The sequence below is a fragment of the Scyliorhinus canicula genome, chromosome 2 (assembly GCF_902713615.1).
Source record: "Scyliorhinus canicula chromosome 2, sScyCan1.1, whole genome shotgun sequence".
NCBI classification, from domain to species: Eukaryota; Metazoa; Chordata; class Chondrichthyes; order Carcharhiniformes; family Scyliorhinidae; genus Scyliorhinus; species Scyliorhinus canicula.
In genome coordinates, this window is record NC_052147.1 from 144,517,880 (window position 1) to 144,588,208 (window position 70,329).

Genomic DNA, 70,329 nt, shown 5'->3' on the forward strand with positions numbered 1-70,329 from the left:
TCTCCCTCCTCCTGCCCTCTCCCTCCTCCTGCCCTCTCCCTCCTCCTGCCCTCTCCCTCCTCCTGCCCTCTCCCTCGTCCTGCCCTCTCCCTCCTCCTGCCCTCTCCCTCCTCCTGCCCTCTCCCTCCTCCTGCCCTCTCCCTCCTCCTGCCCTCTCCCTCCTCCTGCCCTCTCCCTCCTCCTGCCCTCTCCCTCCTCCTGCCCTCTCCCTCCTCCTGCCCTCTCCCTCCTCCTGCCCTCTCCCTCCTCTTGCCCTCTCCCTCCTTCCGCCGTCTCCCTCCTCCTACCCTCTCCCTCCTCCCGCCGTCTCCCTCCTCCTCCCGCCCTCTCCCTCCTCCTCCCCTCTCCCTCCTCCTCCTGCCCTCTCCCTTCTCCCCCCGCCGTCTCCCTCCTCTCAAACTACAAGAACATCAATAGGAACAGAAGTATGCCATTCGGTCCATCGAGTCTGCTTTGCCATTCCAATGAGATCATGACTGATCTGATATAATCTTCAACTCCCTCCTCCTCCTGCCCTCTCCCTCCTCCTGCCCCCGTTACTCTCCCTCCTCCTGCCCCCTCCCTCCTCCTGCCCGCTCCTTCCTCCTGACTGTTTCCCCTTCAGTTCCTTCCAGGCTCCTCCAGGTATATACAATCTGCAGTAAGAAACAGGCCCACCAGCCTTTCTGATATCTGAAAGTAAATACTTGTTGCCTTAAAGAATTCGTGAAAAATTTTACATGCAGCGTTTTCTACCATGAACATTATATATTACTATATTTAAATACTGTGTATGATTACCAATTTATTTGTAAAGAGTCCTTCAACGTGTCATGAACACTGAACTTCATAAGACATGTTTAAAATGTCCCTTTAACTTAAAGTAAAAGGTTGTTCTGACATGGGGATGCTGAATTCCTGGGTGTGGTGATCTACCACTGTATATATATGTGTGTGCTTGCATTAGGGGATGTATGACAGTATCTGTATTACAGGTTTTCCGGTAATCCCCTGCCGGCTAGCTCCGCCCACAGGGAGCAGTATAAATATTCATAAGTTTCCCTGAGATGCCATTCTACAGCTGCAGCTGAAGGAATAGCATCTCACTGTAATAAAGCCTCTCTAATACTGATTTGAGTCTTTGTGTGCAATTGTTAGCGCCACACTGGGAAACACCTCAGTTTGAATATTTGCCCATGTGACTTCAGGAGGTCAAGTTGTGAATGTAGAAACTCATTGAGATGTCAAGTTGCAGTTCCTACCACCTCACAGAAATTCGCAGAACAGAGCGCTGCTTCAACACAGGGGGAAAATAATTGGAAGTCTCCCAGGGACAGGTCTTCATTGTTGCAAAGAAAATGATGCAGAGCAGAAGCTCTCTGGAGAAAAAAACAATTTACCAGAGCTGACTAAAATGTTTAAAGGGGTTGGATACAGGAATCTCTGGAATTTTAGATTACCAGGACTGTCAAGACCTGAGGGAGATTCATCACTGTGCCTTGCTGGTGATAAGCGGATCTGGGAAATTCAGGAAGAGTGGAATGATTGTCGAAGGACACTGGTGGTTATGACATGGCATGGTGGGAGTGGTGAACCTCTACTGGAGAGCTAGAAGGTGGTTTTGAGACTGTCCCTTTAATGGTACATATCGACCAGTAGCATGGTGTGGAGTAAAAGCATTTTGTAATCTGTTAGTTAATGTGAAACCTACCTTTTTCTTTAGTTATTTGAACTCTCTTCCTCAAAAGGCAGTAGTCTTTATGCGATTAAGAAGGCGAATGGAGTTTTGTCCTTCATTGCTAGAGGGATGGAATTTAAGACTAGGGAGGTGATGCTGCAACTGGAGAGGTGTTAGTGAGGCCACACCTGGAATATTGTGTTCAGTTTTGGTCTCCTTACCTGAGAAAGGACGTACTGGCGCTGGAGGGTGTGCAGAGGAGATTCACTAGGTTAATCCCAGAGCTGAAGGGGTTGGATTATGAGGAGAGGTTGAGTAGACTGGGACTGTACTTGTTAGAATTTAGAAGGATGCGGGGGATTATAGAAACAGATAAAATTATGAAGGGAATAGATAGGATAGATGCAGGCAGGTTGTTTCCACTGGCGGGTGAAAGCAAAAGTAGGGGGCATAGCCTCAAAATAAGGGGAAGTAGATTTAGGACTGATTTTAGGAGGAACTTCTTCACCCAAAGGAATGTGAATCTATGGAATTCCTTGCCCAGTGAAGCAGTTGAGGCTCCTTCATGAAATGTTTTCAAGATAAAGATAGATAGTTTTTTGGAGAATAAAGGAGTATGGTAATCGGGCCGGAAAGTGGAGTTGAGTCCACAAAAGATCAGCCATGATCTCATTGAATGGCAGAGCAGGCTCGAAGGGCCAGATGGCCTACTCCTGCTCCTAGTTCTTATGTTCCTATGTTATGTTCTTTGAATATGCATAAGGGGTCATAAGTCTCTGGAACATGGGGCGGGATTCTCTCACCCAGGGTCCGGCCAGAGATTCGCCGGGACCGGCGCGAGTCGGGCCATGCCGTCCCGATGCCGATCCGCCAATTCTCCGGAGCACTGAGAATCGGCACCGTTGGCGCCGGCGCAGTTGACACGGCGCTGGTCGAGGGCCCCTCTACAGGGCCCCCCGGTGGTTCTCGGCCCGGGATAGGCCGAGCAGCCACACTAAAAAAAACGAGTCCCACCGGCACCATCCACACCTGCTCTTACCCGGCGGGACCTCCGTATGGATGCATCTGGGTGAGGCCTGGTAGGGGGGGGTAATTCCGACCCCGGATGAGGGGGGCTCCGCTGTGGCCTGGCCCGCAATTGGGCCCTACTGATCGGTGGGCTGGGGCCTCCTTTGCTCCGCGCCGGCCCCTGTAGCCCTACGCTATGATGCGTCAGGGCCAGCGTGGAGAAGGGAGCCACTGCGCATGTGTGGCAATTGCGGCGGTCCCACTGTGCATGCGCACATTGGCGCCGGCCCCACTGCGCATGCGCAGGCCGGCAGCGCCCATCTGACGCCTGGGATCGGCAGCTGGAGCGGCGTGGGTCGTTCCAGTGCCATGCTGACCCCCTGTAGGGGTCAGAATTGCTGCTCCTGAGGCCATGTTGACGCCGTCAAGAAACGCGACACCGGTTACGATGGCGTCAACACTTAGCCTCAGGACCCGAGAATCCCACTCTCTGTTCCTCAAAAGGCAGTGGAATCTGAGCCTTGTCTTTGAATATGCTTAAGACAGAGTTAGATAGATTCTTGATTAACAAGTGGCGAAGGTGTCAGGGGTAGGAAGGAATGTGGGGCTAAAGTTATTTTTAAAAATAAATTTAGAGTATCCAATTCATTTTTTCCAATTAAGGGGCAATTTAGCGTGGCCAAACCACCTAGCCTGCGCATCTTTGGGTTGTGGGGGTCAAACCCACGCAAACACGGGGAGAATGTGCAAACTCCACACGGACAGTGACCCAGAGCCGGGATTGAACCTCGGTGTCATGAGACTGCAATGCTAATTATTCGCGACAGTGCTGCCCTGCAAGTAGGCTTACATTAACACTGCAATGAAGTTACAGTGAAAAGCCTCTAGTCGCCACACTCCAGCGCCTGTTCAGGTACACTGAGGGACAATGTCCAATTGTTCAGAATGTCCAATTCATCTAACAGCACGTCTTTCAGGACTTGTGGGAGGAAACCCAGGCAGACACGGGGAGAATGGATAGACTCCACACAGACAATGACCCAGAGCCGGGATCGAACCTGGGACCTTGGCTCCATGAGGCAGCAATGCTACCCACTGCGCCACCGTACTGCCCTGGGGTAAAGTTATATTCAGCTCAGCCACCATCCGATTGAATAGCAGAGCAGGCTCGAGGGACCAAGTGATCTATTCATGCTCCTAATTCGCATGTCCTTATATGCTAGTTACATCCAAAACAACTTTACGAAATTAGTCAAGAAGTATTTCCCTTTAGTACAACCATATTGGCTTGATCTAATCATACTATACTTTTCTAAATGCATTGTTAAGACTCCCTTAATTACAATACATTGCGAATGACTAAGTCAGGCTAACTGGGCTGTGGTTCTCCATTTTCTTTCTCTCCTTTATTGCGCAGTGATGTTACACTTGCTAACTTTCAAAGTACTGAGACTGTTCCAGAGTCTCGGGAATTTGGGAAAATCATAGTCAATACATCCGCTATCTCTTTTAGAAACCTCAGATGTACGCCACTGGTTCCTGGGTGCTTGTCAGATTTGAGTCCCTTTAGTTTCTCCCGTATCATAACAACCAAAATACTTGGAGAACCACAGTACGACATTATAAAATAATATTCCAGTGGCTGTAAGACACTTTGGGATATTCTGGGATCTTAGGAAATGTAATACAAATGCAAATTCATCCTTCCTTGAAGGATATCTTTATTAAAGTAGCAGTCAGGGAGCTCGAGCTAGAAGATGCTACATTCTTGTTCTGTTTGCTAGTAACAGCAATTTCTAGGTTTCTGGGCTTGAATATTCAGCAGGTTGGAAGGACTCTACAATTTAGCCAAAAAGGGATGAAAACCCAGGATCTGGAAGTCATTTAAAGTCATTTAAATGTGTTGAATGGGCTTTTATTAATGAGATTGTTTCTTTAATATAGTGAAATTTGTAATAGATACTTAGAACTTTATTTCATTTCTTCTCACCATGGCACCCGAGGTCTGCCCAGGATGGATGCAAGGTAAGTTGTCATGGAGGATGTAAGGACAAAGGGTGGTGGGTGTGGTTGGCATGAGTTGACAAAGGGGCTATAGAGGACCAAGGGAATTAATGGGGATCATGGTTTGGCATGAACTGAATTAAGTTGGCATGAAGGTTATGAGGGGCCAGGTGCAGGGGGATGATCAATAGAGGGGCAAAGGTTGGCAAAAGGCAGTGGAATCTGAGCCTCCAGTCAGCAACCACACCCCAGAATAAAATTTCAACTGTTCAGGGTAGTTTCTCTCACGCCAGGTTTGAAGAATTGCAAATTTTCCTGATTCACAGTGAAAATTTGACCCCTATTCTTTCTGACTGTGTTACTTCAATGTGTTACCAATACTATCTAATGTATAGAACCACACACCGCTGGCAATGTTAGACTTCAACACTTAAGTGCTGTTGTTCATAAATAGAAGAAAATTATGGCAAATAAATAGCCGGTAAACAAAAATTAAGAAGCCAAATGTGAATATATTAAGTCAGCTGCTGCAAACATTGCTATGAAAAGATCCCTACTCCAGTAAGTGGAGAGAACTAATGCTATTTTATTCAAGTGTTATAAAAATAAACCAAACATCTTGCCCTGCAGGCATTAGTAGGATCAAAGATGGTTAATGTCTGAGTGTTGAGTATTCTTCACAATGCAAATGCTATTTTGTTTCTTTGTTTCTTTGTAAGTGGAGAGCAAGCTAGTTTTAAGTTAGGGGGCATATCACCATGGCATTAGAATCCATGTCAATCCGTGTAATGAAGACACGCTGTAGCTGCCCCAATATGTTGCAGCGTTCTAATGCACCTGTAACATTGAATATCAAAAGAAAAGGAAGTCTTGTGCTTTTATACTGTCTTTCACAACCACAGGTTGCTTTCCAAGCAGTTAAGTACTTTTGAAGTGCCTGTTGTAGTGCAGGAAACACGTTCTCCATGCAAGCTCCCACATAATAACGTGACAATGACCAGATCATTTGTTATTTTGTTTGGTGATGTTAACCAAAGGATAAATATTGACCAGGACATTGCTTCTTTGAACATCATCACGAGACCTGTCATGTCTACCCAAGAGAGAAGACGGAGTCTTGATTTAATGTCTTATCTGAAAGTCGGCACCTCTGGCAAAGTAACTCAACTTCAAAAGTGCACTGCAGAGCCAGCTTAGATTTTCTGCTCAAATCTCATGTGTGAACTCACAACCTTCTGAGCTAGAGTCATGAGCTAGGTAACTGGATAGATAAGATGGATGGACGGACCCTGATTTCCATTGTTCCACCATTAGCGAACGTGCCTTTAGCTATCTAAACTCTGGTTTTCACATCCAAAGCCTCTCTTCTCCCGACCCTCCTCTCTCTCTCTCCTCCTTTAAGATGCTCCTCTGAATCTACATGTTAGATGAAACATTCAGTCGCCTGTCCTGATACCTTTTTATGTGCCTCGGTATATTGGGTGCGATTCTCCGGCCTTGTTGCGCTCTCGCTTGGGCGAAATTAGGCAGGCAAATAGCGGCAGTGGATGAAAACGAGAACCGTGCCAGGCGCCAAACAATTTGCAATGCAACCCGCCCGCTCCCGTAGGCAAAATCGGGATCTCTCGTGGCGTGGCAAGGAACCAATTTTCACCACTAAAGCCCTATTTCCATACAAATAACGGGAGCCACCCCGTATCCAACGGCCTCCCGTCATTCATCAGCCTCTCCAACAAGTGGTCACGCTGGCACCGATTAATACTCATTCTTAAAAGTGTGAACCTGGTGAAAGGGCTTCTGCGGGGAGCCATGGAGGTGAGTAGCCATCTTTGTTCACAGGCAAAGAGACCGGGAGTACTGGGCTTGTCATCCCAGTGCTCGGCGAGGGGTGGAGGACCCTTGAGCGGGTGGTGGACCTCTGCAGGCGTGGACCACCATGGGAGGATGGGGGAGGTGCTGAGAGGGGGCTACTGGGGGAAACCGTGCATGGCACCGCCATGCCTACACCTGGATCATGTGTATCCGTTCCGGGGGCAACCCTTGTCCCTGCCCGTCTGCCCCACCGAACACACATAATCTCCAAAGACTGCCGAGGCCTCTGGCCGTGCAGCTGAAGGCTATTGCTAATAGGGAATTGGCAATCGTGGTTAAGTGAGTACTTCACACAACCCGTGGATTACCGTGGGTGGGCGGGTCATGTAGCATATGGGAGGTATTGCCTAGCATCCCAATCAGACCGCGATGACTGGACACTGTCCCTGAAAACTGCAGGAGGCAATATCACACATACAGCAACCAACATCCAAACACCCAGAGGTTGGGACACAGCGCATGGGAAATGTCCACAGCTGGAGGGTGGGTGAGTGCCACAGGGGTGGGTACCAGCACCCTGTCCAGGTGATGAGTGGGTGTCTTGGGTACAGGGTCTGGGGTCCGGTGAGGTGGGTACGCTGCGGCCAGGTGTGCATGGGCAGGCCGTTCCGGGTGGGACGGAAGGGGGAAGGGATCAATGGGGGAATGGAGGTCCTGGGAGGGGAGCCACCGCTGGTTGTCAGTCTAACACCAGCTCCCAATGCCTCACAGATATTGAACAGTATGGCAGGGACTTTGGACCCAGAACTTGCCCTATTGGTGCTGCTGGTAGCCCAGGTGGCCAGACGCCAGAGACGGTGGCAGCAAGCAGCATCTGCAGATGCTCGAGGAAATGGACTATGTGCTGGAACACGTCCCACACCCTGAGGACCTGGCCACCCATCAGGCAAGGGGGTGACCCAGAGGGGGAGTCCCTCAACAGCCCAGGGTGTACAGGCATCGCTGGTCATATGAACAGATGACGAACAGCCTGTGCCGCAAGAGGCTCCGTCTCTAAAAGGTGGACCTGGCACCACATGGAGGAGGAGGAAACCCACTCCCATTGGCCCTGAATCTTTATGACGGGATTGCTCCAGGGCTCAAGCAGGGACCTGGTGTGGTGTCTTGCAGGCCACAGCCCACAGGTGCATCCGACAGGCCACTGATGCCCTGTTTGCCCCGATGGAAAACGACATCAGCTTTGACATGGACCAGGCCCAGCAGGACTCCTGGGCAGCAGGTTTCTTCGCCATCGCTGGGATGCCCCAGGTCCAGGGGGTGATAGATGCCATGCATGTTGGCTGCGCTCCCTGGGCCATCTGGGAGTGCCCTACATCAACAGAAAGGGGTTCCACTCCCTGAACATACAGCTCCTGTGTGACAACCACATGAAGATCATGCACATGCATGCACGCTTCCCGGAGAGTGTCCACGGCAGCTACACTGGGCTATCCCCGGCCTCTTCGAGGAGGACCCCAGGACGGCTGGCTGGTTCTTGGGGAATAAGGGGTATCCGCTGAGGACCTGGCTAATGATGACAATACAGAGGCCGGAGACCAAAGTGGACACAACGAGGCCCATGTGGCCACCTGGGCTGTGATTGAGCGGTTCATCGACTTTCTAATGATGTGGTTCCGATATCTCAACCATTCCGGTGGTGCACTGCAGCACCATTTTGTGGTGGTCTGCTATGCCCTCCACAACCTCGGACAGTAGCGGAGCGACGAGCCGGAGGTTGGTGATGAGGAACATGTGACCACCGAGGAGGAGGAGGATGAGGATGATGAGGTGACGTCGGACCAGCAATGGCTGGTGGATGAGCCCAGTGAGGCACAGGAGGACCAGCCGGAGGCTGAAGGACAGGTGGCAGCGATGAGGGTCCGAGAAGCCCGGTGGGCCAGTGAGGCCTTCATACTCATCCGATTCACTTAGGGCATGGCCGGGCCCATAATTGCTAACTTACCCTCTCCCTACCCCCATCTCCCACCCTCCCAGGGTCTGTGTCACATCACTCCAGGATGCTGGGACTGTGTTGGCACTGTCAGCGGGTCAATGTCGAGGGGAGGGGGTGATGATAACCCTCAGAGAGCTGAGTGCTGGTGCTCCTCAATCTATCCCATAGTCTGATCCCTGCCTATCTGCTGAGTGCTCACACCCATCACCTGCACGCAGTGTGCCTGGGGAGGGGGTAATGCCTGGAGAGATGGGTCAAGGGTTCAGAGGTCGGCCTGCATTGCGGAAGAAAGTGACAGAGGCGTCACCCTTGTGCACAAGGGTGTTTATTGTGTTTTACAATTCCCCACTCTCCCAATGGTGCCGCCCCCTCCCCTTCTCCCCTCCTCGCCCCAGTACCCCCAATGATCCTCGATGTGCTTTGCTTCCCCAGCTCTACCACTACTTCTAGATGTGTCGCCAGGATACACATCAGAGGTGGAGGCAGCCAGCTGCTTACCACATTCTGTGGTCTTCGATGTCCTGTGGCTGAACCTCCGAGATCCTCAGGGGAACAGGACATCCCTCCTAACCTCCACTACATTGAGGTGTAGAAGAGCCTCCCCAGATCTGCATCTGTGAATTTTGGGACTGGTCTCCTGGGCGCCATTGTTGCGTGCTGACTGGGGTTGGCTGAGTAAGTGCTGCTTCAGTGCTGCTTGGCATTATTAGTGGGGGGCTGGCGAGCGCGGTGCCAGTGAATCGGCTGGCGAGACTTCATTTGCGGCGAGAACCCCGTGGAGCCTCGTTAAGTGCACCAATTAACATTAAATAGCATTGCCGGCCTCGCTGGGCTGAGCACCGGGAAGCTCACGACAGTTCCCGCTCGCTACCACACTTCGAAATCTTTCCGGAGAATTGCGCCATTTGTGTCTGAAAACATGCCTGTGAAACACGTTGAGATGTGTTACAGTAAAGATACTATATGAATGCAAAGTGTTCTTGTTGGGGCCTAAAAATTACATCCTCATTTGCCTGATTAAAAATATTGGCCGCAATTTAGCGCCCGCATTAGTCATGGGCGCAATTCCCATAATGGCCACTAAATCACGCAAGGTGAAGATAACACAATTCTCGGTGGTGAGATTTTGGTTTGCAATCTCCCCAGCCTTCCACCAATGATGCAATAGAGTTCACGCCCAGGAAGGGCTCGAGCCTGATTTGCATGCATTACCATATCATTAGCGGGCATTATGACGCATCGTCTGCTCTCGCTGAATCGTCCCATCAGGCCGGTGCAGCGTGGTAAGAAGAGGGTAGCTTTCAGGGGTCTGTGATTGGCCTCACGGGGTCTGTAAGTACTCTCACAGGGATCGGTAAGTACTCTCACAGGGCTCTGTAAGTACTTTCACAGGGGTCTGTAAGTACTCTCACAGGGGTCTGTAAGTACTCTCATAGGGATCTGTAAGTACTTTCACAGGGTCTGTAAGTACTCTCACAGGGGTCTGTAAGTACTCTCAAAGGGATCTGTAAGTACTCTCACAGGGGTCTGTAAGTACTCTCACAGGGATCTGTAAGTACTTTCACAGGGATCTGTAAGTACTCTCACAGGGATCTGTAAGTACTTTCACAGGGTCTGTAAGTACTTTCATAGGGATCTGTAAGTACTTTCACAGGGGTCTGTAAGTACTCTCACGGGGGTCTGTAAGTACTCTCACAGGGGTCTGTAAGTACTGTCATAGGGGTCTGTAAGTACTCTCACAGGGGTCTGTAAGTACTCTCACGGGGGTCTGTAAGTACTCTCACAGGGGACTGTAAGTACTCTCACAGGGGTCTGTAAGTACTGTCATAGGGGTCTGTAAGTACTCTCACAGGGGTCTGTAAGTACTCTCACAGGGGTCTGTAAGTGCTTTCACGGGGTCTGTAAGTGCTCTCACAGGGATCTGTAAGTATTTTCACAGGGGTCTGTAAGTACTCTCACAGGGGTCTGTAAGTGCTTTCACAGGGGTCTGTAAGTACTCTCACAGGGATCTGTAAGTATCTCACAGGGGTCTGTAAGTACTCTCACAGGGGTCTGTAAGTACTTTCACAGGGATCTGTAAGTACTCTCACAGGGGTCTGTAAGTACTCTCATAGGGATCTGTAAGTACTTTCACAGGGGTCTGTAAGTACTCTCACAGGGGTCTGTAAGTACTCTCACAGGGGTCTGTAAGTACTTTCACAGGGGTCTGTAAGTACTCTCACAGGGGTCTGTAAGTACTCTCATAGGGATCTGTAAGTACTTTCACAGGGTCTGTAAGTACTCTCACAGGAGTCTGTAAGTACTCTCACAGGGATCTGTAAGTACTTTCACAGGGTCTGTAAGTACTTTCATAGGGATCTGTAAGTACTTTCACAGGGGTCTGTAAGTACTCTCACGGGGGTCTGTAAGTACTCTCACAGGGGTCTGTAAGTACTGTCATAGGGGTCTGTAAGTACTCTCACAGGGGTCTGTAAGTACTCTCACGGGGGTCTGTAAGTACTCTCACAGGGGACTGTAAGTACTCTCACAGGGGTCTGTAAGTACTGTCATAGGGGTCTGTAAGTACTCTCACAGGGATCTGTAAGTACTCTCACAGGGGTCTGTAAGTGCTTTCACAGGGGTCTGTAAGTACTCTCACAGGGATCTGTAAGTACTTTCACAGGGGTCTGTAAGTATCTCACAGGGATCTGTAAGTACTCTCACAGGGGTCTGTAAGTACTTTCACAGGGGTCTGTAAGTACTCTCATAGGGATCTGTAAGTACTTTCACAGGGGTCTGTAAGTACTCTCACAGGGGTCTGTAAGTACTTTCACAGGGGTCTGTAAGTACTCTCATAGGGATCTGTAAGTACTTTCACAGGGTCTGTAAGTATCTCACAGGGGTCTGTAAGTACTTTCATAGGGATCTGTAAGTACTCTCACAGGGGTCTGTAAGTACTCTCATAGGGATCTGTAAGTACTTTCACAAGGGTCTGTAAGTACTTTCACAGGGGGCTGTAAGTATCTCACAGGGATCTGTAAGTACTTTCACAGGGGTCTGTAAGTACTTTCACAAGGGTCTGTAAGTATCTCACAGGGATCTGTAAGTACTTTCACAGGGGTCTGTAAGTATCTCACAGGGGTCTGTAAGTACTCTCATAGGGATCTGTAAGTACTTTCACAGGGGTCTGTAAGTACTTTCACAGGGGTCTGTAAGTACTTTCACAGGGGTCTGTAAGTACTTTCACAGGGGTCTGTAAGTACTTTCACAAGGGTCTGTAAGTACTTTCACAGGGGTCTGTAAGTACTCTCATAGGGATCTGTAAGTACTCTCACAGGGGTCTGTAAGTACTTTCACAGGGGTCTGTAAGTATCTCACAGGGGTCTGTAAGTACTCTCATAGGGATCTGTAAGTACTTTCACAGGGGTCTGTAAGTACTTTCACAGGGGTCTGTAAGTACTTTCACAGGAGTCTGTAAGTACTCTCACAGGGATCTGTAAGTACTTTCACAGGGGTCTGTAAGTACTTTCACAGGAGTCTGTAAGTACTTTCACAGGGTCTGTAAGTACTTTCACAGGAGTCTGTAAGTACTTTCACAGGGGTCTGTAAGTACTTTCACAGGAGTCTGTAAGTACTTTCACAGGGGTCTGTAAGTACTCTCACAGGGGTCTGTAAGTACTTTCACAGGGGTCTGTAAGTATCTCACAGGGGTCTGTAAGTACTCTCATAGGGATCTGTAAGTACTTTCACAGGGGTCTGTAAGTACTTTCACAGGGGTCTGTAAGTACTTTCACAGGAGTCTGTAAGTACTCTCACAGGGATCTGTAAGTACTTTCACAGGGGTCTGTAAGTACTTTCACAGGAGTCTGTAAGTACTTTCACAGGGTCTGTAAGTACTTTCACAGGAGTCTGTAAGTACTTTCACAGGGGTCTGTAAGTACTTTCACAGGAGTCTGTAAGTACTTTCACAGGGGTCTGTAAGTACTCTCACAGGGATCTGTAAGTACTTTCACAGGGGTCTGTAAGTACTTTCACAGGAGTCTGTAAGTACTTTCACGGGGGTCTGTAAGTACTTTCACAGGAGTCTGTAAGTACTTTCACAGGGGGCTGTTAGTACTTTCACAGGGGGCTGTTAGTACTTTCACAGGGGTCTGTAAGTACTGTCACAGAGATCTGTAAGTACTCTCACAGGGGTCTGTAATTACTCTCACAGGGGTCTGTAAGTACTTTCACAGGGGTCTAAAAGTACTCTCACAGGGGTCTGCAAGTACTCTCACAGAGATCTGTAAGTACTGTCACAGGGGTCTGCAAGTACTCTCACAGTGGTCTGTAAATCTCTTTGCAGGTGGCTGTGAGGTTGGGGAGTGGTGCTGTGGAGGGGGCTGCTGTTACATTGGTTATGGTGCGGAAGGTCGTGAGTGGGGGACCCTTGTTCTGTGTCATACAGCCTGGCCAGCTGGACTGGGTGGATGGATGCCCACATGACAATGCTTGTTGGAGCCCCTTTCTGTGGGATGGGGCTACAGCTGAGGATTTATTAGCCAGTGGTTATTATTATGAAGGGATGCCAGCAATGAGCTCCCTGATGCCGGCTGGTTGAGTTGCCAGGGTGCCTGAGGTAAGCTGAGATTTATGCCTTAGGAGTTAATCCTTTGCATCATCAGCTCCCCACAACATGTCAGCGAAGGCTGAGCCTCAGCTTTTGGTGAGGAAGCTGGCAAATCTACTGCCTCGGAAACAAGGGCCAAGGTGTTCACCTCTCCTCAGGGCCCCCAGCTCCAGCATTAGCGGTCCCATTGGATCCTCCCTCCGCCACTTGCCAATGCCGACCTCACCGTCCAATGTGAATCTCCAGGTGCGACAAGGAAACCCAAGTTCCCCCTGAAAGAGCCTTCAGTGGTCCCTTGTGCATGGGCAGTGGGGCAAGAGATGCCCTCATTCTTGACATGGTTCCAGCAGGTCAAGGATTAGGGAGGATTAATGAGTGACCCTTCTGGACACGGCCCCTACTATGCACCCAGGGGGCTTCCAAGGGCTATAAGCTCAGGGAACTTGTGATAATAATAATAATCACTTATTGTCACAAGTAGGCTTCAATAAAGTTACTGCGAAAAGCCCCTAGTCACCACATTCCGGCGGGTTGTGATGGGGAGTCCCCGAGTGTCAGCTGTCCATTCAATGCAGGAGGGTGATGATGACCTGCAGTGACAAAATGGCTGTGATGCGCCTCAGAGGTACTGCGAATGTCTGACATCTGTCTGGGTGCTGGCAGCTGGCAGACTCTCTAAGGCTTGGGTCATTTCAGAGTGATCATGCATGGAGTCAGCCATCTTTCCTGATGCTGTCTCTGGGGCTGGGGGTTCAGTTAGGTGATTCTCTGTATCGTTACTGAGTCCTGTCAGTGGGAGGGAAACACATGCAGTAAGATGACCTTATCTCATAGGGGGGATGGAGGCAGCCGACTGAATCCTGACATTAGATGTGCCATTGCTGTCTCCAATTAGTGGAGATCGGGCCATCTAAAAGTGGTTAACAAAAGTGAGTTTAAATACATTGTAAGAACAAATGTCAGTGCTCTACATCCCGAAGTGCCTAAAGTCACCTATGTCCACGCTGTACAACTTCAGTTTCTTAACCTTCCTACCCTTCCCGCTAACACATCTGAGGTTGAGGCGGCCTGCTGTCTGCCACGCCCTGCTGCCTGAAATTACCTTGGCGGGTGTCCACCGGAATCCAGGAACTGGAGGCCCCCAACCTACTTGCGGGTGGAACAGGTGTTGTGGCGCCAGCCTCTTCTGTTTGCTGGGCCGGAGTCGCCTCGGTCTCTGGAAGGAGTGAGTCAGATGGACTGGAAATTCCCAGTGTCTCCTGAGCTCCAGCGGGTAAATGGTTGCTCTCCTCTCCTCCACAGCATTCAGCATCCATGTCAGGGCACTCTCCATGAACCTCGGAGCTGATTTCCTTGCTGCCACCATCTTGGCTGAACTGTGCGCAAGTGCTGTGGAGCCGTTTAAATGCAGCGGCCCCCTGATTGAATGGCTCGGATGACCCCAGGACCGCCAATTCTGACAAATTGAGCCATGGGCTGTGTTACTCTTGTTAAAAAAAATTCCCAAGTGTCTAATAATTCTGGTCTGGATTGCGCCGACGGAGCGGACAGGATTCATTTTGGTTTTGCACCAAAAATGATTTAGTCAAATTTTGGGAAGATTCCACCCATTGACGCATATTTTGTTTTCAGTGCTTTGGTAAGCCCCAGTCTCAAACCGTGTCAGAAAACTAAGTCCAGAGTCTTCTTTTCAGGGTATATTTGAGATGCTCATAAAACTGTCAAGCTAAACAAACAAAACTTCAAAATGCACTTCAAAAACGTCATGATCCTATTAAGAGGTCGTAATTGTCAAAATGGCCAAACCTACTGTCCTCTTGACAGCTGTATCAACATCCTTTCTGAGCTGAATCCATTAGTGGGGTTAGAACTCAGCCAAGCATGCATGATGAGCTTGCAGTTCACAAATGTGCCAACAACGTCTCCAGAGCTGAATGCATCAACACATTTGAAGTCATTCACATAACTCATCAATTTGTTCAAGCTTTGAAGCAGTCAAACAGATGTCAGAACTGAAGTTCAATGAAAAGATTAAAGCACAGGGGACAATTGACACAGGGAATCTGAATTTCAATATTTTTCAATGCAGAATAGCATTTTATCTGGTGGATAATGCGTCTGAAGACTTCTCCAGATTCATAATGCGGGTCAATTTACGGGTCACTTCTCTTATAAATACAAAGTCTATTGTCAATCATTGTATTAAAAACATAGATAACTTATCATACATCATTTCTTGATGACATGTGAAATTGTAAACACCTTTTTTAACTTGCGAGTCATACAATTCCTGACTCTGGAAAGGGCTTCCCTAAGAATCACAACATCTGATTTGGTGTGAACTTCATCGGCTTCAAAAACAAGATAATTGCAGGGGTCTGAAATGTCCATCGGCATTATGGGTCCAGCAATGCTGGGTCGGCAGTTTGCAGACTCGCAATTTATACCCTTATTCCAACTTCCCAAATTGTCAGTGATGGGAATAGGGGCAGGAATTGTAGAATTGCCTTTCCGGTCTGACATATTTAAAGTCCACCAGACACACTCTTGCGTCAGGATGGAAAATCTGGCCCTCCCCTCTTTCTCTGCCCTTCAAAACTGATGCCATTAACATCCGCCCCTGTGAAATCCCACCTCAACTCATTTATTCCAACCAAACTGGCCTCCACCTCCAACCTCAACGTGTCTCCTCTGTGACAGTGAATCAGATAATGGCTCCCGTGAAGCACATTAAAGTCACAACATAGATGCACATTGTTAGTGCTTCTCTTGATGTAATTTTGGAAGGGAGTCCAAGAAAACAAGAAATGTCTAAAATCATGCATACATTCTGTGCCTTCAATGTAGAAAACCATCTTAAGAACCACCACAGAGATATAAATCTGACACTGAGCCATAATGGACTCAATGGGCCAAATGGTCTCCTTCAGTGCCAAACAAGGAGATATCAAGACGGTTGACCAAAAGATGTGGTTACAGGGATAGGGGGGCAGGATTTTCCAATCCCGCGACAGAGTATCCACGCCGTCGTAAACGGCGTCGTGTTTTACGATGGCGTTAACGGACCACTCCCTGAACTAATTCTGGCCCCTACAGGAGCGGTTCATGCCGCTCCAGCTCCGATCCCGGCGTGAACTGTGCGCCGCTGGATCCGCGAATGCGCAGTTGCGCCAGCGCCAATGACGGCATGCGCAGTGGCCACCTTCAACGCACCGGCCCCGACGCAACATGGTGCAGGACTACAGGGGCCGGCGCGTAGGAAAAGAGGCCCCCTGCCACAGAGGCCAGCCCGCTGATCGGTGGGCCCCGATCGCAGGCCAGGCTACACGGAGGCCCCCACCCCGGGTTGGACCTCCCCTCCGCCCCCACAGGCCGCCACCCAACCCTTCAACGCCAAGGTCCCGCCGGCTCAGAGCATGTTAGAACAGCGCCGGTGGGAGTCGGCTCTTTTCTTACGGCCATCCAGGCTGGAGAATCGGCAGGCCGGCCACGGGGAGCGGTTCGTAACTGGTGGCGCGCCAACAACGCTGGCACCAATGGTGACGATTCTCCGCTCTGCGGTGTTGGGGCGGCGTGGCCCGTTCACGGGGATTCTCCGGCACGGTCCAGAGCTGAGAGAATCCCACCCAGGGTGAGGGAGTGGGCCGAGGCAGGGTGCTCTTTCAGAGGGTTACTCTAGACTAGATGGGCTGAATGGCCTTCTTTTGTACCATCTGGACTCGATGAAAAGCTTGGTCAAAGAAATGTTTTGTAAGGAAGGTCTTAAAGGAGAGGAGGAGGGATTCAAAGAGGGAATTCCAGGATTCGGACTGAGACAGCTGGAGACATGGCCACCAGTGGTGGGATAGAGGGGAATGGAAGTTTAAAACTGGATGCGTTGGGGGAGATGAGGAAACTGGAAAGGGTGAGCGAGATTGTCCAGGTTAGGCTATGGACAGCAGAGTTTCTGATGAGCTGAAGATTAGGGATGGTGGGAACCTGTCTGGAAAGAATTGGAATAGTGAAATGTGGAGAATCCTCCATGGTAGGAGTGCAAACAGACCCCACCTGATCCCACCTCTATCGCAATGTAAAGGTGGATCATATTTGTTCCCTACTTAATACCATCCACCTCAGTTACCTCACTGATTTTCCTCTCAGGTCCACAGCTTACTTTCAGGAGTGTTTATGGAGTGTTTATATTAGTTGCAAACAATCTGAGCATATGAATAATCATAACATCTTGGAAAAAGGGCCTCACGGTAGCATGGTGGTTAGCATCAATGCTTCACAGCTCCAGGGTCCCAGGTTCGATTCCCGGCTGGGTCACTGTCTGTGTGGAGTCTGCACGTCCTCCCTGTGTGTGCGTGGGTTTCCTCCGGGTGCTCCGGTTTCCTCCCACAGTCCAAAGATGTGCGGGTTAGGTGGATTGGCCATGCTAAATTGCCCGTAGTGTAAGGTTAATGGGGGATTGTTGGGTTACGGGTATACAGGTTACGTGGGTTTAAGTGGGGTGATCATTGCTCGGCACAACATCGAGGGCCGAAGGGCCTGTTCTGTGCTGTACTGTTCTATGTTCTATGTTCTAATTCCTGTGGCGATCAGTACCGAAAACAAACTTAACGGATGACCACAACAGAAGTAACCAATGGATAGGGTTTTACTTCTTAGAACTTTTACTTTAACAATCGAACTAAAATCAACATAAAAAAACATGAATTAACAGAGAAATTTTATTCAGTAGAAATTATAAATGACACAGTAAATAGCGGAAACAACAAAGATAGATCTCACAGATTTACTGACAGACACAGGCAACCACAAGGTCCTTCGCAAAACTCTGGGAGAGTTTTTCTTTCCTCAGTATTTGGTCATTGAGTCACCTCCAACAGCAGCTTTGCTCCATCCTAGTTCCATGGAAAGGGTCTTCAACAAGAGGACACCATTCTGGGAAAACCTTCTTACCTCGGTTTGCACAGCCCTCAGTTTGCAGATGTTTTAGTGGCCACACACACACACACACACACACACACACACACAAACACACACAGATGTCACCACCAGAAATCCCAATTTACCAACCCCTTGTCCAAAAACTGAAGTTCTAGTTTTGCCAGAAAAAAAGGCTTTGAAATGAAAGTTAGTATCGACAACACCTTGCACATGCTCCCACTCAACCCCCCTTTTTGTCTTGCAAACCGCTGATTTCATCACAATAGTTCAGCACAAAGGAGGCCATTTTCGCAGTAACTTCATTGCAGTGTTAATGTAAGCCTACTTGTAACAATAAAGATTATTATTATTATTATTTAGCCCATCCCATACCAGCGCTCCATAAGACCAAGTCAGCTAGTCCGACTCCCCCCACCTTTCCCTGTAGCCTTGCATTCAGATAATAATCCAATTAGCTTTTGAAAACTATGATTCAATCTGCCTCCTCCACACTCTCAGGAAGTGCATTCTAAATGCTGCATGAAAATATCTTTCCTTGTGCAGCCTGTTTCTTTTGCCAGTCACTTTAAATTGTCTTCCAGAGTTCTCCTCCTGGCAGCAATGGGAACAGTTTCCCCGAGCTACTCTGCCCAGACCCTTCATGATTTTGAACAACTCTATCAAATCGCCTCACAACCTTCTCTTCTCGAAGGAAAACAGTCTCCATTTCTCACACCTAGCCCCATAACTGGCGTCCCTCATTCCTGAAACCATTCTTGGGGATCTTTTCTACCCCCTCTCTAAAGCTTCAATTGCCTTCGTAAAGTGTGAGACCCAGAATTAGACACAATACTCTAGTTAAGGCCAAACTAGTGTTTTATAAAGGTTCATCGTACTTTCCTTCCTTCTGTACTCTCTGCCTTTATTTATAAAGCCCAGGATTCCATCCACTTTCAGAACCGCCTTCTCGACCGGCCTAGTCGGCTTCAGTGATTTGTACATATATAAACCCCCTCCTCTCCCAGTGCCCTCTGTTTGGGCACCCTCTTTAGAATTGTACCCTTTATTTTTAATTGCCTCTGCTTGTCCTTCTGACCAAAATGTCTCACTTCAGACTTCTCTGCCTTAGTTTTTTACCAGTGCAAGTGTGCCCATTCCAACAGCACAGTAAGAAGTCTTACAACACCAGGTTAAAGTCCAACAGGTTTGATTCAAACACGAGCTTTCGGAGCGCAGCTCCTTCCTCTGTTGGACTTTAACCTGGTGTTGTAAGATTTCTTACTGTGCTCACCCCAGTCCAACGCCGGCATCTCCACATCATGCATTCCAACAGCAACAACCCTGTGGCATAGTGGTTAGCACTGCTGCCTCAGCGCCAGGGGCCCAGGTTCGATTCCAGCCTTGGGTGACTGTGCGGAGTCTGCACGTTCGCCATGTGTCTGCGTGGGTTTCCTCCTGGAGCTCCGGTTTCCTCCCACTGTCCAAAGATGTGCAGGTTATGTGGATGGGCCATGGTAAATTTCTGCTAAATTGCCCCAGCTCGTAACACCTAGGGGATTCCCCTTGTAATACCACAGAAATACACTGGGAGATTTAAAATGCAAAATCCATAACCCTGAGAGACAGATTGGGAGGACTAAAATTGTTCAGAAAACAAACAGCAAGGCTTGCTTTTAATTCTCAAGTAAAGTAACCGATGTGTCTCTGGATCACTCTTTCGGGTTCCAATGGGCAGAGCTGGGACAGAGGGGAGACTGAGGGCGTGCTGTCATTCAGAGCTGAATTATTCACAGAGATTCTCTCCCGCTCTTTGTCAACAGCCTGACGTATGAAGCAGAGTAAGGCTCGGGGCTTCAAAAGGACAATAAGACAGTCAGTGAGCACTCAGCGGCCGGGGAGCGGCGCACACACACAGACACAGAGGCAGAAACAACACTTGCACCAGAGCCAAAGTGAGACTTCACAGAGAGCCGGGGAGCAGACTCTGCGGCGCAAAGCCCGCGCAAGATTTAAGGCAAGTTTTGCTGGCGGGATGTGATGTGAGGAAGGAAATCCTGATGGTGGAAATAGAGCTGCCAGCTTCTAAAAGTTGGGAATACAAATAGAATTTTAAAAATCACAGACATCATCAGTAAGCGGGGAAGGTAAACTAAGGAAATAAAGTATAAAGTTTAAATATGCAGCGCCACAAGAATACAAACACCAAGATTAGTGGATGTTAATAGAATGTATTTGAACTCGACGGATGGATTTCGTTTCTGCTGAGATATGGGCTTCACCTTCCAATTCAATTTCCATTTCCCTTTTGTCATTTCCTTCCCTCCCCTCTTTCCCCTCTCTCTGCCTCCTTTGCATCCCTCGCCTCTCTCCGTCCCTCTTCCTTTACTCCTCCCTCCCCCTAATCTCTCTGCTTTCCCCCCACCTTCCTTTTCCTGCTTATTCAATCCCTTCTTCCTCTCTCCCTCCCTCCAGCTTTCTCTTACCCTCTATCCCCTGGCCTTTATTTTTCCCTCCCTCCAAGCCCTTATCCCCCCTTCCCACCCTCCTTCCTTCCTCACTCCCTCCCTCCTCACTCTTTCCTTCCCTCCCATTTCCCTCCCGCCTCCAGCCCCTTTCTCTCCCTCCCCTCTTGCTTCCTCCCCTCTCCCCTCTTCCTCTCTCCCTCCCCTTTACTTCCCTCCACTTTCCTCCCTTCCCTCCCTCCTCCCGCTATCCTTCCCTTCTTCCCCTCCTCACTCTTGGTGCTGCAATGTTTCCAATTCAAGTTCAGGAATTCTGAGTTTTGTAAATGTGGGATCCGGAATCCAGAAATATCCCGAATTCTCAGAAACCTCACCAACGTCGAGCGTAGACCAGGCTGGATCAGAGTTTGTGTTCCCATCCACATTGTTAAACTGTCAACAAATTAACCAGGGAAAGAACAAAATATATTGTTGTGCATTTAGGTGTAAAATGTTTGTAAAGTGAAACAAGAGACTGTCGTGGGTGGTAATTGAAATGTGGTTTAATCGAGGGAGGGATGCGCATCATTGGAAAAATCGTGTTAAAGTGCAGGTACTTGAAGTAAAACCTGCAGTTTAAACACAAATAATTGCAGATTATCTGATCAACTATGGCCCCAAGTGTAGGGAGATTGAAATTAACCGCTCTGTATTCATTGTCATTCGCACTGGGAGCATGATTAATCCTGCAATGGAAAAAACAAATGATTAATATGGGGCTGGTTTAGCACAGTGGGCTAAATAGCTGGCTTGTAAAGCAGACCAAGGCCAGCCTCCTGGGTTCAATTCCCATACCAGCCTCCCTGAACAGGCGCCGGGATGTGGGGACTAGGGGCTTTTCACAGTAACTTCATTTGAAGCCTATTTGTGACAATAAGCGATTTCCATTTCCATTAATATTGTGTTGGCTACAGTGAAGGACCAGTGTTTTGTGTGTGTGTGTGTGTGTGTTAGCGGCACCCTGTGACACAGTGGGCTGCTTTATATTAGTCCCTGTGCACTCGAGACACAGTGGGAGCGTTTACTCCGGACTCACTGAAATTGGTCTGTACTGCTTTCTTTGAGGGGTGAGGGGATGGTGGTGGTAGGGTGGGGGGAGACATGTTTCCCGACTTGCCTCCATCCATTCAGGTACAAGTAAGCAACACACACGTGGTCCTGCTTCCTCATCTACCTGGCTGTAGCAGAGCAGTTAGCGAGTTCCGCATTGTTGGTTTTCCCTGGGCTCAGCAGGGGGCGCTGAGCAGCGAAAACTCCCAGCATGTGGTACAGCCAGCCTTCTGTTCTTAAAGGCAGGTCCGTCCGTCTTAAAGAAATGTCGCACAGAATAACAGGAGACTGCTGCTGAATACTATTGCTGCAAATGCAAACAAAGAAAGTGGAACCAGCAACTCGTGGGCCATAGGTGCCGCACTGGATGACATGGTAATGGAGATCAGCATGGTTCCCTGAGGAGCCAGGGGCCCCAAGGGTCATCCTCAGAAGTGACTGGGAGTAAGTGGCCAGTGAGGTCAATGCCTGACGTCTGGATTTGAGGACCTGCAGCTGTGCCAGTGATCAATGTCACAACATAAGCAACGGAGCAGAAGTAGACCGTCCAGTGCCTCGAGACTGCCTCTGGTTCTCGACCCCTGCAGCAAAGGAACAGCCTCTCCCTATCTACTCTGTTCAGACGCCTCATGCTTTTGAACGCCTCCAGCTAATTTCCTTTCCACCTCCTCTTGTCCAAGGAGGACAGCTCCTGCTTCTCCAATCCATCTGGTAATGGCACTCTCTCACCCTTGGGACCATTCTTGTGTATTTTTGTTGCACCCTTTCTAATGCCTTCACACCCTTTGTAAAGTGTATTCAGGATACAATACTTAGATTGAGGTTGATACAGTGATTCATAGAGGTTTAGCATATTGATAAAAGTCAAAGTAATAACAAGTAGAGTTTACAATGTGATGGAGAGTGGGCACTGATGAGCTGAAGGTGGTTGGTCCAAGGACACCACTCGGAAGAACGACTGCAGCGGAGACCTGGATCGGAGAGGATTGATCTCCAACAACCGCATCCATCTCCCTTTGTGCCAGGTAACTTCAACCAGTAGAGAGTTTTACCCTAATTCCAATTCACTTCAATTTGTTTAGGGTGCCCTGATGTCAAGAGCAGTCATTCTCACCTCAACTCATTAATTCAACTCTTTTGTCCATGTTTGGACCAAAGCTGTTGTGAAGACAGGAGCCAAATAGTCCTGGCAGCATCACTGAGCGTCAATGAATAAATTGTTGTTCATTAGCACTGCTGGTTGAATGTCACATGATCTGTAGTGCCATCAGCAGCGTGGGCCTCAGTTCTCCACCTTAGATCGTATGAGCAACATTTCCTAATAAACCTTGCATCGTGTTTGTAAGAATCCAAGTGTGCGGTACCTCCATACCTTTTCTCTTTGCAGCACATCGAGAATATAACAGACACCGTTCCACATCGTAAGGTGGATGCCAGTGTTATGGAACATAGAACAGGCCCTTCGGCCCTCGATGTTGTGCCGAGCTTTGTCCGAAACGAAGATCAAGTTATCCCACTCCCTGTCATTCTGGTGTGCTTCATGTGCCTATCCAATAACCGCTTGAAAGTTCCTAAAGTGTCCGACTCCACTATCACAGCAGGCAGTCCATTCCACACTCTAACCACTCTCTGAGTAAAGAACCTACCTCGGACATCCCTCCTATATCTCCCATCCCAGTGTTGTGGCTGTGCCAGAAAAGCTTGGTTTGCGGTGTGGCAACTTCTGGGGCACAAGTCTTCAAGACCGCTGTCAGCATCCATAGCCTTTGCTGAATCCATTGCCTTTAGCCATTTCATGATGGGATGTGAAGCTAATCAAATTGGCTGAAGTCCCTCATCTGTGATGTCAGGGATCTCAGGAGGAGACCAAGATGAATCATCCATTCAGCATTTCTAGTTGAAGAGGTTGTGAATGCTTCAGCCATGTCTTCTTCACTGATATACTGGCTTCTCCTATCAGTAAGGATAACCTTGGACTCAGAATAACATCGCATTTCCTCACATTATACTCCATCTGCCACCTTGTTGCTCACTCACTGAACTTGTCTGTATCTCTTTGCAGTCTCTTTGTGTTCTCCTCACAGCTTACACGCCTATCTAGTTTTGTATCATCAGCTAACTCGGTTACATTACTCTCCATTAGTGTAAGTCACTAATATAGATTATAAATAGTTGAACCCTAGTACTGATCCTTGTGGTACTTCATTAATTACAGCCTGCCAAATTGAAAATGCCCTGTGCCTCCCTAATCTTTGTTTCCTGACCATTACACAATCTCTGCCAATGCTCATATATCACCCACAACCCCGTGGGCCCTTATCTTGTGTTCCTTACATCTTTTGTGTGAAACCTGATCAAATGGCTTTTTGAAATCCCAATATACTGCTTCTCCTATACCTTCCCAACTAGCTACATCCTCAAAACTTTCTCATAGGTTTGTCAAACACAATTTCCTTTATATAAAACCCTGTTGACTCCATCTGCGCCGTCTGCACATACTATGATTTTCGAAGCACATTGTTTCGACTTTCTTAATAATAGATTCCAGCTTTTTCCAAATGAATGATGTCAGACTAAATGGCTTGTAGCTCTTTGTATTCCCTCTCCCTCCTTTCTTAAATATCTGTGTTACAATTTGCTATTTCCCAATCAGCTGGGAACATTCTTGAATCGAAGGGCTTTGTTAAACATCATAACCGGAGCATATCTATTCACTCTCTAGCTACCTTCTTTTAGGATCCTAGAGTGTTGACCCTCGGCCCTGCAGGATTTGTTGATTTTAGCCCTTGAGTTTCTCTGATACTTTATCTCTGCCAATTTTGTTACTTTCAATTCTTCAATTATGTTAAATGTTTACATTTGTTGCCCTCTATTTCTGGTATGTCTTCTGCTGTGCAAATAGACACAGAAATATGTTTGACGTCCCTGCCATTTCCTCATTCCCCATGATAACGTTTCCTGTCTCTGCCTCCAAGCATCCAACATTTACTTTAGCTACTCAACTTTTTATATGTGGTTGTAAAAACTCTTACATTGTTTTTATACTGCTGGCTGATTGACTCATATTCAACTTTCTCCTTTTGTTTAATCATCCTTTTGATCATTCTTTGCAACATTATATCCTCTTCCTTTAATCTAATATTATCCTTAACTTCCCTAAAAAGCCATGGATGGATATTGCTTGCCGAGTTTTACTTTTTTTAAACGGAACGTTTTTTTGCTAAATATTTTGAATCGTTTATTTATATGTTTTCTATTGTATTTACCATGATACCTTTTATTCTATTTACCCAATCAATGTAACCAGCTCTTCTCTTTTAAGTTTATCTTGTTTGGAACTTGAGGATGCCACTTTCAAACTTAATATGGAATTAATTACATTATGATCACTTTTCTCACTTTTCCTATGAGCTTGTTAGTTATTCCTGCCTTGTTACAGAATACTGGTTCTGAAATTGCTTTATCCACAATGTATTATTCCAAGCTAACAGTGATAAAAGCATTCTACATCTTCTAGACTACCTTCGCCAATTTTGAGTATGTCCAATCGGTATGAAGATTAAACTTCCTCACAATTATTACATTCCTTTTGTTCCCAGTCCCAATTGTTTCTTGTTGAATGTTCTGTCCAACAATATAACCACTGTTAGTGGTCCTATAAACGACTTCCACCAGCATTTTCTGACCGTTGTTATTCATTTAAAAAAATATATATTTAGATTACCCAATTATTTTTTCCAATTAAGGGGCAATTTAGCGTCGCCAATCCACCTACTCTGCACATTTTTCGGTTGTGGGGGCGAAACCCATGCAGACACGGGGAGAATGTGCAAACTCCACACAGACAGTGACCCAGAGCCGGGATCGAACCTGGGACCTCAGCGCCGTGAGGCGGTTGTGCTAACCACTAGGCCACTGTGCTGCCCTTGACCGTTGTTATTCATGACCTCCTTCCATACTGATTCTACTTCCTGATCTCTGAGCCAAGATCCTTTCTCACTGAGGTCCTTATGTAATCCTTTACTATCAGGACAGCTCCTCCTCCTTTTCCATTCTGTCTGTCTTTGTGAAATATTGTGTACCCTGGTATGTTTATTTCCCAACTTTGGTCACCTTGTAAAGACAATTAGGTCTAAACAATTAATCTCTATTTAATTAATCAACTTATTGCGATTCTATACATTCAGATGAAGGTTTAATTTTTTAAATGTCTATTCCCTGCATAGATCTTAATTTGAGGATGCATTATTACCATTAAATTCTCTGGGCAGGATTCTCTGTCGACCAACGCTGAAATTGGGAAAGTCGATTGGGCGGAGAATTGGTCATGATGCCAAACTCCTGACTGGCACCGGGCACATGCCAGAATGCCATGCTCTGGTGCAATAACAGCGGTGTCAATGCATTCTACTTCACAGGTACAGTAGAGCTGTCTGCAGATCATTAGCGGGCCTGACCTGGTCTTCTCTGGGGCCTCCATGATGCTGCGCCTCCGCCGGAGGGAATTACTGATGACAAGTTTCAAGTCTCACTTGTGGTTTCAAAAATCAGGAAACAGGTGCCAGGGATGATGAGGGAGAGAGAGGAGGTCGGACATGCAGAGGCTCGACCATGGGCTGCCAGTCCTGCCACTGGCAGGCTGGCTGGCGGTGGGGTGGGGTGGGGGGGGGGGGGTGTCTGCCAGGCTGGGGGGTGGCAGCGAGGTGTGGCCAGGGATGGGCCATGGGGTCGGGGTGACCCCCATGGGACCATGGTATCCAGGCATGGACCAACATTGCCAAAGCATGCAAGGCAGCCATCTTGCTGTCCACCCACCGTGGCCCATGATTGTGCAGAGTGACACCAGCTGTATGGGTGCTGCCACTCTTCCACACCCACACCCCAACCCCCACCCACCAACTCCACCCACCTCCCTTACCCCCCCCCGCCAGCGGGGCAGCATGCAGCCCACCAATGGCAACGCCCACAGTAGCCCCTACGAGAGGAAATTGGAAAGGGGCCATGAAGCATACCACAGGCAAGGGTAGCACTATGGGTGTCCCGAGCAGCAGGTATGGATGCCAGGGCCAGAGGCCCCCACAGTGCTAAGCACCAATGGTGCCAAGGGTGTGGAGGGCGGAGTGCCACGGGGAACTGGGTGTGGGGATGGAGGGGCTGGGTGGAGGGTGAAATGCAGGGACAGGGCCTGCAGTGCAGGCCGGGGCCATTATGTAGTCCAGTGGACCTGGATGGGCACTGGGGTACACACCCGCTAACATGTCTGACTGTCATCCCCTCCAGACAATGGACCTGGAATGGTGGCCTTCATTCCAGGAGATGAGGCTGTACGTGTTGGAGATGTTTGCAGAGGACCTTGCAGCAACGGAGCCTGTCTCAAAGGAACAGGAGGCAGCCAGCCAAGCAGGAGGTTGAAAAGAGGTGCCACCTCTAGCCCCCATGTGTACTGGCAGCGCCTGTCATTCAAGGACATGGCAGACTGGGCATGTCATTGTTGCTCTATTAATAATGTTGGTGAACCACAAGCCTTCACTTCTATCGATCAAATGACCACACAACCAGTTGTTAGTTCAAAAGATGGTTTATTTACATACACAAGGGTTATGTAGACATGCAAACACAATATCTAGTACGAGTTAAACTACACCTATCAGCTGCAATAACCTGTACTTAACTTCAGGGTGTTCGGCACTGAGCAAATGGATAAGGCCTTTAACAGGATTTCACTTGGCTGGTTCGAAAGAAAGTGGCTGTGTCTCTGCTGGGCTCACCCATCAGGTAGCGATTGTTGGCCTTGAACTTAGCTGGCTGTTCCTGCTGCAATTGGGTAGGCACAGGCCGGATCCAAAAGAGACAGAACACATGGCTGTGTCCTCTTTTATTCCTCTGGGATTTTGCGCTCTTTGGGGCAGTCCTTAAACTTGGACCCAATAGTTCGACAGGGCTCTGATCACTGTCTTTGATTTCGGCCAATATAGGGGCGGGTGCCTTGGTAGCTGGGCGGGTCCTTAGCGGTCATTGACCTTGGCAGTTGGGCTTTCTGAGTAAGGGGAGTGGTGCCGCTCAGTCTGTGGCTGTACCGGTTGCTTGATTGGAGTTCTATTGTCCTGGGAAAATGGGCCATCATCCACCTGGGTGATCCCTGCATGCGAGCTGGCCATTCCATCACACAGAACCACCAAACCTTTGGGTTGGTGGAGGTGGGGGTATGGGGGGAAGAGGCGGGGTGAGGGATAGGGCGGAGAGGGATGGGACACCAAAGTGGTGAGCTGAACTGGGGTACCTGGTCCACGTGCACCCCCAACGTCTGCCACCCCCAGCTAGTCCAGACCAGCCCAGCCCTCACACCCTTCTGACAGAGCACCGAGGCAGGTTGTAATGTTGTGAACATGTTTCATTGTGAACAAGTGAACATACATATATAACCAAAGAGAAAATGCTGGAAATTCTTAGCAGGTCTCGCAGCATCTGTAGGGAGAGAAAAGAGCTAACATTTCGAGTCCAGATGACCCTTTGTCAAAGCTGACATACTGACATCCATGTATACTGTTATGGGCCAGGGTTTAGAGAACGCCAAAGTGTATCATGGAGTTCACCTGACCCACAACTTTTAATAGATTGTGGTATGGGGAGCACACGGCCCACTTTACAGGTGTGGTACAGCAGAAATGGAAAAGTAATTTTTAAAGCAAAACAATGTTTATTCTATGAACTCAAGTTAACCTTTTTAAAACATACAGTGAACATATTAGCAACCATTAATTCAAATACAACCCCCAAAGAATACAAAACTAAGTAATGCTTACGCTGTCCTTTTAACATCCAGAAGACTTACAAAAAACATAACTTTAAACAGAAGCACATCAGGTTAAAGTCAGAACATTTATAATTCTGAATTCACCACATGATCAAGAGATAGTCTTTTCATGGCAGAGAGATCAACAGTACACCTGCTTTGTCTGGCTTCAGCTCCAACATTGAAAACGAAACCAAAAAGACACAGACACACCCAAGCTTTTCTCAAAGTGAAACTAAAAAGCAGAGCCAGAGCTCAGCTCCACCCACACTCTGACATCACTGCAGTAACATGAGCAGACAAACATTTCTTAAAGCAACATTCTCATGACAATACTGACATACATATATAGTTTAATGCCCTAGCCCCTATTGCAATCCGATGAGCTGGAGGCCAGCTCCAGTCCTGACCAGTGTCTCCATTCTAACGGCCATGGGGCACAGGAAGTGGACCACCTCCCTCTGGGGCTGTGCCACTTTACGCTGTGACTGTGCCACCAGCTTCTGGGTCTGTGCCACATCAGCCAGTGACTGCACCACCTCCCTCTGGATCTGTGCAACATTGGCCAGCGCCCGAGCAATGCCCCGGCACCCTCAGCCACGGTCCGCTTTGAGTGGACCACACTCTGGAGCACCACTGCAATGTCCAGGTGGTCCTGGTACATGACTGCCTGGAACAGGCAGCCCTATCCTGGGCCTCAGCCACTGCCCACACAGATTGTCCCAGGTCTTGGACATCTTGACCCATGGCCGAAACCGTCGCCTCCAAGGCCTCCATAGCGGATGCCACGCATGCGGTGTTGGCCTGGGTGGCACGCATGGTTGGCCCCACTTCCTGCTCCTTCAGATGGTTGGACTCCTCCAACTGCACCTGCAGGCGCTAGATGGTTGCGAACACCCCCTCATGCGGTCCCAGACTCTGTGACTGCATCGTCACTATAGATGGGACCGCCCTTTCCAGAAGTCCAAAACCCTTCTAGACGCCAGCTAGTCCGTGGGGCACGGCTGCCCTCCGACTGTCCGCCTCCTGTACCGCTGCACATGTGCAATGCGCTCCAGTTAATGGACCAGGAGCCTCTTCGTTAACATGTCCACCTGAGGTGTGTCTCTGGGATGGTGCAGGGTGTTGGAGACAGCTTTGTCAGGACGTCAGTATCGCACCCAGACTGGTGCTCCGGGGTATTTCGGACTGCGCGTTTAAGGCTCCCATCACTGTCCGGAGCCTCTTCCTCACTGCCCTCCACCTGGGGTTGTGGTTGGAGTCGGTGGCAGGGGCACCAGAAGGACCCTCCTCTTTGCCAGGAGATCCTGCAAGACACAAGACATGACATCTGATTGGACCGTGGTTTGGGGTGGAGTTGCGTGGGGGGGGGTATGTGGGGTGGTGGTGGAGCGGAGGGGGCGTGTGCGTGCTGGCGGTGGTGGAGCGGAGGGATGTGTGGATGTTGGTGGTGGGGGAGGTTTGAGGGTGGTGGTGGTGAAGGAAGGTTGTGGGGGTGGTAGTGGGAGGTGTGGGGATGGTGGAGGGAGGGTTGTGTGGGGTGGTGGGGGTGTAGGGAGGGTGGTGGGGGTGGAGGGAGGGTTTGTGTGGGGTGCTGGTGGAGGGAGGGTTGTGTGGGGTGGTGGGGGTGGAGGGAGGGTTGTGTGGGGTGGTGGGGGTGGAGGGAGGGTTTGTGTGGGGTGCTGGTGGAGGGAGGGTTGTGTGGGGTGGTGGGGGTGGAGGGAGGGTTATGAGGGGTGGAAGGAGGGTTGTGAGGGGTGGGGGTGGAAGGAGGGTTGTGTGGGGTGTTGTGTTATGCTGCCTCGCATAACACAGGCTGCTACTTGATGCAGTCTTAACTAAAGGAGGCTCCAGACTCTGAAATGAGTTCAACATGTTTATTGAACTATTAACACAGTTCTCAAATGAGTTCAACTCTCTGCTAATCTAACTGTAGTAACTCAGTCTAACTATACCAGCTTGCTCTAAGACACATGCTGGGGTGTGATGCTGCTGAACAATCCTGTCTAACTCTCCAGATGGCTGTCTGTGGAAAGAGGCATGGTGTGAGTGCCTCATCCCTTTTATAGTGTTTAGTTCATGCCCCCTTGTGGTGATGCCACCTCTGAGTGTCCTGATTGCCCATTGGTTGCATCCTATTCTGAGTGTTCATTGGTTACATGTTTGCATATCATGACATCTCCCCTTTTTTTCAGATGTATATACATGTGAATGTGTCTGTCTAATGTGACTGACTGAGGAATACAGAACAGAACAAACAAAACAAATGCTCATAAGTCCAGTCTATGAGGCTTGCATTTGATCCTCTTTCACCGCCAGAGAGGTGGTGGAGGACATGACGGTGTCTTGACAGGCGAGTGGGAGGCACGACTGGTGGCCTTGTGGTTGGAGGTGTCTGGAGGTGGCAATTTGACATGTGGAAATGGAGGGGAAAGTGGTTGTGGGCAAGCAACTTTTCGCAGTGCCCTTCGATTCCTTTGCACAATGGAGCCATTAGCCATACGTATGACATAGGATCTGGGCGCAGCCTGTCGAACAACGACAGCCAGAGCAGACCACCCACCATCTGGTATCTTGATCCTGACCGTGTCTGCCGGCGATGGCACATCCAGATCGGTGGCATGTGCATCATAGCCCTGCTTCTGGCTGTCGCGAAGCTGCTGCATCTTCTGCAGCAATGGGTGGTGATTAAGGTTGGGCAGGTATATGGCTGGAGGCGTCGTCCGCAGGTCCCTGTTCATCAGGAGTTGAGCTGGCAACATGCCAGTGGACAAGGGAGTCGCCCGGTTGGCAAGAATTGCAAGGTGTATGTCGGAAGCGGAGTCCAAGACCTTGCGGATGAGCTGCTTAACGATGTGCGCCCCTTTTTGACTTTGCCATTGGACTGCGGATAGTGCAGACTGGAGGTGACATGCCTGAAATTGTAGCTCTTGGCAAATGTGGACCATTCCCGACTGTGGAAACACAGGCCATTGTCGCTCATGACAGTGTTCGGGATGCCATGCCGTGGGAATGTCTCTTTACACGCTTTGATGACAGTCCATGAGGTGAGGTCTGGCAGCTTCAGCACCTCAGTGTAGTTCGAAAAATAATCGATGATTAATATACAGTTGCGACCATTCGTGTGGAATAGGTCAATGCCAACCTTGGACCACGGAGAGGTCTCTCGGTCATGTGGTTGGAGCGTCTCCTTGCTCTGTGCTGGTTGGAACCTCTGACAGGTTTCGCAGTTCAGGACCATGTCCGTGATGTCCTGGTTGATGCCGGGCCAGTAGACAGCTTGCCGGGTCCTGTGTCTGCACTTTTCTACGCCCAGGTATCCCTCATGAATCTGCTGCAGCACCATGCTCTGGAGACGTAGTGGGATGACGATCCTGTCCAGCTTGAGCAGGATGCCGTCGATCAGCGTCAGGTCATCCTTGACGTTGTAGAATTGAGGGCATTGCCCTTTCTGCCAGCCATTGCTGAGGTTGTGGATGAGTCGCTGCAACAGGGGGTCTTTGGCCGTCTCTTCTCGGATGAGAATGATCTTCTCATCTGTTGCCGGGAGAGTGCTTGCACACAGTTGGTACCTGCAATTCAATGTGCTGGATGATCTCCAGTGGCTCAGTGGGTGAGTTGACGGAGCGGGACAATGCATCGGCGATGATGAGCTCCTTGCCAGGGGTGTACACCAAATTGAAATCATACCTCCGGAGTTTGAGCAGAATTCTCTGCAAACGAGGCGTCATGTCATTCATGTCCTTTTGGATGATGTGGACGAGAGGCCTATGATCCGTCTCAACAGTAAATGTTGGCAAGCCGTAGACATAATCATGAAATTTGAGCATGCCGGTGAGAAGACCAAAACACTTCTCAATCTGCGCATATCTGGTCTCAGTGGGTGTCATTGCCCGTAACGTGTATGGTACTGGTACCCAGGGTGACATGCCGTCTCTTTGAAGCAACACCGGCCCAATGCCATCCTGACTCGTATCTGTGGATATCTTGGTCTCTCGGTCTTGGTCAAAGAATGCAAGGACGGGTGCAGTGGCGAGCTTGGCTTTAAGCTTCAGCCACTCTGTTCGGTGCTCCGCCTTCCACTCAAAGGCTGTTGATTTTTTCACCAGGTTGCGTAGGGCCGTGGTGTGTGTGGCCAAATTCAGGATGAACTTGCCAAGGCACGGTAGGCACGATAGCATTGTGGATAGCACAATTGCTTCACAGCTCCAGGGTCCCAGGTTCGATACCGGCTTGGGTCACTGTCTGTGCGGAGTCTGCACATCCTCCCCGTGTCTGCGTGGGTTTCCTCCGGGTGCTCCGGTTTCCTCCCACAGTCCAAAGATGTGCAGGTTAGGTGGATTGGCCATGATAAATTGCCCTTAGTGCCCAAAATTGCCCTTAGTGTTGGGTGGGGTTACTGGGTTATGGGGATAGGGTGGGGTAGGGTGCTCTTTCCAAGAGCCGGTGCAGACTCGATGGGCCGAATGGCCTCCTTCTGCACTGTAAATTCTATGATCTATGAAATTGACTATTCCCAGGAAGCACAGTCCTGCCTTCTTGTCCTCGGGGACTTTCATTGCCTTGTGGCTTTAATTTTGTCTGTGCCTGGGTGCACACTGTCGCAAAATCTGATCGCCCAGGAACTTCAGCGTGGATGTCCCAAAACAGCACTTGGACCTGTTTAGCTTGAGGCCATGTTCATGTTTGCATCAGAAATACTTTCTTGAGTCGCGACACATGTTCCTCTGGGGTTGTAGACCAGATTATGATATCGTCAACGTAGACACGAACCCCTTCTATTCCCTCCATTACCTGTTCCATGATGCGATGGAAAATCTCTGATGCCGAGATGATGCCAAATGGCATTTGGTTGTAGCAGAACCTGCCAAAAGGTGTGTTGAAGGTGCAGAGCCTTCTGCTAGATTCTTCAAGTTGGATTTGCCAAAATCCTTGGGATGCATCCAATTTTGTGAAGAAGCACGCGTGTGCCATTTCTTCCCTTTTCGGGATGGGGTAATGTTCCCGCATAATGTTTTTGTTTAGATCCTTGGGGTCAATACACATGCGTAGGTCCCCTGAAGGCTTCTTTATGCACACCATCAAGCTGACCCAGTCGGTTGGTTCAGTGACCTTGGAGATGATGCCTTTTTGTTGTAGACTCGTGAGCTCTGCCTTCAGGCGCTCTCTCAGTGGAGCAGGGACATGTCGTGGTGCGTGGACCACTGACTTGGCATCAGACCGCAGTAGAATCTAATACTCGTACGGCAGCGTGCCCATCCCCCTAAATACATCTGGGTACTGGGTTAGGATGTCATCGATGCTGGCCTGAAGATCCGAATGGGTCGGCGTCGTGGTGCAGGCCCTTTGAATGAGGTTCAGTTGCTTGCAGGCGTGCGCACCTAGCAGGGACGCCCTGTCTGGTTTTACAATCTTGAAGCGTAATCTTGCTTGTGTGTGTCGGCTGGACACCTGCAGATGGCAGGATCCGAGTGCCTTGATTGCGTTTCCATTGTAGTCCAGGATATTGCAGGCAACTGGAAGGATGGTAGGGGGGGATTCTTGATTCTCTTGAAGTCCACTTGCGAAATCAGGTTGGCGGAGGCACCTGTGTCCAATTTGAACTGGATGGGGCAGTGGTTGACTTTTATCACTGCATGCCATTCGTCCTCGGAATCCACGGCCAGGATTGATTGGACTTGCGATGTGTCTGGTGTTGTGTATTCGCACTTCGTAATAATGGCAACTCGGTAAATGTTGTCCAGGTATTCATCATCTGGATCCGTCGCGCTGCCTGGATCAGAGTCATGCATTCGGTGTTGCAAACGCCTGATGCGCCGCTGTCGGAATTGGGAGCACTGGCTCCTGACTGGTGGTGCAGATCTGCACAGGGCTGCGTAGTGGGTTGGTTTCCCACAGTTTACACAGCGTTTGCCTCTTTCAGGGCAGTTTTTTAAAAAATGGGCGGTGCCGCAGTTCGCACACGTCATGACGTCGGAGTCATGATGCTCAGTGCATCGTTGCACATGCGCGATTATCAGACGTCTGCACATGCGCAGTGCAGTTTTCAGCCGTTTGGTGTTCCCAACGCATTGCGCATGCGTCGGGCCCCGGGAAGAGCACATGAATTGCCCGCTTTCGTCAATGTTGAGGCGCTGCATCCGGGAAATGGCCTGAACACTCTCCACCTCGTGGGAGGCTTGTTTATCACTTTCTGTCGTTTTGTACTGTGAATAGCGATTTTTAGAGTGCTCATGCACAGTACACGTTTCAATCGCGACTGGCAGGTCATGTGCTTGATTTTCAATAATTGCTCTCGCAGAGGATCAGAGTGGACTCCAAAAACGATTTGGTCTCTGATCATGGAGTCAGTGATATCACCGAAGTTGCAGGATCGCGCATGCAGTCTAAGGTTAGTTAGATAGGAGTTGAAGGATTTGTCTTTACCTTGCATCCTGTGCTTGATGATGTAGCGCTCAAAGATTTTGTTGGTGTCCACCTCGCAGTAGCTGTCGAATTTGTCCAGGATGGTTTGGTACTTTGTTTTGTCCTGCCCTTCGGAAAAGTGAAAGGAGTTGAAGTTCTCTATCGCATGGTCACCCGCAGTGGTGAGTAGAAGAGCTATCTTCCGAGCATCAGTCGTGCCATTGAGGTCGGATGCTTCCACGTATAGTTGAAATTTCTGCTTGAATGATCGCTAGTTGGCACTAAGATTGCCGGTGGTCCTGAGCTGATGAGGAGCCTGAATCTTATCCATTGTGCTTGTATTCAGTGGCTGGTTGATACGGATCTTGCTGAGTTGAACTAAATAGATTGAACAGTCACTCCTGGTATCATGTTGTGTTATGCTGCTTCGGATAACACAGTAAGAAGTCTTACAACACCAGGTTAAAGTCCAACATGTTTGTTGAAGGAGCAGTGCTCCGAAAGCTAGTGTTTGAAACAAACATGTTGGACTTTAACCTGGTGTTGTAAGACTTCTTACTGTGCTCACCCCAGTCCAACACCGGCATCTTCACATCATCGGATAACACAGGCTGCTACTTGATGCAGTCTTAACTAAAGGAGGCTCCAGACTCGGAAATAAGTTCAACGTGTTTATTGAACTATTAACACAGTTCTCAAATAAGTTTGACTCTCTGCTAATCTAACTGTAGTAACTCAGTCTAACTGTACCAGCTTGCTCTAAGCCACGTGCTGGGGTGATGCTGCTGAGCAACGCTGTCTAACTCTCTAGATGTCTGTCTGTGGAAAGAAGCAGGGTGTGAGTGCCTCATCCCTTTTATAATGTTTATGTCATGCCCCCTTGTGGTGATGCCACCTCTGAGTGTCCTGACTGCCCATTCGTTATGTCCTATTCTGAGTGCTCATTGGTTGCATGTTTGCATATCATGACATGGGGTGGTGGTGGTGGGAGTGGAGGGAGGGTTGTGTGGGGTGGAGGGAGGGTTGTGTGGGGTGGTGGGAGTGGAGGGAGGGTTGTGTGGGGTGGAGGGAGGGTTGTGTCGGGGAGGGTGGTGGAGTTGGGGTGGAGGGAGGGTTGTGTGGGGTGGTGGGGGTGTAGGGAGGGTTGTGTAGGGGTGGTGGGGGTGGAGGGAGGGTTGTGTAGGGGTGGTGGGGGTGGAGGGAGGGTTGTGTGGGGTGGAGGGAGGGTTGTGTCGGGGAGGGTGGTGGAGTTGGGTGTGGAGGGAGGGTTGTGTGGGGTGGTGGGGGTGTAGGGAGGGTTGTGTGGGGTGGTGGGGGTGTAGGGAGGGTTGTGTAGGGGTGGTGGGGGTGGAGGGAGGGTTGTGTGGGGTGGAGGGAGGGTTGTGTCGGGGAGGGTGGTGGAGTTGGGGGTGGAGGGAGGGTTGTGTGGGGTGTTGGGGTGGCGGGAGGGTTGTGTGGGGTGGTGGGGGTGTAGGGAGGGTTGTGTAGGGGTGGTGGGGGTGGAGGAAGGGTTGTGTGAGGTGGTGGGGGTGGGGTGGAGACACACAAGCCATGAGGAACAGCAAATCAGTAGGGTCTCACTTGCTCCCTCAATGCTGACCTCTGCCTCGCAAACTGTCCTGTCTCTGGGCCCACCGATCAGAGCCATTGCCCGCTGCGCTGGTCCTCCTTTCAGTCTTTTCCCTCGCCCAGCGGTTGTGGACTACCTTTTTCTGGAGGGGGAGGGGGGATGGGGAGACAGAAAACGCACAGCGTTACACAGTCAGACGCATGCAGCACAGGGGGTGGGTAGTTAGTGGCCTTCATGGCCAGGGTACCCGGCCATGGCGGCCGGTATGGGTGCTGGCACGTGGTGCAGGGTGGGGGTCCGGTCGCCTTCTAGGTGGAGGATGGGTGGGTCGGGGGTTAGTGCCAGGGGCACAGTGCTGCCTAATCACCCTGGCCGCCCTGTGGAGATCGTGCAGTTTTATGGCACTGCTGACAGGTCCTGGGGGTGTTGCCCACAGCGCTTACGACCTCTCCCACCTGTGCTTGGGCCCGATGTACGCCGGCAGGTGACACCCTCCTTCCCACCCCGGGGTACAGGGTGGCTTGCCTCTCCTCCACTGTGTCCAGCAGGGCCTCAAGTTCAGTATCAGTGAATCGAGGTGCCACTCTTCTTGCTGCCATCTTGTTGGCTGGGGTGAGTGTGTGTGGGGTCTGGTATGCTTATGTGCAGCTGCAGCTTGTCAGCCTCTCGAGTGTCAATCCCAACTCTGACGAATCGGACACCGTTTTCCATTGGAATCGATTGTGTTCCACGTGGTGCCGGTGCTGCCCCATTTACGGTTATTGAATTGCTCTGGGAATGGTGCCAATTTTGCTGTCGTAGGACACCACCAATTCTGTCCTGGTGTCAACGCTTACTGTGAAACAGAGAATCCTGCTGCTTGTCTTTTCCTGCCCCACTTGGCTTTTCTTTACTCAAGTCACTGTACTGCATCATCATTCATAAATCTTTAGATTTCTAAATTTCCTTTCACCCTCTCATTTCATTTAAATCCGATCCACAGCTCTCGTATGTTTTATCCCAATCCACCACAATGGAACAGTTCTCTCTTTCCCTAGTACTGGCGCTACTGCCCCATGAATCAAAACTGCTTTTCCCTCACACCCTACCTGGGCCCAATTGCCCACCACTTCCCCTAACCCACCTTATCTTTTTGGATACTAAGGGCAATTTAGCGAGGCCAATCTACCTAACCAATAATAGGGAAATGTTTATCATTGCTTTATCTGCATTTCAAAGGTGGTATTAGTGTTGTGTGGTTAAGGAGGTTTCCATAATTTACCACCAGAATATTTAAATTAAAGAGGTTCACAAGATTAAACATGGATGATAACCGCCATTTGGCCCTTTCAATTCACCCATCCATTACTCTCCCACACACAGTGTCCCAGTCTTAAACTTTTTCCTTCTGCCTCTGTGACGCTGCCTAGAGTCCATTCCACGCGTTGTTCACTCCTGTGCGTGAAGACGTGCTGTTTCCAAATTTCCCTTTCACTAACTTTAACTTGTCTCACTTTCTCTCTACTTGAGACGTGTTTAATCTGAAGTGGCTGATGCATAATAATAATACTCTTTATCAATGTCACAAGCAGGCTTACATTAACACTGCAATGAAGTTGCTGAGAAAATCCCCTCGTCGCCACATTCTGGTGCCTGTTTGGGTACAGAGCGGGAAAATTCAGAATGTCCAATTCGCTAAACAAGCACATCTTTCAGGACTTGTGGGAGGAAAACCACACAGGCACGGTGAGAACGTGGACTCCGCACAGACAGTGACCCAAGCCGGGAATTGAACCTGGGTTCCTGGCACTGTGAAGCAACAGTGCTGATCACTGTGCAACCATGCCGCCCTGTAAATATGTGACTGCTAAACGTGGGGCTCGAACCCACGACCCTGAGATTAAGAGTCTTGTGCTCTACCGACTGAGCTAGCCGGGCACTAGCTCAAAACTCAAATATCCAGGTGGTGAAGGATAGAATACAAAAGCTATGGGCGGAATTCTCCGCAAGGCCCGACGCCGTCGTGAAACCCGGAGAATGACGCTGCCGGCGCGCCTAATGACGTCAGCCGCGCATGCGCAGGATGGCCGGCGCCAACCCGCGCATGTGCGATTGCCGTCTTCTCCTCCGCTGCCCCGCAAGGCGTGGCGGCTTGATCTTGCGGGGCAGCGGAGGGGAAAGAGTGTGTCCCTTTGAGACACCGGCCCGACAATCAGTGGGCACCAATCGTGGGCCAGTCCCCTCCCGAGCACGGTCGTGGTGCTCACTCCCCTCTCCGCCCCCCACAAGCCACAAACCAGCTTTTGGCGCCATGTTCACGCCGGCAACGACCAGGTGTGGTTGCCGCCGGCGTGAACCAGTCGGGAACTGCAGGCCGCTCAGCCCATCTGGGTCGGAGAATCTCGGGTCGCCGGGGAAAACAGCAGCCCGTGATTCTCCGATCGGCGTGTCGCAACACGCAAGAAGTCGGACATTTCAGACATGCGCAGTTAAAGAAAAAATGTGCGATTCAGAATTTGAATGTTCTGCGCCTGTGCAGGACCAGTTTGCATATTGAAAAACGACGCGATCCGGAAGAATACCGTTCTGCGCATGAGCAGAAGACTGCGCATGTGCACTTGAAAAAAGAGCCCACTCCGGATGAGGATCAATTTGCGCATGTGCAATGCATGTTTACGCATGACGTCACAGACCTGATGATGTCAGAACATTGTGGACGCACTCACTTAAAGAAAAACTGCCCCGAAATCGAGAAAACAAGTTTTAAAGGCACAGAACAGATGCTTTTTTACCTCGCAGGGCAGAACATTGCCTGAATTTGAACAAACAGCTGAAGAAGACTTTTGAAGCACCATGGAACAAAATGTTTGCAGCATGCAACAAGAAGAAAATGTCAACAAATCTAAAACTAAAGAAGATAAATCCTACATTGAAGAATATTACTCAGATATGGTAGAGATATTCAGGTACGATGATTATTCTGTTAGTGACAAGATTGAAAATCTAAATAGCACTCTGCTAATGGTAGATGAATCCAATACATTGATGGACTTGCATACCATTGATACATCGGATAGCAGTAACCTGACAAATGAAAAACCAGAAATGGAAGACTCCAGAGAGGGAACAATGAAAGAAGAAGACTATGGAGGTCTATCTAGCGCATTTGATCAACAAAAAGGAGACTATGGCAGTCTATCTAGTTTAGTTCCTGAGCCAGAAGAAGACTATGACGGTCTATCCACTGTATTTGCGAATAGTGACAAAGTGATCACAAGTAACATACAAGCTGTGCAGGACCAAAGCAAAACTGACAGATCTTAGCTGGACTGTACAACAAAACATAACAATCAGAATCAATGAATGAATCAATTGAGAACACATAAATTATGAACAACTGCAAGAAAATAACATCTTGGAGAATTTGACTCCAGAAGAGGAACACCAAGGGATCAAAGATAAATCAGATCATCCAGAAGGGATTGATATCACAAAGCTCAACGATGCATCAGATCATCCACATGAACCTGAGATCATAAAGTGCAGTAAAACATCAGATAATACAAAGGACACTGAATCTAAAATGTTTGAAAATGAATCAAACAATCCAGAAGGAACAGATCCTGAACACACAAAATGCAACTATGAAACTGACTGCACACAACGGTACAACTCTGAAACCGAAGGACAACTAAACAGCACAGTCCAATGCAATGGCAAAAAAGGGTTGAAACTCGCAGTCACACTTGACAGACCATACAGTATAGAAAGAAATCCAGATGGAAATCGAGCAAGGGACTGCAGGACAGTGGGTGAAACACAGCTATAGGTCGAGGTCGAACAAACAAGTGTGTGTGTAGACAATACAAAATTCATGCATGATGACACCAATGCTAGGAAGAACAGGACCTTGTTCAGGCAAAAAAGAAGTCATGCCAACGAATTTAATGAGTTTGCATTTGTTCAAAGACATAAAAGCAAACCGGTTTTGAGGGCAAAGGACACACAAAATCGACACCACAAACACAGAAAAAAGACCAGACCAGACACGTCGTGTCCCGAATTCTCCGCCCCCCGAGATTCGGATTCTCCGGCCCGCGATGGGCCGAAGTCCCGCCGCTGACAGGCCTTTCCCGCCGGCGTGGTTTAAACCACCTCTGGTACCGGCGGAATTGGCGGCGCGGGCGGGCTCCAGGGTCCTGGGGGACGATCTGACCCCGGAGGGTGCCCCCATGATGGCCTGGCCCGCGATTGGGGCCCACCAATCGGCTGGCGGGCCTCGCCGTGGGGGCACTCTTTTTCTTCCGCCCCCTCCACTGCGCATGCGCCGGTATGACATCAGCAGTCGCTGATGCTCCGGCTCATGCGCGAACTTCCGCCGGTCGGCGAAGGCCTTTCGGCCCCAGCTGCTGGGGTGCCAAAGGCCGTTCGCGCCGGCTGGCGGAGCGGGAACCACTCCGGCGTGGGCCTAGCCCCTAAAGGTGCAGAGAATTCCACACCTTTGGGGAGGCCTGACGCCGGAGTGGTTCATGCCACTCTGTCCCGCCGGGACCCCTGCCCCACCGGGTAGGGGAGAATCCCGGCCCTGATTGATTTGGATTGGTGACTTGTTGGTACTTCAACACTACCAGGATGAATACTGAGTACAGACTCAATTTGTGGACTGTAAAAAGTTTTTAAAAATTGTTAACTACTGAACAATTTCAGTACTAAATTACATGTAAACAACATACAATGCTTCTTACTCTATATATGTTTGTAGAAATCTCCAAACATCTTTGAAAAAAAGGGGAATGTAATGATATGTGTATTGACTGGGATGTAAAGAGTTAACAAGTTAATGATCATACTTCTTACCACGAAAGGGAACCACAGATCATTCATATAAAACTCATGTGACCAGGGGATTCTGGGATTAGAAGATGATCAGATGATTAGGAGTTAAGAGTTAGGAGAGAGCTAGAGAGCAGTTGTATACTTGCGAGTTCTGTAAATTAGAGACAACATAGTTTTATATAATAACCTGCTTCAGGAATGTGAACAAATCTTAGTTAGTAGCATAATAAATTTATGGTTTTGTTTGTTAACAAAGTTTTGTGTTCTTTTATTCAACACTACGCATCCGGGCCATCCAGGTAAAGCAGAATAGAGAATATAATATAACAGGGTTCATTTTAGGGATTGTCATAAAGTAAGAATGAGAGGTGTGAAAATAATTTCTAGAATTTATCATCTCAGCAGCTGAAGGCACAGAGTGAAGGAAAATGCAAGAGACCAGAATTGGAGGAGCGCAGAGCTTTCAAAAATAATATTCATGAAGGAAGGGAAGGGTAGTGTTCCCAGTATAAAAGGTGTAATGTCAGTCCATGGATAAGCAATGTTGAACAATTTACTCATTCCCCTTAGATCAAACTCTGATATCTCTATTTCTTTTACAGAATGAGGAAAATGGGCCCTACAAGTATAAGGAGGCTGATGAGCAACCACAGTTTTATTTGTGCACTGTTTCTGGTGGAATTGCTGTTCCCACCCCTATACTCATGCCATGGACTGATTGATCCCCTGGCTCTGGGTCGAGCGGACCCTCTGTGTTGGGAATCCTCCTCTGGCCTTCTCCTTGAGATGAGGAAGCCCCGAATAGCAGACACCGTAAGAGGCTTCTGGGATTTCATGATCTACCTTAAGTCATCAGATGAGGCCAAACATGCTGCTCTCTTCTGGGTCCTGGCACAGATCTTCTGGGACATCTATGTGGACTGTATGATCTCCCGAACCCATGGACTGGGACGAAGACGATTTGTTGAAGGTGAAAAGGAACTAACCGCTCTACACGCTCAGATCTCAGGCAGTATGTCTCCATGCCATCTTCTACACATGCTCTTTCTGTTCATTCATCCATCAGTGCCCCTCTTTTTCAATTTACCCTCCACTCCATCCCTACCCCCGAAGGGGCTAGTTTGATGAGAAACAGTTCCACACGACTAGCAGCCTTCTGCCACTTTGCCCAAGTGGCCATTCTCATTCTTATTCTTATTTATTTATTTTTTTAAATTTAGAGTACCCAATTCATTTTTTCTAATTAAAGGGCAATTTAGCGCAGCCAATCCATCTACCCTGCACAGTTTTGGGATGTGGGGGCGAAACCCACGCAGACATGGGGAGAATGTGCAAACTCCACAGACAGTGACCCAGAGCCGGGATCGAACCTGGGACCTCGGCGCCGTGAGGCAGCAGTTCTAACCACTGCGCCACCGTGCTGCCCTGCCATTCTCATTTGTGAGCTTGGGAGACAACACCACTGTCAACGTGCATTTAAGAAGCGTCTTTAACGTAGTAAAACTTCCCAAGGCTCTTCACTCCATTAAGGAAAATTGGCACTGAGTTAACAAAGGAAACATTAGGACAGGTGGTCAAAAGTTGGTCACTGAAGTAGTCTTTAAGGAGAGTCGTAAAGGAAAGAGAGAATGAGAGGTGGAAAAGATTAGGGAGGAGATTCCAGGCCTCCTTTTGTGACTGTGTCAAATGATATATGATAACACTCCAGTGGAGTGATTTGGGATATTTTACATTAAAAGTGCTATATAAATATAAGTTATAGTCAATGTACAATATACCATCAATCCTGATTTACTATGTTAGATCAAAAGTAAGCAGAATTTAGATCTGACGCCAAATATGGTTGTGACTAAATAGTTTATTGTGTTCAATCAGGTCTCATCACACTTACTGTCTAAGCAGTAGCCACAGAGAAAAACAAACAAAATTAACCTGCTTTTCCTCTGGGTAGAGAATTGTAATCATCATCCATGCCAGGTCTTGTGAGGAAAAGCTCAAAAATGCATAGGTCTCTAGTCCTGTAAATTGTTCTTGACAACTCATTAACTCGTGATCAACGTTATTGTGAACAAGGCGGCCAAAAAATGAGGGGCTGAATTTTTAGGCCCTCCTAGAGCCTGTGCTGAGGTGAGCGGGGACATAAGTTCATGCCGTGAGCTGGAGTGCTATTTCCCCAACTCCATCCCACCCTCTGGCCATTTTCCTGATGGTGGCATTGAAGGGGGAGGAGCAGCACAGCTACCTGCTTGTGAGCGGCCAATTGACCTTGTTAAAGGCCTATTAAGACCTATTGCTGGATGTTAACTGGAATTTCCTAGTTGGTCTTGAGAGGCATTGGGGACACTGTAGCTGCCTGTGTGAAACTGGGGAAGGAGGTGGGGGCAGTACTCCAGACAGTCTGTGGGTGGAATTTTATAGCCCTGTCCTCCCCCGAGATCATCCAATCCTGACTAAAGACTATGGACTTTTGGCTGTGCTGCCGAATCTCCCGCGGTAGGTCCTGGCCTTAAGAGTCCCTCCATTTGCACCGGGGACATTTCTGCAATCAGAGTGTGGGTGTGTGCACTGAGAGGAAACCAGCGCCTAGTCCAGGTTAAGTTACGTGCAGGTTTCTGGGGTACAGGGTCTGGGGTCTGGTGAGCATGGGTCCCCCTGTTGCGGCCGGAGGTGCATGGGTTGGGTGGATCGGTTTGGAGAGGGAGGGGTAATGGGAGGGCTGGAGGTTCGAAGGGTGGAAGACACTGCTGGCTATCAATCTCACACCTTCATCAGTTCCTTACAGATATTGTACGGGACGGACGATATCTTGGACCCCACAGAACTTGTCCTTGTGTTGCTGCTGGCTGACCAGGCAGCCAAATGCCGGAGATGGCGACGGCAGCAGCGGCAACAGAGACTGGAGACGGCAGCGCATGTGCAGGTCTCTGCTCCACACCCTGAGGATCGGCTGCCCATTAGGCCAGGGAGGGGGAGGCCTGCAACAGCCCCAGGTGTACAAGCGTTGCTGGTCTTTCAAACAGATGACGGAGAGCATGTGCCGCAGGAGGTGGTGGGAGGGTATGTCAGCTGTGCCATGATAATGGTGGCATCCTCGGAGCTCTCATCTGAGGTGTTCCCTTGGGAGGTGGGGGAGGGCCACCCCGATGTGCTGCCGCTGTCGGCTGCAGGTGCTGTGGGAGAATGGGTATGTGGTCAGTGGGGGCTGTGGTGATATGCATCACTTATATACACAAGGGTTTGATGTAAATACACTACAACTAAGTAAACACTAGAGGGAGTACCGGAGATGTCATGATCAGAAGCATCACACCCCAGCACGTGGCTTAGAGCGGACTGGTTTAGTTAGACTGAGTTACTTCAGTTAGATTAGCAGGAGAGTCGAACTCATAGAGAACTGTGCTCATGGTTCAATAAATCACATTGAACTTACTTCAACGTCTGGAGTATCTTTTGGTCAAAGCTGCACCGAGTTGCAGCTTGTGTTATCCTAGAGTACATAACACAACATGGCACCAATAGTGCCTGTTCAATCTATTTAGTTCAACTCAGCAAGCTGCGTGATAACCAGCAATTGCACCCAGGCAAGATGATCGAGATTCCAGTTCCTCAGCAACTCAGGTACCACGGCAATCTTAGTGCCAACTGGCGTGTATTCAAGCAGAGATTTCAGCTTTACCTAGAAGCAGCCGACCTAAATGGAGTGGCCGATGCTAAAAGATAGCGCTTCAACTCACCATTGCATGCAACAGAGATCTGCAACTCCTTCAAATACTCCAAAGGGCAGGATAAAAAAGACTTCCAGACAGTCCTGGACAAGTTTGAAAACTACTGCGAGGTAAACACAAAAGAAATTGGTAAAACTGGCGCCTATATTCACCACGAGGCAGAGGTAGGGATGCAACAGAAGCAAATGGCACTTTTGATTGGCAGCCATCTGGCGCGTATCCAGCCGGTCTAGTCCGCACATGCGCAGTCCCCCAGAAGACGTGAACTGGCAAAACAGTGTTTTGAGCATGCGCGAGAAGCCGCGCATGCGCAGTTGTGAAAAGAGCGCACAGTAAAGGAAAAGCGATTTGCGCATGCTCAATCCATTCCTACGCTTTGCGTCACGACGTCATGACGTCAGAGGCCCCGGACCATGCCCACTTAAAGGGGAAATGGCCGAAAATAGTGAAGAAGAGTTTTAAAGCCAGAAAACACAATTCTTTCACCACGAACGACAACACAATGTCTGAACTTCGACCAGTAGTTGAAAGTAACCTCCACAGAACCCTGCAACAAGCAGTTAGCATCGCTCAAATAGATGATTTGGTCCTTGAAGACTACGACTCAGACGATGATTTCATCATTGGACGTAGCGAGTACTGTAACAAATCCGAACCGCAACAAGATGCGTTGTACATTGAAGAATCCGACGCAGTCATGGACGAGTTCTTCGGATTTGAGGATCCTCAGCCCAGCATAGATGACCTCCCGACCCATGAGTACAGGATTCTGCTGCGACCTGACGCCAAGAGTGAGAGAGCGGTACAAGTCCGCAGAGAGCGGCTTGACGCTCCACGTACCACGAAGAGTGGTCCACGCACCACGAAGAGTGGTCCACGCATCATGAAGATTCCCCGACTCCACACAGAGAGTGGTCCATGCACCACGAAGAGTCCCCGGCTCCACACAGAAAGCGATGAAAGACTCCACAGCGAGACCACTACACAACTCCGTTGAGAGCGCACAGATCAGCACGACAGCGAGACAACTATACGACTCCACACAAGGAACGATGCCAGACTCCACAGAGAGAGTGATACAAGCCTCCACAGCGAGCTCGTTGACAGACTCCACGATGGGAGCAACACAAGACTCCAAAGCGCAGTCCATGCGTGAACAAGACCATGAAGGTCTATCCACCTTATCTGAGCAACCAGCAGCAGACGATGCAAGTCTGCCACGCTCTCGTGACCAACAGAAAGACTATGACGGTCTACCCAGATTACTTGAGCCACCAGAAGAAGACTCTGACAGTCTACCCAGCTCATCTAACCAACAAGAAGACACTGCACGTCTACCCCCTGTATGTGAGACAAGTGACAAAGGCATCACAATTCCCATACAAGATGTGCAACATCACGGCGAGACTGACAGATCTCAGCTCGTATGTACGGAGGCACTCGACAATCCAAGTGAAACTATTCGTGAGTCCAGTATGACCACGTCAATTGAAACCTCATCCAATCGCGTCTCTCCACAAGAAAATGAAATCTTGAACATTTTGACTCCAGATGAGGAGCATCAAGAAACCAAAGATGATTCAAGTGAGCCTGAAATGACTCCGAAAGAGGACCATCAAGAAACCAAAGATGATTCAAGTGAACCGGACATGACTCCAGACGGGGAGCACCGAGGAATCAGAGACGGCACGCTCAATGAAACAACAGATGGCACAAAGGAAACTGACACAAGTAACTTTGTGAAGGACTTGAATTCTACACTCGGAATGGTCATTGAGTGCAACAAACACAACAACAAAACCTACAAAAACAACAACAAGAAGCGTACTAAAGGCACCAATGTCAACAACAAGCACGACAAAACCAACAACACTGGAACAACGACTGGTACGACATGGTACAACTCTGTCAATGCAGGACACTGTGACAGCACAGCTCAAGACAATGGCAAGTGTGCAGACATACCATGGCATGATAACGCATGCTACACTACAAACAAGCAGACCAGCTTTCAAGGCAGCTGACATATGGCATCAATACCGCAAACACAGACACCAGTCCAGGTCAGACAGGAACAATGACATCAAGAATCGGTACCACAAGCATTGAAAAAAAAGAGTCTAAATCAGACAAGAAGTGATTTGACCACTTGAACACCTCCTGATGACTTCTTGGTTCCTTAAGCACAGGGACACTGACAGCGTTCACAAGGAAATGACAACATCAACATCGACACTTCAATAACAACACAAGAAAGCCGCTCGACCGTATAAATTCATGATCTTTGGACTCATACATATTATTTTGTATTGTATAATCATCACTGTCATCATGACTTGTACATGTCATCACTTATCTACCTATTTTGTTCAATTTTCTTTAACAAAGTACAGAAAATATGCAACACGAAAAAGGTAGAATGTAGTGACATGCATCACTTATACACACAAGGGGTTAATGTAAATACACTACAACTAAGTAAACACTAGAGGGAGCACCAGAGATGTCAGGATATGCAAACATGCAGCTAATGAACACTTAGAATAGGACACAACCAATGAGCAGTCAAGCCACCCAGAGGTGGCATTACCACAAGGGGGCATTCCACAACCCATATAAAAGGACAGGGCACACATGCCCTGTCTCTTTCCACAAACAGACATCTAGAGAGTACATCAGGGTTGATTAGAAGCATCACACCTAGCACGTGGCTTAGAGCAGACTGATTTTGTTAGACTCAGTTACTGTTAGATTAGCAGAGAGTCGAACTCATTTAAGAACTGTGTTAATAGTTCAATAAACATATTGAAAGTCTGGACCTTCCTTTGTCAAAGCTTACATCAAGGAAGCAGCTTATGCTACACGAAGAAGTATAACACAACAGGGGGAGGGGGCTACGTTGCTCTCTATGGCATTAACAACTCACATTTGACAGGCCATCTGGATAGGGGCCAGTGGATCCTCACCTCTGTGGCATGCACCGATCTCTGCGGTGGTCACTGCTCTGTCCTCACCACCCCCAAGATCTCCAGGGCCTGTTCCTCATGGGGAGTCAGGACTCTGATGTCCGGTACTCCACCGCCCCTTTGGGTCTTCTCCCGTCAGTCGTGGACCAACCTCTCCAGCGTGATATAGAGGGGGCATTGTTAGCCAACCCTGTGGCTGACCTCCGAGACCCTCGGGGGAACAAGGCATCCCGTCGTGCCTCTACCACTTTGAGTAGTCTACCCGGGTCAGCATCCCCGACTCGTGAAGCTGGGCATCTCGGCAGCATGGTTGTGAGATGAGTGAGGTTGGCTGTGCAGAAGTGTTTTAAGTTCCCTTGTTGGCAGGGGGCTGCTGAGCATGATCCCAGTGAATTAGCTGCCGGGACCATGATCTGTGGCGAGGAGCTTGTGTGGCCTCATTAAGTAGACCAATTAACCTTTTATGGTGGTGATGGCCTTGCTGGACTGAGCATCGTAGGTTCGTGGCAGTTACCGCTCACTACCACGGTTTTGGTTACTTTCTGCTTAAATCGGGCCCTTAATTTGTGTGAGAATTTGTAAGAAGTGAACTTCAGCCAGACATATTCAGCATTCATTCCGTCAAGTTACTTCTTAAACTGGCTTTATCAGAGAAGTACTGAGGGAGCAACGTCCTCTGATAAGAGGTTAAGCAGAGGTCCTGTCTGCCCTCTCAAGTGGATGTCAGAGGTCCCATGGCACACTTTGAAGGAGAGTAAGGGGTCAACTGGTCATTATCACATTGCTGCCTTTGGGAGATTACTGTGTGCAAATTGGCTGCAGTGTTTCCTACATTACAACAGTGACTACAATACAAAAACCGTCTTCATTGGCTTTGGGACTTGCTGGGACCGTGAAAAGCACTGTGTCAATGCAAATCACAGTGCTGTTGTGGCAAAGATGAGGTCTGACAATTGCTTTTCCATAAACATTTCTGTTGATACTTATCGAGGATTAGGTGGAAATAAATATGCACGAGGCCCCTAAATTGTGACACATAATCACTATCCTTCTAGAATGAAGGTATGACGAAAATGTAATTGTTTATCTAACAGTACAGACAGATTTATATTTAAAGACCCAGTGTAAGACATGGAGTGAGTAGCTGTGCCTATAGTGATGGGAGAGGAAGGCTAGGTTGGTTAAGAGTTTGATTTAAGATTGATCAATGAGAGCGGCATCAGATTACAGCTGGTTGAGGTAAAGGATGTGAACCTTGGACGCAATGGAATATCTTTTGAATTTTGATCACCAATGTCAGGTCTGAAGATTTTCGCAGCAAATAAATGTCAGATCCAGGGGTGGTATAACTTGCTTTTGGGTGGCTAGTTAATCAGGGAAGAGTGAATCGGATGCTTCATTTAGACTCTGCCCAAAATATTTATTTCCATTAAAGTCTGCACTGTCCGTGTGGAGTTTGCACATTCTCACCGTGTCTGTGTGGGTTTCACACCCAAAACCCAAAGATGTGCAGGGTAGGTGGATTGTCCATGCTAAATTTCCCCTTAATTGGAAAAAGTGAATTGGGTACTCTACATTTTTTTTTAAAGGAATTAGTTCCCGAGGATTACCAGGTCAAAAGGAGACTGCTGTTAGCCATTGGCTAGGACTTTAAACCCAGCCTCAGCTGTTGAGATTGGTGTGGGTTTGGGGTTCAATTCCCCCCTCCCCCCACATTAACTTGCAGGCCCCAGACCATTCCGTTCCTGCCTGGCACCACCTTACCTTCACCGGCTTTCAAGTGAGTCTGAGGCTCCTCATGAAGGCTGCCAAGGGACTCCATTGCCTTCCAAAGTCTCAGTCCCCTAATTCCTTGAGTGCCTTAACATGATTTTAATGTTGTCCTAGGGCTGGGGAGGTGTCACACATAACCTCAGAGAGAGGGGGGTGCAGCAACTAACTGGAAGAAAAGTCAAGGAAAAGTTCTGAAACGTAAATGTCCCATTTGCTTGCGGATGAATGAGAGAGAGCAATAATATTGGGCGGAATTCTCCGACCCCCCAGGGGTCTCTTCCGCCCCCGCCATGGTGAAGGCCATGGCGGGGTGGAAGAAAAAGAATGCCCCCACGGCACAGGGCCGCCCGCCGATTGGTGGGGCCCGATCATGGGCCAGGCCACCGTGGGGGCACCCCCCCGGGGCCAGATCGCCACGTGCCCCCCCAGGACCCCAGCGGGCCCCCCGCGGTGATTCTCTGGCCCGCGATGGGCCGAAGTCCCGCCACTGACAGGCCAATCCCGCCGGTGGGAATCAAAGGACGTCTGGAACCGGTGGGATTGGCGGCACGGGCGGGTGCCGGGATCCTGAGGGGGCACGGGCCGATCTGGCCCCGGGGGGTGCCCCCACGGTGGCCTGGCCCATGATCGGGGCCCACCGATTGGCGGGCGGCCCTGTGCCGTGGGGGAACTCTTTTTCTTCCACCCCGCCATGGCCTTCACCATGGCGGGGGTGGAAGAGACCCCCTCCCCTGCGCATGTGCCAGTATGATGTCAGCAGCCGCTGACGCACTGGTGCATGTGCGGACTTCCGCCGGCTGGCGAAGGCCTTTCAGCCCCGGCTGGTGGGGCGCCAAAGGCCGTTCGTGCTGGCCGGCGGAGCGGGAGCCATTCCTGCGCGGGCCTAGCCCCTTAATGTGCGGAGAATTCCGCACCTTTGGGGAGGCCTGACGCCGGAGTGGTTCATGCCACTCCGTCCCGCCGCGACCCCCCGCCCCGCCGGGTAGAGGAGAGTCCCGGCCATTCTCTTCCCCCACCACCACTGTCCTGTACAAAGTGTCCTGGAGCCGCTTCCCGCCCTCCCTGTTCAGAGCGGAAAACCTCTTCCCCGCCCCCGACTCCATCATTTGTTCCTTAATTCCAATTCCCATTGATTGTTGGGGTCATTCCCACAGCCTGCCAGCAGGAGCCTCCAGTTGCCAAGATATCATTCCCATTTGGAATAGGGGCCACTGCACCATCCATTCATCTAAATGGGCTTCCTTGAGCATAAGGGAAAGGTTTAACTGAAAGAAGTTAAACTCTCTGTTTCCGATGCTTGCACAGTTTCAAAGCTGAGCTTCCAACATAGAAATTCCAGACTGGCGCCAGCCGTATGTTTCCCACCATCCCAGTTGAACCTCTTACACTCTCGCACCCACTCCCCCGGCCCAAATTTAAATGACTCCCCACCCTCGTATCCATCGGCAGTTATTAACTGGTCAGGATCCAAAAAACCTTTGCAACTATTCAACTAGCTCCCATTATCGGAAGGAACTTTCTCAACCCCTGATGTGGCCAGTGTTCAGAATGTAGGCTGGGGTTTTGCGCCCTTGTTTTTGCTGGTTAAAACAGGGACAAAAAAGAATAAAATTGACCTCACTGACTCCTTTACGGTTCGTTAATTTGCCAATACAGCATTCTTTAGGGTCAGTCAATAAATGCAGCCTCAGCAGCACTATCCACACTCGAAGTTTTTGATGCGTCAAATTAATTCACTGGAAATCTGGTCACGTGGCGCGCCTGTCACTGTGCCAAAATGGAGGTTATGCTGAGTAAAGGTGTTGCCAACTTTGGCTGGATATATTCCAGGAGACTTCACCACACAAACGCCCACCTCCCAAGTGACCAGTCCACCACTCCTTCACTATTGGTTGCCTGACACGCCCATCTTCACCGCCTACTCTTCAACCAATCAGAAAGTGAACATGCTCTGTTACCCAGTTGGCTGATTTTTGACTAATTAACCAGCCTTTCTCGTCCTTAAATCTGTAATAATTTAAAAAAACAATTTAAAAAATACCCTTCCACGATATTTTGAAAAATACATTCTGCCTATTTGTTCGCAGCAATGTCCTGGAGATTAACTGGCATCAAATGAGTGCTGGAATAACCATCACCGTGTGTCGGCCTTTTGCAAGTTTGGTGATAATGATGGGAATTTTTCTTTGCTTTGCTTCCTTCTTAGGGTCCCATGTAGAGGGTCAAAGTGTGAAAGATGCTGAAGAAAAAGAATTTGTCCAAAGCTGGATTGGCATCCAAGTGTACAGAAGTGGCCCTGGCATCATGCAGAGCAGGCTAGCAAAAAACATGGGGCTCAAATCAGCATCGACCACATAAATATTCCTGCTTCGCCCTCACCTTTTCGCACAATGTTTTGCTTCAGTTCAGGAATAAAACAGGTCAATTGAAATATCCATGTTGAATTGTCCCCTCATCCCTCAGAAAATCAATTGTGTTTCGATTACATACGTGACTCACAGAATGGGAATCTACTCTTCATATTAACAAAAGTTCTCAATCTGTGATATTATACTAATTTTATTTTGTACATGAATAAATTTTACCAATGCTGCATTTAAGTGTGTTACTTAAATCAAATTGTCTGTGGTTAAGGAGATGAAGGAATGGAGATTGTTTAAAATCAAAGCTAGCCAGCTGTGCCAAATGGTTAAGATTGCATTGTTTTCAACTTAATGAAGTAGATCTGTTAATCAACTTAATTAAGTAGAATTTGAAAATGAATCCGAAGCATTCTCAATGGGAATCTGTGTCAATCTGAAAGGGAATCTTAATCTAAAAGGGAATCTGAATCAATCCAAATGGGCATTTGAATCATTTTGAAAATGCATCATATACAATCTGAAAGGGAATCTGAAAATTTCTGAATGGGGATCTGAATCAATCTGAATGGAAATGTGATTCAATCAAATTGGCAATCACAATCAATCTGCATGTGAAACTGAATGAATCAAAATTCGAATCTGAAATAACCTGAATGGTAATCTGAATCAATCTAAAAGGGAATCTGAATTAATCTGAATGGGAATATAAATCATTCTAAATGGGAATCTGTAACGGTATGTCAACAGTAGCTCAATGGGTAGTACTCTTGAGCCTAAGGGTTGGGAGTTCTAATCCCACTCCAGGAACCTAAGCATAAAAATTAGGGCGAAACTCCTGTGCAGTACTAAGGGAGAGCTGCAGTGCCAGAGGAGCTGCTTTTTGAATGAAATGGTAAACTGAAGGGCCTATCTGTCCAAACAGGGTGACATGGCAGTATTTCAAAGACGGGTAGGGATCAGTATTTATCGCTCTTGCAATAAAGATGATTGATTAGTATCACATTGTCTGTGAGAGCTTGCTGTGTGCAAATTGGCTGCTGAGTTTCCTACATTTAAATTTGTTATGGATAAAGAAATAGACAAGTTGCAAAAAAAAGGTTTTGGATTGGGGGAAGAGTTGATTTTAACAAAATAAGGCAGGATCTGGCCAAGGCACACTGGAAAGTTACTTGTGTGGAAATCTACAGAAGAGCAGTGCGGGGCGTTTAAAGATGAAATGGGGAGAATACAGGCCCAAATGTTCAATCTAGGGTAATAGGAAGGTGTAACAAACCCACAGAAGCATAAATGACCAGAGACATTCAGGATACGATGAGAAGGAAAAGAGAGGCTTTAAACAAGGATAAGGGGAGTAAGTCTGCAGAGGCATTAATGGAGTACAGAAAGTGGAGGATGAAGCTCAAGAAATCAATTAGGAGAGCAAAGAGGTGATATGAGAAAGCTCGGGCTGCTAAAAGTAGGGGAAATCCCCAAGATATTCTCTAAGTGTACCAATGGGAAGAGCATAACCAGGGAAATGGTAAGGCCCATGAGGGACCAAGGGGGAAATCTGTGGGTGGAGCCAGAGGACATTGGTCGGGTGTTGAATGAGTACTTCATATCTGTCTTCACCCAAGAGAATGAGGAGGTAGATGTAGAACTCGGGGAGAGAGAATGAGGTACTTGAGCAAATTGTCAGAGAGAGTGACAAGGTATTAGAGGTGTTGGCGGGCTTAAAAGTGGTCAAGTCTCCAGGTCCGGATGAATTGTGTCCCAGGCTGCTGTGGGAGGCGAGGGTGGAGACTGCCAGAGCTCTGACCCAAATCTTTAATTCCCCTCGGGCCACGGGGGAGGTGCCAGAGGACTGGAGAACAGCTAATGTGGTCCCACTATTTGAGAAAGGTTGTTGAGATAAGCCAGGGAACTACAGACCAGTGAGTCTCACATCAGTGATTGGGAAACAACTGGAGAAGATTCTGAAGGAGAGAATCTATCTCCACTTGGCAAGGCAAGGTTTGATCAGGGATATTCAGCATGGCTTTGTCAGAGGGAGGTCATGCCGAACAAATTTGATTGAATTTTTTGAGCATGTGACCAGGTGTGTAGATAAGGGTAGTGCAGTTGATGTAGTTTACATGGATTTCAGCAAAGCCTTTGACAAGGTCCCACATGGGAGACTTATTAAGAAGGAAATGCACATGGGATACAGGATAACTTGATAAGGTGGATTCATAATTGGCTTAGTGGTAGGAGACAGAAGGTGATTGATGGCTGCTTTAGTGTCTGGAAGCCAGTGACCAGTGGCTTACCACAGGGATCCATGATGAGACTCCTATTGTTTGTCATTTGTACAAATGACATAAATGACTATGTGAGGGGTAGGATCAGTAAGTTTGTGGATGACACAAAGATTGGCCGGATGACTAATAGTGAGGTTGAATGTCTCGGGTTACAGGAATATATAAACTGGATGGTCAAATGGGTGGTTAAGTGGCAGATGGGATTTAACCCTGAAAAGTGAGAGGTGATACACTTTGGAAGGAGTAATTTGACAAGGAAGTATGTTATGAAAGGTCTGACACTGTAGTTCTGAAGAACAAAGGGACCTTGGCATGTCTGTCCATAGATCTCTGATGGCAGAAGGGCAGGTTAATAGGCTGGTGAAAAAGGCATATGGTACACTCACTTTTATTGGGACATAAATTATAAAAGCAGGGAGGTAATGATGGAGTTGTATAGAACTTTGATGAGGCCACAGCTGGAGTACTGTGAGCGATTCTGGTCGGCACATTATAGGAAAGATGTAATTGCATTAGAGTATTGCACTGCAGAGGAGATTCATCAGAATGTTGCCTGGGATGGAACATTTAAGCTATAAACAGAGGTTGGACAGGCTTGGGTTGTTTTCTCTGGAGCAGAGAAGACTGAGGGGTGACCTGATTGAGGTGTACAAGATTATGAGGGGCATGAACGATGTTGCTCTTTTATAACCACAATGTGTGCTTCACCCATATGGTGGACAAATAATCACACAAGTATTTCAGTTCAATCACAGTTTATTTATTAGACACACGGTTATATACTTAAGTAATCACGTGATCATGCACACTAAGACTATAACTATCAATTTAAACGATCTTAACTTAACTTCCAAATGACTGGCAGATGCAGGATAGACAAGGCCTTTATCTTTTCCTCACTTCTGGCGGCTGGAACTTGGATAGGCTGTTTGTGCTTGATGGTCGTCTTTCGGTAGACGTCGCGGGTCTTTGAACTTGGCTGTCGGTAGCTGTGCTGCAATCGGATGTCAGGCGCAGAGCCAGTCCAAAAAAAGAGAAAAATCAGGCCTGCGCTGCCTTTTAACCGGCTTGAATTTCCCCCCCCTTTTGTTGGGTCACTGTCAATCAATTCCTCAGGGCTCCACCATCTGATCGGTCACATCCAATCAGGGGCTGCCACATCACTCACTGGGCACTCAGTGGCCAATCCGGGGAGTGCTCCGAGCAAGGGCTTGGTGCCGCCAAGTCTGGAAGATGATGTGATGAACCTGATTGTCCCATTGTTCCTTTAATTGCTTTTCAATGGCCCATTTGCAGGTGTGTGTTTCTGCATAAGTCTGGGCTGCCGTTTGCAAATATACAAACTGCAGCTTGTCTGTGTCCAAAGCCTGATCACATTTCCCATCACTCTTTGCGGGAGGCCATTTTAGATGGCCACAATGAGGTGGATAGGGATAGGGCTTACATTACCACTGCAATGAAGTTACTGTGAAGTTACTGTGAAAAGTCCCTAGTCGCCACACTCAGGCGTCTGTTCGGGTACACTGAGGGAGTATTCAGAATGCCCAATTCACCTCACAAGCACGTCTTTCAGAACTTGTGGGAGGAAACCGGAGCGCCTGGAGGAAGTCCACGCAGGCACGGGGAGAACGTGCAGAATCTGTACAGACAGTGACTCAAGTGGGAATCGAACCCGGGTCCCTGGTGCTGTGAAGCAACAGTGCTAACCATTGTGCTACCGAGAAGATCACCATCATACCGGTGCCAAAGACAAACGTGCCACAATGACTATCATCCGGTGGCCTTGATATCAATTGCAATGAAGTGCTTCGAATGGTTGGTCATGAGGCATATCAACTCCATACTCCCAGGATGCCTAGATCCAATTTGCATACCACTGCAACTGGTCCACAGCAGCCTCCATCTCCCTGGCCCTACACTTATCCATCTCGACAACAAGGACTCGAACATCAGTCTCCTATTTATTGACTACAGCTCTGCCTTCAACAAGATAATCCCAGCCAAGCTCATATCAAGGTTCCAAAACCTAGGGCTTGGCTCCTCACTTTGCAACTTGATCCTTGACTTTCTGACCCATAGACCACAATCAGTAAGGATAAACAACACCTCCTCCATTATAGTCCTCAATACCAGGGCCCCGCAAGGCTGCGTACTTAGCCCCCTACTGTACTCCATATACACACATGAGTCCGTGGCAAGATTTGACTCCAACTCCATCTACAGGTTTGCTGATGACACGATAATAGTGAGTTGAATCTCGAACAATGACGAAGCAGAATACAGGAGGGAGATGAAGAACCTAATGGAGTGGTATACCGACAACAATCTCTCCCTCAATGTTAACAAAACTAAAAAGCTGGCCATTGACTTCAGGTAGCAAAGTGTCGTACACACCCCTGCCTACATCAATGGGGCCGAGGTGGAGATGGTTAACAGCTTCAAATTCCAAGGTGTACACAGTACCAACAATCTGTCCTGGTCCACCCACCTCGCCTCTATGACCAAGAAAGCACAACACGCCTATACTTTTTCAGGAAACTAAGGAAATTTGGCATGTCCACATTGACTTTTACCAAATTTTACAGATGCACCAGAGAAAGCATCCTATCTGGCTGCATCACAGCCTGGTATGGCAACTGTTCGACCCAAGACCGTAAGAAACTACAGAGATTCGTGAACACCACCCAGTCCATCACACAAACCTGCCTCCCATCCATTGACTCTGTTTACACCTCCCGCTGCCTGGGGAAAGCAGGCAGCATAATCAAAGACCCCTCCCACCCGGCTTATTCACTCTTCCAATTTCTTCCATCGGGCAGGAGATGCAAAAGTCTGAGAACACGCACCAACAGATTCAAAAACAGCTTCTTCCCCGCTGTCAACAGATTCCTAAATGACCCTCTTATGGACTGATCTGATCTGGCCATACATCTTCTCTTACTGCGTAGTGCTACACTCCTGTATGCTTCACCTGATGTCTGTGTCTATGTATTTACATTGTGTATTTTATTTTTGCCCTATGTATTTTCATTTCATGTATGGAATGATCTGTCTGGGCTGTGCGCAGAACAATACTTTTCACTATGTCTCAATACACGTGACGATAAACAAATCCACCAAATTAGCATATATCAATCAAAGGTGTACATTTGTTTCAAAATTATCTATGTCCACGCACAAGTAGTAATTAGGATCAATCTGTCATGATGTATAACATACATACAAGTATGGTCATCCAATTGCAATTTGGACTTAATTGTAATATCACCAAGCACGTATTTTTCTGTTTATCTAATAACGTCCAAATGTAGATATGATAAGAATATATTTTTAAAGTTTTTTAAAATAAATTTAGTGTACCCAATTAATTTTTTTCCAATTAAGGAGCAATTTAGCATGTTCAATCCACCTACCCTGCACATCTTTGGGTTGTGAGGGCGAAACCCACGCAGACACGGGGAGAAGGTGCAAACTCCACACGGACAGTGACCCAGAGCTGAGATCGAACCTGGGACGCCGTGAGAAAGCAGTACTAACCCACTGCGCCACCGTGCTGCCCTGATAAGAATATATTTTGACCAATGATGCATCCATCCCCTTCCCTGTTATTCCTTGTTGTAGGGAACACACGAGCTCCAGCTGCACACTGTTCAATTGAATCCTTGTTTGCAAATTGTGTAAATAAAGCGTTCTCTATAATTTGGTCCTTACCTGTTATCTGTTAGACAGTCTAAGCTAAAACCATTGTTTTTTAATCATTAGTTTTCTGTCTTTGAGGATTTAGCAGCTCGTATGATTTTTAGCTTGTAGTTCCCCCCTTTTGGCCTTTGGTTTACCCAAACAGGCCAATTTTATGTTGAAATTTCCTCTCCCCACACCTCTGCCTTCTGAACAGCAGGCACTACAAACAAAACTTCAGTTCCATACTCAATGCGTAACTTGGGGTCAGTGAAAGCTACTGCTTATTAACAATTGCATGTCACATCCCACAGTGTGGTCAATGATATTGTTGCATCCTAATTGGCCCAAATGAGGTGAGACTAATTCTTAATTGGCTTAATGGGTGCATGGTCGCTCTGTCATTGTTCTAATCTGTCTCTCGAGGGCGATGGTCATCTCTTCATATCATTTCCCATAGTCCCCTATTTTGTACAAAACCAAGTAAACTAAATCAAATAAACTCAGGGATCGCATAGTCCCTTGACTGGCCCTCTAACGTATCAGTTACTTGTGGGACTATCCCTCTCATTAAAGTTTGTTTCCGTTACTTCTTGCTAAGATAAAATAATGTTTTGACATCTCCCTTGCTCATTTGTTCAGGATTGTGAAAATATGCTGTCATGCCTCCATGATTGATATCTTGGCTTGAGTCCATCATCTCAAAATCTAATTTAATTGGTATTAAATCAAACTCTTGTCAGTGACTTTATGTTTTGGATAGGTTATTTGGTTATATTCCATAATCTATTGTAACTTGAATGTTATCTTTGAATAATTAGATTGATACTCCTTTCTCTCACACACTCCCCATCTGCATATCACCTCACTCAATATCATTCAAGATAACATTATGCATGGACTTAAAATATCCTCCAGCTCTGCGTTTATCTGTATCCATCTTATGGATACTCTTTATTATAATAATAATCTTTATTGCCACAGGTAGGCTTACATCAACACTGCAGTTAAGTTACTGTGAAAAGCTCCTAGTCGCCACACTCCTGTGCTTGATCGGGTACACTGAGGGAGAATTCAGAATGTTCAATTTACGAAAAACAGCATGTTTTTCGGGGCCACACCAGAGGTTATTGTCTCGCTGGATTCAGAAAAGGTCTTCGATAGAGTCGAATGGAAGTACCTCATTGAGGTACTGGAGCAGTTTGGGCTAGGGATGGGGTTAACCTCATGGGTGAAACTCCTGTACAATGCCGCCAACACCACCAGGTCTGAATATTTCCAGCTGTACAGAGGTACAAGGCAGGGATGACCGCTGTCCCCGCTCCTGTCCGCCCTGGCAATCGAACCACTGGCAAACCACTGGCGATCTCTCTGAGAGATGGAAAAGCTGGAAGGGTATCCAAAGAGGAGGCAGAGAGCACAGAGTCGCAGTCTATGTGGATGACCTGCTCCTCTACATTTCGGACCCACAGAACGGCCTGAAAGCAATCATGAAGCAACTGGAAGAGTACAGGGCCTTCTCAGGCTACAAACTGAACCTAGGCAAGAGCGAGGCATTCCTGGTGAACCCAAATGGGGGAGGGCCAGAGCTGGAGGGACTACCATCTGTGATGATCTCTGTATGTGCATGTACACAAGGGGTTAATGTGTAATCAGTAGCACCACATGATCACTAGAGGGCCGGACCTAAAGGGGTATAAAAGGCAACCACATTGGGTCTCTCTCCTCCTTGGGTGCACTGTGACCAAGGCAATATCAGACTAGTTCAGATGGCTAGTGGAGTTATGTATAGTTACCATAGTTAGATCTTGTTAACCTTATCACTAGTATCAAAGTTAAAGTAAAGAACTCATGCAATTATTGTTATAGTTATTCAATAAACCTTTTGTTACTACTGGACGAGTTCGAATCTTCTTCATCGAGATTCAGAAGACCTCATCATTAACCAAGGTTTGAGTAGCACATGTTACCTACCACACAAGTAACAAGACATGGTGCCAGGCGTCGGTTTTAACAGAACTAGTTAGATTAGGTTAGACAAAAAGAGAAGAAAATTCAGGCTGGGCATTCAACTGTCGAAGACGTCGCAGGAAATGGATCCTCGACAACTAACTATGTGACTCATTGGACCTCTTGGGCAGCTGGAAACAACCGGTAATTTAAGTTACAACTGGAAAAGATTTGAACAGATATTCCAAATATTTATCGCAGCTAATGATTTAAGCACAGTCTCTGACGCAACAAAAATAGCACTACTACTCTCAATAGGAGGGCATGAAGCTAGAGAACTCTATAATTGCTTTAATTACAGAAGGTGAAGACAACACCAAAATAGAAGTAATACTCAAAGAATTTGATGAACACTGTTAGAGTCAGTCTGGTCAGATGCTGGAAAGATTTAAGAACTGTCATAAATGCCAGAGAAACGGAGGGCCCATCACTGATTTTATTACAAATCTCAAGTTAATACCACAAGGCTGTGATTATGCTGATTTCAGAGACACTGTCATAATGAATCAATTAATTTCTGGGCTATCTGGTAAAAATTTGAGGGAAGAACTATCACATGATAAGCATCTAACTCTAGAAATCGCTATACAAAAATGCCTTGCTTAAGAACAAAAACAAAATCAATGCTTTGAGTCTGTACAAACACAGAATAAGTGTCTAGAAAACAAAATCGGTAAAAATGGCATGAATTCTCACCATGAGGCAGAGGCAGGGTTGAAATTTAAGAATACGTAAGTTCTGAGCAACAGCCATCTTGCGCATGTGCAGTCTGACCAGTCTGAGAAGCCGTGCATGCGCAGTTGCGAAAAGAGCGCACAGTACAGGAAACTCGGAGTGCGCATGCATGACCGAGTCCTACGCATGACGTCACAAGCATCATGACATCAGAGGACCAGTACCACGTCCACTTAAAAGGGAAATGCACGAAAATGAACAAAAAAAAAATTAAAGCTGCAAAACCCAATTTTCTTACCTCAAAAGACAGAACGATGACCTACACCAGCAGTTGAAAATAACTTTCACAACACCCTGGAACAAGCGGTCTGCACCACCCAAAGTGAAGAGCACAATGACAAATCCGAAACCAAAGAAGATGATTTGTTCATTGAACATGAAGAGAACGATAACAACTCCAAAACGAAAAGAGGTGATTTGTCTATCGAACAATACACACAATACTACTCAGACATGGCTGAGTTATTCGGATATGCTGATCACAGCATCAGCAACACGGCTGAAAAGCTCAACACGACTCTTCTCATGGTAGATGAATCCAACACCTTGATGCCATGGCAGATCGTCAATACATTGGATGACAACAATACCCAAGACAAAGACGACACCACACAGAGAACACAGAGCGACTCTGTTGAGAGAGCACAGATCGATTCTACAGCGAGAACACTGCATGACTCGACAGAGAGAGCGATGACAGACTCCACAGAGAGAGCGATGACAGACTCCACAGAGAGCGCAATGACAGACTCCACAGAGAGAGTGATGAAAGACTCCACAGAGAGAGCGACGCAAGCCTCCACAGACAGCTCAGTGACAGACTCAAAAATGGAAGCAAGCAAACACTCCATAGCGAATGTCATTCACGAACAAGACTATGAAAGTCTACCAAGCTCACGTGAACAACAAAAAGACTATGACAGTCTACCCAGCTTATTTGAGCCACCAGAACCCAGCTCATTTAATCAACAAGAAGACAGTCTAACCAACTTATTTGAGCCACCAGAAGAAGATTATGAAAGCCTACCCAGCTCATTTAACCAACAAGAAGACACTGAATGTCTACCCACTGTATGTGAGACAAGTGACGAAGAAATCACAGTTCCCATACAGGATGTGCAGGATCACAGTGAGACTGACAGAGCTCAGCTCGTCTGCACAGAAGCACTCAACAATCAGAGGACGCTACTCATGAGTCCAGAGAGACCACGTCAAATGAAATTGTGAAGATTTTGACTCCAGAAGAGGAGCACCAAGAAACCATAGGTGATACAAATGAACCAGAAATAACTCCAGAAGAGGAGCACAAAGAGATCACAGATGATTCAAGTGAACCAGAAATGACTCTAGAAGAGGAGTACCAAGGAAGCAAAGAAGAGGAATCAAATCCACCACAAATGATCTGATGTTGCATTCTCACAATTCTCAAGAAGAAACGCTCAATACAACAGATACCACAAAGGACACTGACACCAATAACTGTGACAATGGGCAGCACGGTGGCACAGTGGTTAGCATTGCTGCCTACAGCGCTGAGGACCCGGGTTCGAATCCCGGCCCTGGGTCACTGTCCATGTGGAGTTTGTACATTCTCCCCATGTCTGCATGGGTTTCACACCCACAACCCAAACGATGTGCAGGATAGGTGGATTGGCCACACTAAATTGCCCCTTGATTGGAAAAAATAATTGGGTACTCTAAATTTAAAAAGAAAAAGAAAATAACTGTGACAATGACTCACATCATCCACACGGAACACTCATTAAGCGCAACAGGAACAACCAAAACCGCAAGAAGCACAGCAGAAACAAGAACAACAAAAATAACATGCAGCGCAACAAGAGCAACAACAATAACAAGAAGCGCTGCAGAAACAAGAACAACGACAGCAACATCAAAAACTACAAGCACAACAACAAAATCTACAAGAACAACAACAAAAACAACAAGAAGCATAACAAAACAGAAACAACACGCATGTCATGAAAAACAACAAGAACAACAGCGAAAACAACAAAACAGAAACAACAAGCACGACAAAAACAGCAAGAACGACGACAACAACAAGAACAACAATTAAAACGACCAAGACAGAAACAACAACAATGAAACAATGACCTGTACAACATGGTACAACTCTGCACATGAAGGACAATGCCACAGCACACTGCAAAACAATGGCAAGAGTACAAACATGTCATGACATGGCAACAAATCTCACAAATTCACATTTGCTCCACAACAAACAAGCAAACCAGCTTTCAAGAAAGATGACACACAGAATCAATACCACAAACACAAGAAAAAATCCAGATCAGACAACAAAGATGACATACAGAATCAATACCACAAACACAGGAAAAAGCCGGGTCAGACAACAAAGCTGTCACACAGAATCGCTACCACAAGCATAAAAAAAGAAGCATAAATCCAACAACAAAGTGATTTGACCATTCAAATACCTCATTGATGACTTCTTGGTTACTTAAATACAGGAACACTGACGATGTTCACAAAGAAACAACAACACCAACATCACCACACAAACTCATAAAGTATTGACTCACAAAATGTTTTTTAATTATTAAGATTGGACACATAAATATTAATTGGCTTTGTATAATCATCAAGATCATCACAATTTGTACATAACATCATTTGTCTACCTATTTCACGCAAGCAAAAAAACCTTCGAGACTAAATGTATTCACATTTGATGGACTAACTCATTGATTTTATGTAATACATTTGCAAACTACATCAATTATGTTTGTTCAATTTTCTTTACAACATACATAAAATATGTAACACAAAAAAAGGGGATGTAGTGATCTCTATATGAGCATGTACATAAAGGGTTAATGTGTAATCAGTAGCACCACATGATCACTAGAACCCAAATGAACAGGTTCTTCATGGAGGTGGAGGATAAATGTGAATGGTGCCAGGGAGGCCCGGCCAACCACGGCCACATGTTCTGGGCCTGCCCCAGACTTGTCGGGTCCTGGACGACCTTCTTTGAGGCAATGCCCAAGGTTGTGGGGTTGAGGGTGGAGTCGTGCCCTCAGTCTTTTAAAAAAAAGAAATCAGTAAAGCTTGAAACACACAACACAAAATATCATCCATACACCGGCAGAGAAACGTAGCACTGTTTTAAACTTCCAAAATACCTGTAACTAAAAACTCAAGATAAGGTTAATTTCCCAGAAAGATTAATCTTAACAAATGTAGCCTGAAACAATAACACCAATCTACAAACATCCACACTAATAGGGGCAGCACGGTTGCACAAGCGGATAGCACTGTGGCTTCACAGCGCCAGGGTCCCAGGTTCGATTCCCCGCTGGGTCACTCTCTGTGCGGAGTCTGCACGTTCTCCCCGCGTCTGCGTGGGTTTCCTCTGGGTGCTCCGGTTTCCTTCCAAAGACGTGCAGGTTAGATGGATTGGCCATGATAAAATGCCCTTAGTGACCAAAAGGTTAGGAGGGGTTATTGAGTTATGGGGATAGGGTGGAAGTGAGGGCTTAAGTGGGTCGGTGAAGATTCGATGGGCCAAATGGCCTCCTTCTGCACTGTATATTCTATGTTCTAAACAAATAAAACACACAGGTTCTCACAGCTCGTAAATTTCAAGTAGTTAATTTTCAGGATTCTCTCGCAGCTATCGCTTCTAAAAGAGGCAAAGCAAGCTTACAATCTCTTGATTAAAATAATAAACAAGATCCTCCATTTCCCTTCATTATAACTTAACTTTTTTTGGTTCCATTTAAGCTTACTCCAATGCCTGATGTTATAGGCGTCACCTATTCTTTGATGATTCTCAAATGAATTCTCACTAAAACACATTACCACCTGCTAAATCTTTGTTCCCTATCGGGGTGCGATGTGATAAAACAACAAAATTCTCACATTTATTCCAAATTTCTCCAGCCTCTGCTTAAAATTTCCACATTTAACTGATGTCCTTGGTTTCCCATGAATCCACAATTAAACCTTATGTCAAGTAATTTAGGCTAATAGTCATAGACACAACTTCTGGGAGATTTAAATCAATTCACTGTCTGCTGAAATGGTTCACTTTTCTACAGAACCTAAAGGGACAGGCAGTGGGCGGAAATAATTTGGCACACAATTGTGTCACTTCATGTCATTTAAAAGCTTCTCATTCGATTTTCTTCAATTTTGCTACAAGTTCTTTTCTCCATTTTTTTGTTTTTTCTTTAAACCAATTTCAAATGTTCATTACTTTGCCAAATTTGAAAGAAATCATAGAATCCCTACAGTTCAGAAGGAAGCCATTTGGTCCATTGAGTCTGCACCAACCCTCTGAAAGCGCACCCTATCTAGGCCCCTCTCCTATCCCTGTAACCCCAACTAACTTTTTGGACATTAAGGGGGAATTTAGTTTGGCCAATCCACCTAACCTGCACATTTTTGGACTGTGGGAGGAAACCGGAGGAAACCCACGCAGACACGGGGTGAAAGTGCAAACTCCACAGTCACCTCCCCCCCACCCCAACCCCGCTCTACCCAGTTTCTGCATAGTCCTTCAATATCTTTCCCTGTTAAGTATTTATTAAATTCCTTTGAATTCCCATTGTTGCATCCACCTGAAAAGAGGGGCGGGGGGGGGGGACTGGTGATACTTAGTGGTCCATATGACATGTCCACCTACCTGCGGAAAGCCATGGGCCGCAGAAAATAGGTTTCTTTGTATACTTACCTCTGTTGAAATATCCCAACGGAACTCCCGATGCGAGCCACCGCCTTTGGCCTGCATTGGGATGGTCTCTGCAGGCCCGAGCTTGGCGCAGAAGGAGTTTACCCATGCCTCCTTATGACGGCAAGATTTGGATCTCCCATTAAGGGCGTACTGTGAAACAGCAGTTTTAAAGTGAACACAGAGACAGCCGAAGGATCCATTCCTATTATTAAGGTATGTTGAAGCTTCTTTAAAATCATTTTTACATTTCTTTTAAACAATTAATGCTATTATTACTGGCTCATTTAAATTGTAATTTTAGAATTTTTATCATTTAAGGTGATTTTTCAATATTTTAAGTGAACATGGGCTTTATTTGTTTTAAATCTATGAAACTACTATTTCAATTGACAATATTATCTAACTTTGCATGTGACATGCTTAAAAGTATTCCTATGTTTTCATTTAGAACATGGCAGCTCAAAATTGGTTGTGAAGAGAAATCAGAACTTCATGGATGATGAGTTGGGTACATGGTGCGCATATAGCTTAATAAGTAAAGCAATTGCTAAAATAAAATCCAAGTTTCTGACGATAAAAGTTAAGAAAGGGAATAATGGTTGTTTGCCTATTTCACTATTGACAGGAGTAGGGCTGTTGTACCACCCACTTTTCTTATGGACGCTCATTTTTTAAATTGTTCTGTGCAGCTGCCCATTGACTTGATGTAAAACGTGTTTTGAAACATCTGGGTTTTTTTTTTAGATATTTATCATTAGTAGTTTTCTGCCTTATTTACTTCAAATGTTATTCAGTTATAATTCTATATTTAAATACTGTGTTTCTGCTTTTTTTCTTTATAAATTTACAGTACCCAATTCATTTTTTCCAATTAAGAGACAATTTAGCGTGGCCAATCCACCTACCCTGCACATTTTTGGGTTGTGGGGGCGAAACCCAAGCAAACACGGGGAGAATGTGCAACCTCCTCACAGACAGTGACCCAGAGCCGGGATCGAACCTGGGACCCCTGCGCCGTGAGGCTACAGGGCTAACCCACTGCGCCACCGTGCTGCCCTTAAATGCTGTGTTTTGATATTTGAATAGGACATTTGTAAAGTTTAATAGGAAACATTTATTGACAAATATGTTATAAATACAAAACTTTGGGACCAAGTTAACCATGTTAATATTTCAGCGAGGGTGACACGGTGGCGGAGTGGTTAGCATGGCTGTCTCACGGTGCCAAGGACCTGGGTTCGATCCCAGCCCCAGGTTACTGTCCATGTGGAGTTTGCATCCGTGTTGCAACACTAAATTGCCCCTTAATTGGAAAATAAATGAATTGGGTACTTTAAATTTATTTTTAAAAGTTAACATTTCAACTACAGTGTAACATTTTATTTAGTAACTATCTCAGCATCTCCAAATTTCTTGCAAAATATATTTTTTCACTTTACTACAATGAACAATAAAATATATATTTTTAACTCTAACACAATGGTTGGTTGTCTTTTTGGAAATAGGGCAGGGAGGGGTTGGAGGCAAGGGGAAGGGAGCTGGAGGAACGAAGAGTAGAAGGAGAGGGAGTGGAGGGAAGAAAGCGAGGAAGTGTTCAATGTCCAAAAGCAGTAGCTGCCAGGCGATCGCGAATAGCCCTTGCATCATCATGAGCCTGGGCTTCCTCACCTGCACCAGGAGGTACATCCACTTCAGGTTCCATGTTACCCTCTTCCAGCTCCTCCATTTCTGATGACAGGCCATTTTCCAGGTGAATGATCAGTCCATGCTGAAGGGCAAAGTTGTGCAATGCACAACACACTACAACTGTCATGAGTTGCATCTTCACTGTAAGGCAGTACGACAGTTAGAGTTCGGCGTCAGGTCTTGGCATCCCATTGCTTCCTTCTGTAAGGGCCCTTCCTGATTGTTCCTGTTTATCCCCTTTATTTTATTTTTGCGTTACATTTTGATCATGGGTGATTTATGGACTTTTGTCTTTAAGGCAGCCTGTACCTTTAATTCAAGCAGAGGAAATCCATGGTCTGTGCCTTTAATGCAAGCAGATGATTTCAGTTACAGGGGAGATTAGTGTAGACTCAGTTTGACTGATTTGGCTGATGGCCAATGAATTGGCCTAAAAGGTAATGCTCTGCCTGGTAACAGGGGGTGATTGGATCAGTTCCCACTGAACTGATTCAGTGCCCTAAAGAGCTTTCAGTTTTGCTTTGGCAGCTAAGGGAGAAAGCTTCTCTTTCCCCCATTCTGTTTTCTCCAGAAATAACCAGCTAATTCTCACCAGAATGTCACTGGGGGAAACAACTCTCTCTGCAGAAAAGGCTGCTGCATGCAGAATCCTGAAACTGATAACTCTCTCTGCAGATCAGGCTGATGTGAAGCCAGGGACCTCTCCTGTAAACCAGTCTTTAATCCATACTCACACAGTGAAGAACGTGCACTAAAAAACCCATCATCTGAAGTAAAGATTGACCTTAATCTTTATTATTTTACCCATTTCCACCCATCTGTGTTTGTCTGCCTTGTGGGCGTAGTTACAGAGTGGGGCTGTTAAAGGTGGAGTCAGGTATTAGCTGATCATTATGTAGCTGTATTTACTGCATATTTTATATTTGATCTTGTTATAAATGTTCTTGTATATATAAATGATTTGGAGGAAAATGTAACTGGTCTGTACATATATATAAATGATTTGGAGGAAAGTTGTTGCTCGTTCTGGGTGAGCGTGCTTAACACTCTATTTGGCTGTTTCATTCCTTAGCTCTGGAGTCGCCAGGTATCGTTAAGATACCGCCACAAGTTTCAAGTTCAAGTTCAAAGCAATAAATCCATACACCAGTTAGTAAGTTCAAACAAGACACGTTTATTATATTACAGTAATCTACTAATCATGCATATAAAACTATAAGACTAGGCTAATCTTACCACTAATAGGCCAAATACTTATCTGGATAAGGGGACTGCCGGATCAGGGAACAACGGCCTCTAGCTTTGTCCTGGGTCTGCAGGCTTCCAGTAGTTATGGACTAAAGGGGGTCAGGAGTGTCTACTCTCGTAGTGTGCATTGTATGACACTTACATGATGGCGGCTGCTGTCCAGACCTCTCCTCCTCAAGGTTCTTCTGCTGCAACAGTGTTCTGCTGGGAGGGCTAGCTGGTCAAGGAGAGGCTGGCAGAGAGAGCGAGAGATGGTGTCGGGGTCTCTGTCTTATACGTCTCTCAGGGTCTGGGCGGACCCTCTATTCACTCGCAATCGATTGGGTGTCTTCCCAATCGATTGATTTGAATTCCCCAATAACGGGGCAGTTCCTCGATCCCTGGGCGGTTCTTAGGACTTATTGTTTTGGACTTCTTTTGGTGCCGAGAAGTCTGGCCTTCCATTTAATGTATCGATTTGTGTTAACTTGTTTCCATTGTACCTGGGGATCACCTGGTATCACCTCATTAGTATGCTAACTTGTTAAGCTGCTTGCTTTTGCAACATGTCCATTTTCCCTGCATTCCTTGCAATCTTCCATTTTGTGTTGGGCAGTGGTCACCCCAGGTGGCTACACTCCCTCCTTGTGATCCTCATGAGAAATCATGAAGGATCACCCAAGTTCGGTGTCTTTGTGTTCCCTGATCTCAGTGAGTCCCATGGCCTCTACACTTTCCTCAATTATGGCACAAAATTGTTATCTAACAGTCTCTGGTTGGCGCTATGTCAAAGGGGACATGCATTACTAGGGAACCTCTAACTATCCTTTGTAAACTACACTCCCTTACACATTTAAACATTCTAACTTCCTATCTTTAAAACATTATCATTACATTCGACATTGAAAAGAGCGCGAGAGGTAAGACAGCCGGGACATTCAAAACAGCGCGAGAGGAGAGACAGTCGGGACATTGAAAAGAGCGCGAGAGGTAAGACAGCCGGGACATTCAAAACAGCGCGAGAGGTAAGACAGCTGGGACATTGAAAAGAGCGCGAGAGGTAAGACAGCTGGGACATTGAAAACAGCGCGAGAGGAGAGACAGCCAGGACATTGAAAAGAGCGCGAGAGGTAAGACAGCTGGGACATTGAAAAGAGCGCGAGAGGTAAGACAGCTGGGACATTGAAAACAGCGCGAGAGGAGAGACAGTCGGGACATTGAAAAGAGCGCGAGAGGTAAGACAGCCGGGACATTGAAAAGAGCGCGAGAGGTAAGACAGCCGGGACATTCAAAACAGCGCGAGAGGTAAGACAGCCAGGACATTGAAAACAGCGCGAGAGGAGAGACAGCCAGGACATTGAAAAGAGCGCGAGAGGTAAGACAGCCGGGACATTGAAAAGAGCGCGAGAGGTAAGACAGCTGGGACATTGAAAACAGCGCGAGAGGAGAGACAGTCGGGACATTGAAAAGAGCGCGAGAGGTAAGACAGCCGGGACATTCAAAACAGCGCGAGAGGAGAGACAGTCGGGACATTGAAAAGAGCGCGAGAGGTAAGACAGCCGGGACATTCAAAACAGCGCGAGAGGAGAGACAGTCGGGACATTGAAAAGAGCGCGAGAGGTAAGACAGCCGGGACATTGAAAACAGCGCGAGAGGAGAGACAGCCAGGACATTGAAAACAGCGCGAGAGGAGAGACAGCCGGGACATTGAAAAGAGCGCGAGAGGTAAGACAGCCGGGACATTGAAAACAGCGCGAGAGGAGAGACAGCCAGGACATTGAAAAGAGCGCGAGAGGTAAGACAGCCGGGACATTGAAAAGAGCGGGAGGGGACACATTGAGAGCGGCGGGGTGCCAGTGGGAGCAAAGATAATATAAGGCGGGAACCGGAAGTACGACCCGCGGACTTCTGGGAAGGATTTTCTCCTAGCCAATAAATTGTGGTGGAGAGGATACCCGAGACACTACACGTGTAGTGTCTCCCACCCGCCCTCCTCCTCTAACCTAATAATAAGACCCATTGGGGTGAGCAGGTAAGTGCTATATTATATTATTATT

General features: G+C 47.5%; 1 protein-coding gene and 1 non-coding gene across 3 annotated transcripts; one reads left to right on the plus strand and one right to left on the minus strand.

Moving 5' to 3' along the window:
• Positions 1-9,742: 9,742 nt before the first annotated feature.
• Positions 9,743-52,571, plus strand: LOC119962409 (protein FAM237A-like). 2 transcript variants are annotated; one of them, XM_038790367.1, is made up of 4 exons: positions 9,743-9,806; positions 19,794-19,987; positions 41,710-42,119; positions 51,778-52,571. In XM_038790367.1, exons 3-4 carry the CDS (start codon positions 41,711-41,713, stop codon positions 51,927-51,929), a joined length of 561 nt encoding a protein of 186 aa, XP_038646295.1. In that variant the 5' UTR covers positions 9,743-9,806; positions 19,794-19,987; position 41,710; the 3' UTR covers positions 51,930-52,571. The 2 variants fall into 2 exon arrangements, with proteins under 2 accessions (XP_038646295.1, XP_038646296.1); XM_038790368.1 differs by lacking the exon at positions 19,794-19,987 and having other exon boundaries at positions 9,778-9,806.
• trnak-cuu lies at positions 38,137-38,215 on the minus strand. Its single transcript has one exon. It is a non-coding gene; the product is annotated as a tRNA-Lys (tRNA).
• Positions 52,572-70,329: the final 17,758 nt, after the last annotated feature.

What these genes read in the sequence shown, in the direction of transcription:
- LOC119962409 (XM_038790367.1), top strand. Translation starts at nt 41,711, where the DNA reads ATGAGGAAAATGGGCCCTACAAGTATAAGGAGGCTGATGAGCAACCAC. An exon ending in ACACGCTCAGATCTCAGGCA is followed by an intron (nt 42,120 to 51,777) that starts GTATGTCTCCAT and finishes CTTCCTTCTTAG; the next exon opens with GGTCCCATGTAGAGGGTCAA.